Source organism: Mixophyes fleayi, chromosome 1, assembly GCF_038048845.1.
Source record: "Mixophyes fleayi isolate aMixFle1 chromosome 1, aMixFle1.hap1, whole genome shotgun sequence".
In the NCBI taxonomy this organism is placed as follows: Eukaryota; Metazoa; Chordata; class Amphibia; order Anura; family Limnodynastidae; genus Mixophyes; species Mixophyes fleayi.
Window position 1 is genome coordinate 228,898,440 of NC_134402.1, and position 72,089 is coordinate 228,970,528.

Genomic DNA, 72,089 nt, shown 5'->3' on the forward strand with positions numbered 1-72,089 from the left:
GACTTTATCCAATTTGCTGACTTCGACAATGCATAAGGTTGTATCTATGGATTGCCCTATTAAAATGTCCATGCAATCTCAATATTGTTTTGGATGCCTTCTTTTCTTATCCCTTTGCAAACTATTCCCCTTAAATGCCTCAATCTGAAACATTTGTTTTTAGTGGCTTTAAATCTGCTTGCAATTTGGGAGAACTAAATGCCTTGTGATTTAAAGCAGTTTTCTTAAACATCTGTGCAGACAAAGTAGTATTAAGTACTAATCCTGCTTCTTTACCTAAAGTATTGAGATTATATAGATGCTGGACTCGCGCTCATCAAGATGGGGGAAAGGGATTTTGGGGTGCTGCCACAAACCCTTAGGGGTCGTTTTCCTTCCCATTAAAGAATAAATCTAAATATAGGGAAAGGTGCAAAGGGCGGGTATGCAGGTAAGGGTAAGGGATAATAATGCTTATATTTATGTTAAATTTGATTTAGCACACCTAACTTTATTTTTAGAGATTAATAGTAAATTAAATAGGTTCAAATTAATCACGTGTTCACAATTTTGCAATACCACACCTAGCTTCATTTTTAGTAAAATGAATATATTGAAATTAATCAAATAACATTTTTACATTAATGCAATGATATTTAGACATTCATCTACAACAAATGCACAATTGTCCCGATGAATAAAATACCTCCAGAGTTCAAACATGCACTCTCACACAAAAGCTTGCAACTTTAACTCAGTGTCCTTATAATCACATAAAATCAGTCTTTAATGTGATAATCTGTCTCTGTCCAGTGTTAAGCTGGGTACACACTACACTGTTTTCGTCCAATAATCAGCTCAAACAGCCGACATACAATCGCACGTTCAAAAGTCAGGTCAGAGTGTACAGTTACACGATGGTCGAAAGTCTGCCCAAATGGACGATTATCGCCTCATTTGGTTGGTCGTACTATTTAATATTTTCTTTCCAATCTCGTTTCCGCTGTGTAGTGTGTATAAACTTCCGACAGATCCACGACAATCCTCCGATACTTCCTCGACCTGGGGGGCGTGTGTATGTAAATTTTTATGTCAATCACAGTCCCACGTGGTGCGAAATCCACACATCACTGTGTTTTGTATAGATGTGTATTGCACCTGTCTGGCTGTAGACCGTTACACGTGTATAAAGCACATGGGTTATTACCCTTTGGATGTATGTTGGCATTCATTTCTCATTTAACCTCTATAAAGTTTACGAATGGGAATGAATGAAGGGACAGGGTAGCCTTCTGTTTTTAGGCTGTTTTGGGAGTTAACTATAGTGCAAGGTCTGCCCCTTTTTGCTAATGTCTTCGGTATCTCGTACATTTCCCCGCAAATGTCGCTGCAGTGTGTACGGAATTTAAATCATTGTTCACGACAACATGGCTGTAAAAAGTCGCTAACGGGACGTTCACTCTTCCTTTCTCGTCCTAAACAAGGCTAGTGTGTATGCGGTCCATGGACTGAGCGATCGGACCATCGGTCACATGTAAAATTGCTCGGCATAAAAAGTTGGTCGAAATTTCTGTAGTGTGTACCCAGCTTTAGTCATTTCCAGCCTAAATCTGTGGAGCAATCAGTTGCTCCTTATCTCCCCTTATTGTCACTAACTTTAACATAAGAGATAGATAGTGTAGATTTCCCCTCTAAAGCAGGAGTTAAATTGCTCCCTTGGTCCTATCTTCTATTTGATTTACAATCTCCCCCCATTCCTGGTATGAGGACACATTGTGGCAACAACATTTTTTTTTGTGATGGTACAGAAATGGAAAAATCCTGAGTTATATATTTATGTATAACAAATTAGACTAGGAGTGTACATACAAGATTGTCATTTTGTTCTACAACAGGCAGAAGTAGAAATGTTATGGTAATAAGTTAGATGATAAGTTTACCTATGTTGCAATAGTTTAGGCTACAGAAAAATAAAGCAGTATGTTTCCTAAGTAACATTTTGCATGACATATGTTGGCATAGGATGGAGAGACTAATACTGGTGGAACCCCCCCGCCACTAGACAGTCCTAAAATGTTGTTTTGATTATCAGTGTCTGTTAAGGGATCTTGGGATAGTAGGCATATTCTATACTGCGTTGTACTCTGAAAACCTCTCTGGATTACTCTCATAATGAAAATGACCTTCGTTGTCTTCCATTTGGTAATTTTCCTTCTGGAATGCCTGTGCAGTCTACAATATGTGGGCTGCATTACAGAGGTATGAAAGTTAGATTAGGAGAACATTTCAGTAGCATCAGAAAGAGGATGGAGACACACATTCTGTCTGACCACTATGCAAAATGTCATGATTGAGATCAGTTAACCATGATGTTCATAGGAGTCAAGAAAATAGAAACATTGTGGAGAGGGGGCAACTTCCTCCCAAAAATTTCTAGAGAGGAAACAAAATTCCTGGTTCTGCGCATACTCAGAACCAGCAGATACACTGTGAATGCACTCCTGTTCTGTGCGACAGCACACTGAAAGGACACTTCCTATTCAGTACGATTTCGGGGAGTGACCTGTGTGGGGAAGGGGCTCTCTGTGGTAAAAAATAGATTTAAAATAAAAATGTGTGGGGTCCCCCCTTCCTAATGATATTAACCATAGTTCTGCCAGCCTAGTGATGGTTGCTGCAAAATTGGGGTAAAACAAGCGTGAAAACCAGCACTAGGCAAGCCAGCTGGGGCTGGTGGCACTATAGCAGGGGAACCCGCAGCAGGGGGTACCCCTGACATAATGACACTCAGCCCCAGGCTGTTCAGCTGAATTCCCCAGGAAATGGGGTCCCTCTAGGGACACCAAGCCCCAGGCTTTTCCCACACCCCTGGGTGGTGAGTGTGGGGTGATAAAGTGAGTAAAAAGAAAAATGTATAAAACACTATTTTACTTTGTGAAACTACAAGCCAGGGCTGCCATTAACAGTCTGGTAATGATGGTGCTTGCAGAACTACAAGCACCAGGATACCCATTGCAGCTAAGGCATGCTGGCACTTGGATAACCACAAGTGCCAGTATGCCTTGACTCCAAGGGCCTGCTGAGCCATCTAGTCCCACAAAATAAAATTTATATAAAACACACCCCCTCTTTTACACATTATTTTTTAAAAAAATAAAGAAAACCCTAACTAAAATGTAGCTAAATCAGATACCTCTTGTTACCACATCTTTAATTAAAAATAACAAGCCTCCATATACTTGACATCTGATGTCTTCATCTGTAAGAAATCCAGTCTTGTAAGTCTTGTAATCTTTTAATCCACAATGCTTGAAATCATAAAAAAACTTATAATATTCCCAGGTCCAGTAGTTGTCCAAAAAAAATAAAAGAAAATCATCCAAGGTCCTGGAGTTGTTCATAAAAAACCCCAAAATATATTCCAAAGGTAGTTGAAAATAATATTCTTTTCTTCTTTCTTGAAGCCAAAATAATCATTAGGATACTGCTTGGCAAAAAAATGAACCATTAAAAAGCACAACGTTAAATTATGATCTTCCATGGAAGATCATCCTGTTGAACAGCCTGGGACTGAGTGTCATTATGGTAGGGGGACCCCACGCTCTTTCTCCCCCCAATTTTTCCGCAACCAGCACTAGGTTGCCAGCACTAGGGTTAATATCATTAGGAGGGAGGTACCACACGCAATATGATGCCGCCTGATCAACAAGCTACTCTGAGCCTCGCCTTGCTTCTGACCTCCCCTCTGGATCGCCTTCTGTACTGCACCATCGTTTGGCTTTTGACCTGGACCGTACAACCATTTTTGTATCTCCTGCTGCCCTGATTACTAACTGGGAGAACTGCGACCTGTGCACCTCACGCAGCCAAGCCCATACCGCCTTGCGGGTGTCCCTAGTGAAAACCGGGGATGCGTTGGACTCCGCGCCTCCCTGATTAGTTGCGCCAATATCAGGCAGTGGCATCTTCTGAAAAGTTATTATCTTGACAGGTAAAGCTCCAGATGCCACTGGAGTCTTACCAGCAGGGTACTTCGCTGTTATGATGATGCTAAAAAACACAGCAGATTGAAATATGGGTATGAGCTGCTATTGGGGAGACTGGACACAGTTGAAGGAACACTAATAGCAGCTATACTTCCTAGTATAGTCCTGGAGCAGGAGTATCGATGTTGGACTCAATTGATACTCAGGCACTTGAAGAGTGCCTGAGTTCTTATAGTGGTTAGTTCATTGGTGATTACCTGCATGTGTCATAAGTACTGGAGGTTATTGGCAACACCTGAGAGTGGTGTTATGTCATCTCTAACCTGGGAAGGTCAGCAATCAGTGACTTGCAGAGTGCTAGAGGCAGGCCAGTTATGTCCAAGACTGCTGGTACTGACTCAATCCAATCTATTATTAACAGGATCTAGGACACTCATCGCATGGAGTACATGCAGGGCCGGTTTAACCCGAGGTCTAACTGGGCTACACCCAGGGGCCTCGGGCATCCAGGGGGCCCTTGACAGAGCTCAGCAACAGTATTGATTGGAACGGGGGTGTGGCCGGATGGCAGGCGTGTAACAGTGGGTGGTGGGGGGACTCACAGGGGCCCCCTTAGCCCAGGGGCCTCCATTCTCTTAATTCGGCCCTGAGTACATGATATAGGAATCTCCCTAAAGTACAGTAGTTATTGTATATCCTTAATATAACCTTACTGTAAAAACTGTCTGTATGTCTATTTGAAGATGTTTTAATAGTAAAATAATTTCATTTGAATATGTTTGCATGTCATGAGTGTTGGCAGGATTTGGGGGACACCGGGGCATCTGTGGACTACCTTGGGCTGGGTCACTGGACTACCTGCATCTTTTTAACCTTTAAAATGTTCCTAATAGGCTGCTGAGCCGAGTCTCACCCCTCCAGGCTTAAATTTGCCAGTCAGCCCCTGAGTGTTGGTTATCTATAATGGGAATATACTGTGAAATATTGCTGAGATACAGTAACCATTTAATGATGTGATGATACCAAAACTTTAGTGTAGGCACCCAGAAGAAAGTCCTGGTATCTAGGGGTTCAGGATACTGTTGTATAGGAAGGATACAACTATATCTTTATTTCAAAAGATCTAATGCAAACGATAGCCACAAAAAGATTTATACTTTAAATCAACACCCCAAGTACACACCTCCAATCACACCCAAAAACCTCTATACCTCTATTTATAACAACAGTCCTTGGATTCCAGATAGGCCATAAAAAGGTTTGGGGATATTCCGTGGTCCAGCAGCAGGGTAAATATCACTGCGTAAATTTCCTAAATCTTGGACATGCTACCAGGGAAAGATCTCTGCTGTACTTCTCAATCTCTTGACGTTCCCAGTCACTGCTCTTTATCTGCATAATACGGATCTGAATCCCAGTTTCTCTGCTCCAACAGACACACCAGGTGAACAAACCCACAAGCAACTCCAGATGGAGATTTGTGGCAACCAGATATGTAGAGTAGTTGTGGATTTAGATCAAAATCAGACGCATGAATCACGATGGAGTTGGTGACAGACAAAATTGTCCATCTAGCGCAAGAATCCTGGAACACTCTGAAGTCTGCGCTGCAGGTAATCCACAGGTCAGCAAAGCTGGGATTGGCTGGCAGGTGTTAGTGGGATGGAGATGGGCAAGGGGCCAGGATTCTCTCCATGTGCAGTCCACCCTTGCTGAGCAGGTGCTTCACTGTCTGTTAAAGTCCAGGGGAGAACAATGGTGGTCTGAGCTGGTTTATGAGATTCATAATCCCTGTTAATGAAGAGCAACTCCTACTTTTAACCCTTTACAAGCATTTATGATGTTAAGGGAGTTGCTCACTTCCTGTGGATGTGAAGGAGATGGATACTATCTTGTCACGGATTAATAATTCTGTGAAGACTTTGTGTTATTTAACGCGGTGAAAGGATTGCAAGAACACAATGTTATATAAGGAAAAGTGTAAGCAGGTAACGTGATTATCTAGAAAAAGGGTATGAAGATAACATGCACAACCCAGACGCCACCCCCTATCATTAACACAATCATATTGTCCCCTGATCTGACACCTCCCACCTTCCCTAGATAATGATAATTATGATGTTTTGAGACTACATTTTTATATATTCATCATTATGTAACTATTGATTTTTTGCTGTGTTCATCACTGCATTGATATGTGAATTGTATTGTATGTATTTTACTTCAATAAAAAAAGTTTACGAAACAAAACAAAACTCACCTAAACTGCTGACAGTTTAGTCAAAACTGCCACACAAAAAACGCCAGGAAAAAGACAGCTTATTTACATACCTCCTTCTGATTGGTTAGTTAGCTCAAACATGCTGTTAGGGCTATTTTGCCATTCATAGCAAAAGAGAAGGCATCATTGACTTATTTATTATTGTGGCAATCCTTATTAAATGTTTATGGGGAAAAATAAATTTTTTATAATTATCTTATGGGGCAATTTTTATTGTTCTTTATATTAAGAGGGCAATATTATTGTAGCATATTATAAGGGAAATATGAATATCTAATTATATTAATGAGCAATTATATTTGATTGCTAATGAGGGCAGTTGTTAATGGGCACGACACTTATTATAGACAGTCCTGGTGAGCGCTCTCTCAAAGGGTTAATGCAGCTCCTATTACAGACTCAAAAATGATACACACAGGAGGAGCGCAGAGGGTTAAATGGTATTCCGATAGATGCACATATAACAAAGAAATAGTGAAATGTTCGCAGTCAGTATATACTAATGTTTATACTCTTTTGCAATGGTAACAGTCCTTCACATAGCACAAATAAACTCTCCCTTAACCTAAACTCTCTGCGCTTACCCTACTTCCCGATGGAGACGTTGGTCTAAGTTGCGCTCTGTATAGGTCGGGGTCCTCGATCAACAGTCTGCTCGCACACACTTTCCTCCTGTGTGTTTTGCGACTTCCCTCGGCAATAGTTTACTGTGAGTATGGTGTCCTGGTTAGATCAAAAATAACACATGCAGCTTCAACGCGTTTCATCCTCTCTGGGACTTTTTCAAGAATGCTGCAGCAGTGAAGGTGAGACTATTTATTCATGTTTCTTAATTGCTTTATTAAAAAAGGTTATATAGGGTTAAAAATACCAAATGCTAAAAAAGGCACTATATACAAACAGTGCTGTATACATCGCATACAACAACTGAAAACATTTAAAAAAATATATAAAAATATATATGAAGATGTTGCAAGAAGGAAAGATATTACAAGGAATTAGGGAGATATAAATATAGATATAAATAATTAATTTATTGAAATATGGAATATGGAAATGGTAAAAGTAAAAAGAGTGTATATTAACTAAATAAAGATGGCCATTAAATGTACAAATATTTAAATATTTACTGACAATGAGGAATTATGCATGTGTAAATATAACACGTATATAAGAATATTCCTCTTTCTAAATAGAAAAAATAGAAAAAGTAGAAAAAATATATACATAAAATCTTAAAGGAAATGGCTGAGGACAAAATCCAAATTTAATCCGTGAGGAGCACGTGTTTTCATGTTGAATATCCATCTGGATTCAGACCTCGCAATCTTTTGGATATAATCACCACCTCTCCAATCAAAGGAAATATGTTCTACTCCCAAAAGTTTAAGTACTTTTGGGTCTTGATTGTGCACCTTAGAGAAGTGGTCTGACACACTGTGGGTTTTCAGTCCTCTTTTTATGTTATAGATATGCTCCAATATCCTCTGCTTCAATCTCCTTTTCGTCATTCCTACGTATAGAAGGCTGCAAGGGCATTCCAATACGTAGATGACACCCTCAGTATTGCATGATATGTGAGACTTAATCAGGAAAGTATGTGAATTGCTATTAGACTCAATCCCATTGACACATTTAGTTGTTTTCATACTTAAATTCTTACAGGCACTGCAGGTTAAACAATAGAAAAACCCTTTTGTGGGTTGCTTCTCGCTACTGTCTATAGAAGGTGGAATGCAGCTGTCGGTCAAGATGGACTTCAAATTACTCGCTTTTTTGTAAATCATTCGTGGTTTATCTGAAATGATTCTTCCACAGTCCTCGTCCATCTTCAAAATATGCCAATGTTTTTGAATAATTGATTCAAAGTTTTTTGTATTACTGTTGCATTGGGTAATGCTTGTAACCTCTTCATTTCTAAGGGGAATTTTTTCTTTATATTCCAGTAAGGTACTTCTTTCAATTGTTTTCACTTCCTCCAAAGCCCTTGTGACTTTATTTATATCGTAGTTTTGTTTTTGGAATTTTGCTTTAAGTAATTCACTTTGCGTGTTAAAGACCTCATTATCTGAGCAATTATGTTTGATATGTCTAAATTGGCTACCTGGAATATTATAAATCCATCTTCCCAAATGATTACTTGAGGGGGGTACAAATTGGTCACAGTCCACCTCTTTGTGGAAAGTCTTAGTCTTCAACTCATTGTTCTCTACATAGATAGTCAAATCCAAAAAGGATAGTTGGTGTTGACTTCTTTCCACCGTGAATTCCATATTGAGTTGATTGTTATTAATGTACTGGATAAACTTATCCAAGGTGGGTATATCTCCCTCCCAAATAAAGAAAAGATCATCAATATATCTTTTCCAAATTATAAGGTTATTCCTTCCTTTGCGCTCCTCCTTTGTGTATCACGACACTTATTATATTGCACTACAAGTGCCAGCATGCACCGCCTCGAATGATATTAATGGCAAGATAGCTCAAACCGTGTCTCACAACCACCACTTTTGCATTTGCTGTTTTGCAGGCGGTTTTGTGGTGGTTTGTAAAACCGCTACTACATACATTCGGCAGTTTCCTTCTCGTCAAGGTTAAAAATCAGGAAGGTGATGTTGAATGCTTTGCCATATGAAACACCAGTTTTTGGTTAGTTTATCAGCCTTTTTGCCTTTAACACATCAGCGTTTAAAAAATACCTGTAAAATTACCTCAAATCGGTGGTTTAATAATAAATAAATAAATAAATAAAACGCTGTTTGATACGTTTACCCCATAGTCTTTTCTTGGGCTATGAATAAATTGACATGTATTTCTTTTTTTTACATTGAAAGAAGAGAATAGAGTGTATTTTATTTGGGGCACTCTCGGATGTTCAATATTTTAACATTTTCAGTCTTTATTTATTCTAGTTACAATATTCATATATCCTGATTAATGAATGGTAGCAAAATATATAAAAACTAGGGAGCTCATAATATGACAGTGAAATTAAGTGAAATATGGTGAATTATAATTTCAACTGCAATGCTTTGTTATCTCTATTTATATTGAAATAAACATTTGGACTATTGCATGAAAGACGTTTTCTATTTGATTTTTTTTTTAAATGAGAAAACAACAGGTGTTTGTGTTTTATTTAATTTGTATTGGTGCTTTGTATTTGTGCTTGTATTATATTGAAAATCCACCTTTCACATTTAGTAATAACTCAAGATAATATTTTCTACTGTGCTTAAGCTTTTTCTGTTTGCGTAAAATAACCATTTCCGTTCTGCACCTGTGCACAAAAAAAGTATACTTAAAATCCTATGCATTCTCGGATACATCTTATTAAGCGCCGGTTGTAACGAATTGCCAATACTCGGCACTTTGCCATCATTTTTAAAATGCCAATTTTATTAAAGACAAAGTCCATCGGGCTTATGACAAAGCGAAGACAATCGGCTGTTCAACGAAACGGCTGCTTAGTAAATATATCCCTTTGCAGTTTAGAGAGGCAGAACATGGGAGAGAAGAGATGTGCAAGTGTAGGACAAGTACATTAAGGGTTTGTTATCGTAATTGCTGCACATTCAGAGAGAGAAGCAATAATATATACATTTTATTATTTAAACTAAGGGTGTGCACCGGCCACTTTTGGTGTTTTGGGTTTTGGGTTCTGATTTGTTTTGCCAAAACACCTCACGAAAGGTTTTGGTTCTGATTTTGGGTCTTGGGTTCTGATTTTTTTTTTAAAAAAAGCATAAAAAGTGCTAAAATCCATTATTTTATTTTTTTTCACTCCTACACTATTATTAACCTCAATAACATTCATTTCCACTAATTTCCAGTCTATTCTGAACACCTCACACCTCACAATATTGTTTTTAGTCCAAAAGGTTGCACCGAGGCAGCTGGATGACTAAGCTAAGCGACACAAGTTTAATGTAGTGAGCAAGAAAAATCATCCTAAATAACTGGAACCCTTGTTTGCTTTGTGTAGGAGGACAAATATTCATAAACTATGCTCACACCGCACCTTGGATTCACACGATGTCTGCTATTATAAACAATTACTTTTTTTTGGCATTAGCTTTTTTTATATGTATACTATTCATCTTTTTATATATCTTATATGCTGTGAATATCATTTACAGCAAATTTCTGTGAAATGCGATTTGATAAATAATATGGTGCTTAATAAGCAAGAGCTGAAGACATCCAAACTAACACATTAATACAAATGGTTTTGCATAAAAACACACTCTTGAAGTTCTTTAGAGGATATTAAAAATAACAATCTCATTCCTCACTTGTGCAGATGAAAGTTATTTTGTTTTCTAGTGTTCATTTTTCTAGCCTGAGTCATAAAAAGATGATCATAGGCAGATTTATTCACATTAATATCTAAATGTCAAATAAAATTGCTGGAGGGGTTAAAATGGAAATTGGCAGCTAACACTGGGACATGTGATGCTTTTCTATGGCAATCTCTGAAGTGCCTAACAGGAAAGCAAAACATGACACATGCAGCAAGTAATTTATAATGCAGCTGTAGCCGGTGTAATAAATGGCCCTTGTGGAAACATGTCAATTCAAAGAGTGCTTCTTTGTCATTTAGAAAAACGAAAACTTAATATGTATAATACCTTTATGCTTGTGTTAGTATTCTGTGTATTGCACCAGGAGCTGTAAAAAAGGTTATGTCAACCTGGTCTTGGAATTTTATTTCTACATTGTTAAATGTAAAATATTCATAGTTGTTTTCGCTTTTAAATGAAACACTGTACCTAACTACAGTTATTGCATAGCTGCACTCTTTAGTAATGTGTACTAAAGTTTACCTGGGCAGAGGTAAAACTCCATTCTGGTCAGGACTCAGGAGTGGGTGCTGCACGGATCTCAGGAGTGGGTGCCGTCGGATGTCGCGAAATCCGAAGGCGTGATGACGAGGTTTTGCCTCGTTCTGAGGTTCGTGATCGGCGGGAACCCCCGAACAGTGCTCGGATCCGGGCTCGGATCGGCACTGTTCGGGGGGGTTCTGATTTACTAATTCCGGACCCACTCATCTCTAATTGAAACCTAAAACAAATACATAATACCCTTCAAGCGCTTATACCACATAAATCTAGCAGCCTGGTCAAGTGTAAAAATATTTTCTTCATAACAGAAGTTTTTTAAAAGAATTTATGGCGGAGAAATTCCACTTCCCTCCTGCTGTTACACACACTTGACATAAGCAGTTTCAAGACCTGTACAGTCACAAAATTATGACTGCACCTGTTTCCTTGGAGGTAACCATGGTTAACAGAGGAAGAAGAATGGTTTCAAGCACCATCCTCCTTTTAAAGCTTCCAGTCTGTTATTCTAATTCAATCAGCATGACAGAGTGATCTCCAGCCTTGTCCTCGTCAACACTCTCAACTGTGTTAACGAGAGAATCACTGATGTCAGCTGGTCCTTTTGTGGCAAGGCTAATATGCAGTGGAAATGTTGTTTTTGGGATAAAGTTAATTGTTATGGCAAAAAGGAAATTAATTGCAATTCATCTGATCAGTCTTCATGACATTCTGGAGTATATGCAAATTGCCATCATAAAAACTGAGGCAGCAGACTTTGTGAAAAATAATATTTGTGTCATTCTCAAACTTTTGGTCATGACTGTTGTAAGTCCATCAAGATGTCAGGGATCTTTTCCTTAGGAAAGGAAAAATACCAAATGATCTGGCGCATTATCTTTTATTTATCATAGGACACATTTACAATTTCTTTAAAATCACAAAGCAAATCAAAAATATTACAAAAGTTTTTTAAAGAATTTTACAGCTGCGTTTCTACCGTAAAATGCAAACAACTCTGTGTGTATATGACACTTCATCACATTATTATATTATGCACAAATAGGGCAATGCGGCTTTAGCATTTACAATTAATTCTGAGAAGCCACATCTTCTCACTATTGTGGGGATAAATATACGCACTTATATACCTAACGTGTATCTGGCACAAATGCAACTGGTATTGACATGTGTCTGACTGAACATATGCACATAAATACACTTTTCTTTTTTATATGAGGTGTCGTGAACATCGAGAAGTTACAGTTATTTATAAGGGTTAACCCATCACATAATTGTGGAGAATAAGGCCTAAATCATAACTGCTGTGTAAATATGTTATCTCAAATGAATCCATTGATAAATTGAGCTACTAAAGTGTAAAATGTGAAGTCAGAAAGTCTGTTGTATGTGTATTCAGTGACTCTGCACATCCCCATTAGAGGATAGCAGAGTCACCTGGCGCAGCTTCAAAGAGCCCCTGCTGTGAGCTATATCCTGACACAAGTTAGTTTTTGGACACCTGAATAGACTTTGTGGGGCTGGTCACAGCTTGACATCCTTGCAGCCAAAGGCAGCATTTGAAGGCCTACAGGTATACAGAAATATGAGCTTCAAAGGAAAATGTCATCATAATTCATATTTTGGGAAATCTGGGTGCCACTCCATACTGAGGAGCAGAAATCACATCAGGGTTGTGAATGACAGGTGCTGGCAGTATCCGGGAACAGCTATAATCACATGTCTGTAGGAAAGGTATGTCACATTGTCATAATTTCCTCACGTTTGGTATTTAAATGTGCAGGAGATTATGACTCATTTATTGCAGGGGGAGTTATGTCTCTGGGATATATTGGTGAAGAATTACCAAAGGTCAAACTTGTGGAATATTTGTGAGCAAACTACAGTGACACTGAGGGGACATCCCTGCCCACCTATTAGCATTTAACACTGCCCCTGTGAAGACCATCCCATTTCATTTTGCTTAATAAACCAGTGTTGTGGAAGGGGCAAATTGTCAGTCTTTTGGGAAAATCAATCCACATTGATAAGTTTTTGTTTTCTTATATCTGAATGCCCTGTACCTTTGTATATTAAATCCATAAATTTAGTAAGTTGCATCCTTGATACTTTAACCAATCCATTAGCCTGTTAAGAAGAATATAGCTCGACTAAGTTAACCCTTTGAATGCCGGTGTGTGATTTGTTGATACATTTGATTAACAAGCTTAGTGTGTGCTTGCATTTATATTTGTGTAACAGTCCCAGAAGGTGTGAAGAGTTAATCCCTTGTTTGCTGGTGTGGGTCTTGCTAGCCTGTGGGTAGCCAAAAGCCTTGTGTGCCAGTGTGGGACAGTATATTGGGGTCCTATTCCCCATATTCAATAGGTGGTGGCAAAACCTGAAGTGTGTGGGGGTGTGAGAGTGCTGTGTGGGGGGCTATTCAGTAGGTCTTTAACCTGTGTGATAGGTAGAGAGATACTTGAGTGTTGGAATTGTGTGTAACCTCATACAGTGAACATCCCAAGTCACGGCAGCTGGGAGCATGTTCATGACATGACGAAACACAAATTAGGAGTTGGGTAATGGAAGGTTCAGGATAAACAAGCAGCACAGACTGATGCAAGTAGATTATGGTTTCAAACATGCCTCTATGAAACACAACATTTTGAGCACATTCTTCCAAACAAATTTCTGCATCTGCAAGAGAAAGACTTAACATTTTGTATTTTCCACTCCTGGGCTCTGGTTGGAGGAAGCTATATGTGTCCAGGTTGGACAAATAGGCCAAGCAGAGCACATGTTCTTATCACCTTTATTTAGGGGATGTGGTAGGTGTCAGTCAAAGTGCGAGGAAAACATGGGTTTGACCCCTGTCAGACTAGAGCTTGCACATTGGGTTTAAAAGACTGGAGTTGTTGGAGTCCTGTGGACGGGGCGATCAACGCTGATCAAGATAATAGAGAGGTAACGTTAGATTAGTGCTAGTGATCGCCAATGAAAACTTGTTTGTTTTTATGAAAGTTGTCTGCCATACTGCAGAATAATGTAAATGACTGTGGTGTCAGCGTCAGAAGTGGTGTCGTACGATGCTTAGGGAAGGCAAATTCTGCTTCCAACCCAGCCAAATAAACAAAATGGAGGGCATTTAAAAGGGTGTGTTGCACAAGTGTTACAAGTGGCTACTACTCAGGAGGAAGCTACTTGACTGTTGCATGCAGAGCTGATTCATTTATTACAGACACAGCAGAACAAGGTAGTGCAGCTTGTGCTTTTCAGATACTTATGCCAGCAGACAATCTAGTTAGGCCACAGTTATGGGGTTTAACTAACTCCTTAAGAAATGTCTCCAACCTGAACCCTATTCACTGACACGAAGCATCAAGTTTAAAATGACACACTGCTTCATGTGAGGGCTTGGCAGCGTTCTTCAGATTACTGAGAATTCTGCCTCATTGTGGTTTCTTGCCTTATTTTCAGCACAAGGCTTTGCTGGCCTTTGCAATGTTTTATGTAAGCGTTATATATGTTATAAGCAAGGATACAGTAATTCATTCATCCAATGTGCATTATTAAATTGATTCAGTTTCATGGATATGTATAGGAGGCCTCTTCTGTTTTTTTCCACAAAGTGTTGTATGGCTCTAATCCATTCTGAGAATATACTTGAAATGCTTATTTTGTTTTGAAATATAATTATCCAATATATAGAATATTTTATATGTAGTTTTTTAAACTGTAATTATTGTCCGATAAGTGGAATAAAAAATACATGAAAAGATCATGTATGCATTTAACAGATAACTAGACATTTTGTAAAGATGTCATAAAGCAATCACATCTAAAAATAAAAAAAAACATTTCCAGGCCCGCTGTCTTAGCTAGCATTCAGACTATAGTGGACCTTGGGCTACTCAATAAAATACACTGAGTGAGCTGCTCCCCCACATAGTAATCTTTACGTTCAGTATGCACAGTGGCCCGCACCGAGGAAGACTCTGTAACTCCTGCAATCTGACTCTCTGTCTTTTCTTTGTTCAAATATATTGCGAGGTGGTAAATTGAATAAATTTGAAGATATAGCAGGGAACACTGATTGAAAGGGTCTGGGAAAGATAGTAAATTAATACTAACAGCATTGATACGGCCTATTCACAATATCAAATAGTGTCTCCAAGTTTCAAGGCCACACTTAATCTTAGAAATTAATTGATAAAATTTGCCTGGAAAAGTTTATGGTATTATTTTGTGATATACAGTATACCTTAGAGATATTTCATTTTACATTGGTGCCAATTGAAATAAAGATTTGTTCCAGGGAAACTCTTGTCAGTAAAATAGGCTAAAGCCTCAGTTTATTGGGGGTTGATCTTATACCCTGAATAGTCTATATATTGTTTGATTTCTTCAAACTATGTTGGATATGATGAAAGCGGGCACACAACTGTGAAAGGTATGTTGTCCACGCATAGGGCAATTTTGTGTTTGATTTGTCCCACTTTAATACTTTCGAGTTTGCATGGATTTTCATGGCTAGGTGTTCAATGATTAGGGCACAGTTTAACAATGAGAGGGGGAAAACCTGTCATGTACCATTGATGTTTCCAAAGAGAGAAGAGGTGCCCCCATTTTTTTGAAACAGTAGCTGTGTGCGAGAAATATAATGCTGAGAACACGTTTCATGGTAAAACCCATCGACCTGTGCCAGTATATATGATCTTTTTGGCATTGTGTGCTAGTAACAAAGAAGAGAATTTTTGTTTATGTAGAGTGTGGATCAGGTAAATGATGCACCGGGTATTATCTGGAGCCTGCTGGACCGGGATGAAACCAGTGTGGTTCAGGTGGACCAGGTAAGGGTGAAGGGAGTTCAATCTAGTTGCCAACACCTTAGCAAATATGTGGCAACAATATAGGTATATAACTTGCACAAAGTATTGGGTCTCTTCCCGGCTTCGGAATCACTGCAATGTTAGCAAGAGTAGTTGCTGTATAGCAGAAGGCACCCTCTAGGATGTAGTTGAAGAACTTTGTCAAAAGCAGGACAATTTCTGCTGCAAATTTCTTGTATTTTTGAGGTGTTAGTCTGTTGGTGTCTGGTGTCGAGGAAGGCTTAAGGCTTTGGTGGCCTTTTAATAAATACCAATATTTACTAAAGAGCTGTGATTCTCTTTATTTCTTTAATAAGGTATAGGCAAGTTGCATAGATTTTTGTAATAGTCCTTTAAAATTTCTGTGGGTTCAAAAGTTGTGGTGTTTTTCTGGGAGGAAAGAGTATTTAGTTATCTTTTGAGGGACTTGATCTGTCCGAATAGCTCATTTGATGGAGTCTGTTTATGCTGTGTTAGAAGTATAGAAGTTTGTCCCTCCAAGGAGCTATTTGTTGAGCTGCAGTTTTCCTGCTGGTAAATGCCCTACAACGACTGCTGCTAATAGTGACCTTATGGGCTTTCCATATGACTCTTGCTGACACTTCTTCAGATGATTTCAGGTCCAAGTAGTTATCATAATTTTAATCTCCTGAAAAGTGAAGTTATTCTGGAGTAGAGCATCATCGAGAAGCCATTTCCAGAACTGAAGGAGAAGCTTGATTATATATAGTAATATGTAATCTCCTGCATGGTTTATTTATGAAAAAGGCATTCTGCCAGGCTCAGTTACCTTGTACATCAAGGATTGAGCAAAATAATCCAAATCAATATGGGAGTAGATCTAGTGTGGTGCCAAAAAAATATGTGTAATCTTTTCCTGTTGAGTTTTTTTAGGTGCCAGGAGTTCTATCAATTCTGGAATATTTTGAGGAGCGATTTCTATCCTAGAGGAGGCTGGAGATGTTCTATCTAGGGTCAGATTTAGAATAACATTAAAGTCATCTACTATTACAACATGACCTTGCACAACTCGCTCAATGTATATGAAGACCTTTGTTAAGAAGGGGCTTTATCTTTGACTAAGAGCATATATGGAGACTAAAGTGATTATTGCAGAGTATAGCGTGCAAATCAGGTTTAGAAAGCATCCATCTGGGTCAGGGAACAATTTGATAGGTAAAAAGGGGATACTGCTCTGAATCAAAATAGCCACTATTTGATTCCTACAATTGCAAATATTAAAAATGTCTGAGAGTATTGTATACCTTGGGGAATTGAATGAACATGCCTTTTGATTTTCTGGGTGAGTTCAGCTCATTTACGTTGATGTACAATATCCTTAATGCAATTGAGATACTGTCTGGGAGTGAAGGTCCAAGGTCCTAGGACACCTTTCTGGAATCCTCTTGGATCTAGGAGAGAGAGAAGACAGAGAAGATGGCCTTACTGTCTTTGAGAAATATGTGGCATTCTCAGCAAATACCTGAAGCTGAAAAGGGAAATGTCAAAGATATTTGAAATTGTGCTGATGAACAATTTTTTGTGAATGTCTGCAAGTCTCTGTTTCTGTATCATAGAGGTAATAAATCCTGAAATATCTGTACCTGCATATTTTGGAAGTTATGTGCCTGCTGTCTTGGATCATGGCAAGGATTTTCTTCTAGTTTTGAAATAATGTTTCTGTATTGTGTGCGGGGTTACAAATTCATGATTGAAAATTGCCTGACATATCATTTGTTTTGGATTAAAAGGCGTTTAATCTTAAATTATGGAGAATTCTTTCTTCATAGTATGTGATTAAGTACAATTATGAATCAAATTTTCCTTCGTAATCTTGAATATATCTCTGCACAAGATTTTTACTCAATTATATTGGCTACTTTGGATGTTACCATTGTGTGTTTTTTGCACTTTAGCTTTGTGATCTGTAAAGCTTTCCACATGATTAACATTTCATATGGCACAAATCGATGGACCACAAGCATGTCCCGGTAAAAACAAGGATCAAAAGAGTCCACACTAGCTGCTGGCATATGGATCCCAAATGTGCGTATTCCCTCGTGGTTACCTGGGCTTAGGCCTGCCTTCTCCAAGCACATCCCCAAATAAGCATCATCAATTGGGAATAGTGGGATGTATTCAGATTCCCTTAAAATAGAATATGAAGTGAAGCCAGACATAAGAATGCCCCCACCACCACAGTAGGGAGAAAATGAATCACCAGGAAAAAGTTCTTTTGGGACATAGTATTTGCTATTCTTCTCATAAACAGGAGGCATCCCTATATTAAGTGCCCCAACAAACAGATGACTGTTTCTACCATCTTTTTCTAAGCTTTGCAAATATGTAATGACGTTAAAAATGTGGACAAAAACATCATCATCTCCATTGAAAATAAACTGCACTCCTGGACATTTATGATTCCGCCACTGGAGGAACAGGACCTGCTTCAAGGTTAAATTGTAGAAGGTGTCTTGAAAGTTCCACTGCAATATATCTCCATATGTCTGACTCTCCGTAGCCAGCAATTGCATCATGCGTTTTGCCTCTTCTTTTGTCCTTGAGACTCCACTGAGAAAAATTCTTCTTATTTTGACACCTCGATATGTCTTCTCTGCTCCCCATGTTTTCCGGATGACCTCACGACGTTCGTAATTTGCTGGGGATGTTTTGATAGCTAATAACAGGAAAACTCCTTGAGAGGCATTAGGGCCACCACACTTCATGGGAGAGTCGAGTAGCAATTGAAAATGTCTGCAATGACGGTAAGTCAAAAAATCCTTCATGTTCTGTGGCTGCCCATGAAAATCTGTGAAGTTTTGGACGGAACTGTTTTCTGCACATTTGACAGGTGGTTGTTTAGAAATGGTTGGAAGGACATGGCGAATAATCACCTCATCTATTGGACTAGAGTTTATAGAAACTTGTAAATTATTTGATAAAAAAAATGAGCGCAGAGTGATAATAGTCACCACTAATCCAAATATGTACTTGCAGAAATGTTTTTTCATGGTAACTCTTTTGAGAGTTGACACTGGTAAAGATGAAAGAGAAGAAATATGTTAATTACCAGTACTGTTTTTATTAAGCCTGTGGCAATCATTGATAATGTTATAATATATATAATGGAAGAGACATAACATTTTATTTGTTTTACATATACACACTATATACACGGTACAGTAATACGACACCGCCAAAATCCCATACACATTTTCACAATATATAGGTTTATAGTTAAATATAAACATTATTACTACAATAGCACTTCCCATATCAATTATTTTTTTACTGAGCCACTCAATAGAGAGAATTGAAAAATAATTAAAATGTGCAACTTTGTAACCTTCAATGACAGATTGTTATCAATATCAATAGCTTTCAAATTCATTCTGTTCCATCCACTTCCTTGATCGGTGGCATACAACTTTTCTTAATGTAGCTTTTAGTTGCATAAGCACCACATGTGCAAAATACCTATAAGCAAGAAGTTATCAATAGCAACTCTAACATCATTTTACTAATATAGTCAGAAATACTGTTAATATTATATGTGAATCACATATATTATTTACACTTATGTTTGTTCATTCCTACCTATACAGCAAATAACAGGTAACAGTATTGCTTGAATAATGTCTGCATGAGTAAATATGATGCTTTGGTGATTTCAATGATAAGTATTATAATTCTACAGCACATAACAAACACGTGTATATAAAATGATTTGTTCATATTTGCTTTCAATTCATGTAAAAGCAGTTTTCAGTATTTTTGTTTACTTATGGACTGACTATGCACTTTTTCCCCACGCCATACTTGTTGATCAGTAATTAAGCTGATAACTACAGCACACAATTACAACCAAGTGCAAGTGGAGTTCATGGAAGTACTCTCTACTGAAGTCATGCTGGGAAGGGACCTAGGGCATGTAATGGCAAGACAACTTTGTTAACAAGGTTATGCACAGGTAGACCCGGACCATGCTCAATCACCAAGTACATGCTCTGCCTTCAGTACCAAGGGTCCCCGATGAAGCACAACCTCTGAATCATCACCAAGTAACCCACCACCTGATATAACTGTCCATGTTTTGACCTGAGGGAGGTGGATAGAGCCAACATTAGGAGGGCACAATGGACAGACTTATCCCTAGCTAGTCTCCACAAAGTTGCTGACCAACTGGACTTACCCACTAGTGGGGAGATCAAACTGCTCTGAAGGGTTACTGAGATGCATGCTCTACAACTAGTGGTTCCCATGATGTTTCTGAATTTGGCCACTTTGGTATGTGCAAGACCAATACACGTCTGGCTGGGGCTAGGGTCACCCAAGATGTATAAAATTACCAGGCCTCTTAAAGTGTGCTAAAGTGTGCTGGAGGAATCCATGGTCAAACATGCCTTCAGTCCATAAGATTATCGGCAAGCCCTTCAAGCGAGGAGCAATGGATATAATTGGACTCAATTTGACAGGGAAAAAATACACTGGAACCTGACACTGGTTGACTATGCTATCAGATACCTTGAAGATGTAGGCCAGGCATCAATAGAAGATGATCATGTAGCATAGGTGCTGATGGACATATTCAGGTGGGTAGAATTTCCTCAGAAGCTTATTTAGTAACAGAGGAAAAAAATTGGGATCAGGCCCCTGCATACCAAGCCCTACTATCCCAAGGCAAATAGGCTATGTGGGAGTTTTCACGCTACCCTCAAGCAGTTGTTTTGGGCATATACAGACTGGGAGAAGTCCCTAAAGCAGCTGTTTTTTGTCTACAAGGTAAAGTGCAATAGGAGTCTATCAGTTGCTCCTCATTCCAGCTTTTGTATGGACAGACAATACAAGGACTCCTGGACTTGGGATGTGAGAGCATGGAAGGGATTTTCAGGGTGCCGGAGGTACCCATTATTGCGTAAGTTGATAAGTTGCGAATCAACTTGACTGTGTCTGGGACTGCGAACTAGATATAGGGCTAAAGGTGTTTGTTTTAGTTCCAGCTCAGATGGATAAGCTTCAGTCCACTTGGACTTGTCCCTAAACTGTAGTGCAGTGCCACGGCAAAACAGACTATGTAGTCACCTTGGATAGTGCAGGCACACAACTAAGGGTGAATCACATTAAACCGGATATTACATGGACAGAGAGGTTAGGGTACTGCCCATGTTTGACACCAAAACACCCCCTAGAGGCAATGCATTTAGGGATGAGGTGTCACTATGTAAGTGAAATATTAGTTTATGTTGAAAATGTACCTTCATTATTAACAAATTTCACAAGAAGACCTTATCTGGTTAAAAATACACACACCAATGTTTTGTACAATTTTCTTTAATAAAACAAATTACAAAATAACCACAACAATGTAAAAAAAATAACTATAAAATGGCTCTAGAATTACTACATTTTTTAAAATCAATTTTTAATTTTTGTTTAAATATTTTTTAATGTTTTACACAACAGAAGCCATGAATGGCGGATTTTCAACAGGGGTAGTATGTGAATCCAGCTCAGGCTAGATCACAATCTGGCTTTCTTCTTCATCTGTAATAAAAAAAAAAGAACACCTTTTTGCAAACATGTTTTACTTCTCAAGGTGTACTTTCTATACCCATTTGCCGGGATCAAGGTGTGAAGTGTTACATAACTTGCAGCTCTTCTTTTGGGGGGAATCAAATATTTTTATTAAAATGTCTGTAAAATGTCTGCTTGTCATTCATTCATCGTATGCGCGCAATCGGGGGTGGAGCTGGACCTATGATGATTGTACTCCATTTTTCGCAATTCAATGCACCTGGATTTGATATAATTAAAATGCACCTGCGTGGTATATTTAAATACTGCTCCGTCGTTCATTCTGTGCTACTATTTTCCGACTTGGGCAGCATTTGCATTGGAGAATCAGAAAAACAGTTTTGCATTCTGTAATTGGGGTGAGTACAATGTCCTATTTCTCACTTATGTGTTCCAGAGCTAATTGTAAATATGAAAAGCTATTAGTTTAGCAAGCTAGGGCCATTTTGACATCATATATAACTTCTAAGGCTAAAGTTTTCTGCCTCTGCAGAAGTGTGTTGTGTAACAACACTTGCAACTCTATTCCAAGGTACATGTAATGCTAAACACAGTAGTAGCCAGTGGAGTGAATTGTTTGCATTAACAATGCCAATATATATATATTTATGTGGTCAGGGGCAGGCAGAGCAGGGGGGGCATGTGCCCCCCGGGTCGATCCCATAGTTGGCTACTTTGGGCTGGGACACTGTGCCACCTGCATTTTTTTCCTTTAAAATAGGCTGCTGAGTTGAGTTATGCCCCCTGGGCTAAAATTTCCCAGCCCTACCCTTTATGTGGTGGTCTTTGTTGGGGGGGGGGGGGGTGGGGGATTTAAATATTGCTCAAACACTTATTACAGTTTAACTCCTTATGCCTTTTTTTTTTTCACTTTAGAATCATCGAGAGAAGTCCTCTCACCGTTATTAGTTGTTATACTGGCCCAGAAATTTGTTCTATAATTTCGGTGAGTACATTAGCCTTAGATTGTCCTTTAAGGCCATGTAATGCTGATTACTTAGGCCTGTCTTTTTGCATCTCTTTATAATGTTTTGAAAATTTCTGATGAGGAAGCAGGACCCAGTCAGGCCTCTGGCACCTCAAGAAGCAGAAAGAGGCAGACGAACATTACCGAGCAGAAGGTGCAAATTATCGTGGAGCTGGCGGTGGAAAAGCTCCACTCTACAACCGTACAGCTCTCCACCTCATCGAAACTCCGCATATGGGATGAAATAACACTACAGGCCAATGCCGTGGCTCAATGTCATCGTACCCGAGTGAGGTTAAAAAAAACTTTACTATTTATATCTTTGGCACCCTAATTAATATATTTGTGTACTAAAAACATAGTACAGGTTAGGTTACTGTTAACATTACACATTATATGAAATTATAAGCTAACAATGTTTTTTATTATGTTGGAAGTCAAATTGTTTAAAGTGTTATTTTATTTTCCTGTGTGAAAGTCGATTGTTCAAAATGCGCATGTTCGTTTCTTATAATTATCCAACAAGGGCAAGACACACATATTTTGGATTGTGTGTGTGTGTGTGTGTGTGTATATATATATATATACACATTTTTATTACAAATTAATACATTTCAAGATGGTCAAACATTAATATATTTCCTCAATTTGCACAGCTGGTATGACTTTAAGCAAAGGCTTAAAGATAAAGTGAAGAACCAGAGTAACTGGGGTCAACGCATTGGAGGCGGATCCCCACTTAACTCAACCTCACTTCCCTGGAGACCATGGCATTGGCCTGTATTGATGTAGCATGCATCCAAGGGGTGGGTCGTATTGATACAGGCTGCAGCCCACCCCTATTAAAACCTCTAACTCCAATAGGTACATTTTAACTATATATAAATTTGTTTCAGATATTTGTCTGTTTTGGCTTTAAAAAATTAGCCCCTCTAACAGTATGTGGCTTATTGATACATTTCAATTATAGATAGCATATCATTGCAACCTCACCCGCAACATCCTACTGTACATTCAGACCACAGTCTATAGCATTTATGTTTTATTTGAATATAAACATCACTTCAGAATCCAAATGATGCCTATTTGATCATCCACCACTCTTATATGCTGGTGATGTTTACATTTGCCCCCCCAAATAGAATGTAACATTACAAAAGTATTACACAACTACATGTCTGGCAAACTATGTTCATTGGTTCCCACAGGGTACATGTTGCTCAGACTATGAATAACTGTAGATTTGTCTTTTTAAAATTTTTACAGCTCAGGAGTAGGAGGAGAATGATGAGGAGGACAAAGCCAACCAGGGGACACTGGTGGGGGCTGCCCGTGATGTGGAGGAGCCTCAGAGGGAGGAAGCATGAGTCGTTCGGCAGCAGGCACAATCTCACTTATCCGACCAACTGCACAAAACCAATGATGACATTAGAGACAATAGAGATCTACACTACCCTCACCCATTTCGAGCTCAATTTAGACACCAACATTCAAACAATTAGTTCCACCCTCACAGATATGCGCAACCTCTTTTCATGCTTCTTAGACCTGCAGTTCCAGCATCACACTTCACACCTTTCTCCACAAATGTTTACCCATTCACCATTACCTCAAAAGTTCACCCCTATGCGTCAGCCAAATTTAGCCAGCACAGACCCTCAGTCCCATCATGTTCACTTTTCCCCTGCTACTACTCAAACCCAACAAACAAACAATCTGACCCCCATACATTTCTGCCTCCATCCCACCCTTCCACATTTCTACCTCTATCCTACCCTCCTGCCCAACCTTCTGCCCAACCTCCATCCTACCCTCTGGCCTACCCTCCTACCCAACCTCCATCCTACCCTCCGGCCTACCCTCCTGCCCAACCTCCATCCTACCCTCCGGCCCAACCTTCATCCTACCCTCTGGCCCAACCTCCTGCCCAATTCCTGCCTTCCCTCCTGCCCAACCTCATGCCTACCCTCCTGCCCAACCTCCATACTGCCCTACTGCCCAACCTCCATCCTGCCCTTCTGCCAAACCTCCATCCTGCCCAACCCCTGGCCTACTCTCCTGCTCAACATCCATCCTACCCTCCTGCCCAACCGCCATCCTACCCTTCTCCCTAATCTCCATCCTACCCTCCTGCCTAACCTCCGGCTTACCCTCCTGCCCAACCTCCATCCTACCCTCCTGCCCACCCTCCATCCTACCTTCTGGCCTACCCTCTTTCCCAACCTCCTGCCCAACCTCTATCCTACCCTCCTGGCCAACCTTCGGCCTATCCTCTTTCCTTATCTCCTGCTCAACCTCCATCCTAACCTCCGACCCAACCTCTGACCTACCCTCCAGCCCAACCTCCATCTTACCCTCCTGCCCAACCTCCATCCTACCTTCCTGTCCCACCACCTGCCCAACCTCCATCCTACCCTCCTGCCCAACCTCCATCCTACCCTCCTTCCCAACCTCTGACCAAACCTCATGCCTAACCTCATGCCCAACCTCCATCCTACCCTCCTGCCCAACCTCCACCCTTCCCTCCTACCCAACCTCCGGCACACCCTTCGGCACAACCTCCAGACCCTCCTGTCTACCCTCCAGCCCCTTCGGCATGCCGTTGGTCACACCCTGCTGACCCAGTGACCTCTGCTTCTTCTCCTAAGCCTTCCACATTATGGCTAACCCGAAGCCAGGCCAAAAAACCAAAGCAACAACCATCCAAAAAAAACAAAAAATTATTGAACTTATATTGTTTTTTTTGTTTATGTTTTTTTTTGTTTGTTTCCTGATAAATTTGAAATAAAAAAATATTAATCACAAAGCCATGTTTCTGTTTTTTATGTAATAGACTTAAATTAGTGAATTTTTCAACAGATTGATTCACAACATTAACGTCAAAATAGGTACACAGAGCAAACATACCTTGCAAAATAACAAAATACACATAAAAATCTGCCTCCTTGATATAAGTAACATCAATTAGGCAGACATGTTTGAAGGAGGGTGTAATAATGTTTTGTTTTGGGGGGTTTTACAACAGACCTGTCACGGAGGTGACTTTAGTACCTGCAAGTATTGGCTCAGCTATGCCAGGAGGCGCGGAGTCTAACACGCCGCCGGTATTCACCAGGGACCCCCGCAAGGGAGTTTGGGCTTTGCGGCGAACGACGTGCAGGTCGCGGCCCTCCCAGGTAGCTACTTGCGAGGTAAGGGCAAATCCGTGGAGGTACAGTCCGAGTCAGAACCAAGCGGGCAGGTAAGGTACAAAATCAGAAGGCAGAGGATAGTCAGCAGGCCGAGGTCAGAACCGAGGTATAATAGCAGGACACAGGGAGAATCCAAAGGCAAGGTCAGGAAGCCGGGTCAAACACAGGAATCAATGGAGAATACACTAAGGTTGTCAGAAACGCTGGAGGCTAGGAAACTAGTTGCTCTGGCATCCTAGTGATGTCAGAGCAGGATATAAATAGCAGGAGCTAAACCCCCATTGGTGGGCAGTGATTCGGTGGCCAGCTGTCTGGCCGCCGACAGGAAATCCTAACAGCGCGTCCCGTTGTCATGGCGACGGGCGCGCATGCGCACACCGCCGCCGGAAGGTGCGTCTCCGTTGCCTAGCAACGGGACGCTGCAGGAGAGTCAGACGTCCGTCCCTGCTTAGCGTGGAGGCGCGGGGACGGCGTCTGACAGTACCCCCCTCCTCACAATCGGAAGACCTATCGGGTAAGGAGCGTTGTTTAAGAAAGGCGGATAGTAATCCTGGAGCATGCAAATCTTCTTTAAAAACCCAAGACCTCTCCTCTGGACCAAAGCCTTTCCAATGTACCAGGTACTGTAAACGTCCTCGAAATTTACGTTCTTCCAGGATTTGACTAATCTCATATTCGTCCCCCATAGTGGTGGGAATAGCATGAGGAACAGGGGTGACGTGAGAAAACTTGTTGAGTATCAGCGGTTTAAGGAGGGAAATATGGAAGGTGTTATGGATTTTTAGTGCCCGAGGAAGTTGGAGTCTAACCGTAACTGGGTTAATAATTTGAGTAACTGAAAAGGGTCCAATGAAGCGTGGTGCCAGTTTCATGGAGTGAACCCGAAGTCTCAAATTCCTAGTGGACAGCCAGACCTTGTCCCCAACCTGGAGGGCTGGTACGACTCTTCTGTGAATATCAGCGGATGATTTATAATGATGTCCAGACTTGAGAAGATTCTGTTTGGTGGAAACCCATAGTTTAGCCATATCTTGAGTCATGGCATGGGCGGCAGGGACCGTGGGGGGAGGGAAGGAAAATGAGGGAAGCATGGGATGGGTCCCATATACCGTAAAGAATGGGGAATAACCAGAAGAAGAGTGATTGTGGTTGTTGTGGGCGAATTCGGCCCAAGGTAACAGAAGACTCCAATTGGATTGGTTGTGTGAAGAAAAGCAACGAAGAAATAATTCTAAATCTTGATTAACTCGCTCCGTTTGACCGTTGGTTTGTGGGTGGTACCCAGAGGAGAATTTAAGACTAATACCTAAGTCCTTGCAGAAGGCTCTCCAGAAACGAGAAACAAACTGGACGCCACGGTCCGAGATTAGCTCCTGAGGACAACCGTGTAGGCGGAAGATCTCTTTAATAAAGACTTATGCTAGTTTAGTTGCAGTAGGAAGGCCCTTGAGGGGGACGAAGTGGGCCATTTTAGAAAATCTGTCGACAGTGACCCAGATGGTGTTGTAGCCGTTACTGGGTGGTAAGTCGGTGATGAAATCCATTGAGATGCTAGACCAAGGGTGGTCAGGAATTGGAAGAGGTTGTAACAGTCCAGCAGGAGGTTGTCTGGGTACTTTATTTTGAGCACAAGTGGTGCATGAGGCTACAAACTCCCGGACGTCAGTACGGATGGTGGGCCACCAGTATTGCCGCGAGAGTAGTGAAAGAGTCTTCTCTGATCCGGCATGTCCAGCAAACTTGGAAGTATGTGCCCAACGGAGCGCCTTCAGGCGAAGGTGTGGTTCCAGAAAGGAGCAACCGACAGGCGGTGTCCGAGTGACGGCCACAATGCACGAAGGTTCTAAGACCGGTGGAGGTTCTACCGAATGAGGAGTATCAGAGGTGTCGAAGGAACGGGACAGAGCATCAGCCTTGGAGTTTAGTGAACCAGCACGGTAGGTGAGTTTGAGATTGAACCGAGCAAAGAACGAGGACCATCTGGCTTGACGGGGGTTCAAGCACCGAGCCTCCCGAAGGTAGATTAGATTCTTGTGATCGGTAAGTACGGTGACCGGGTGGAGAGCACCTTCCAGGAAGTGGCGCCATTCCTCGAGTGCAGATTTTACAGCTAACAACTCTTTATCCCCGATGCTGTAATTAGATTCAGAAGGGGAAAATCTCCTAGAGAAGAACCCGCAAGGTATTAGTCTCCCAGAAATAGTCTCTTGCGACAAGACTGCCCCGACACCAAGCGAGGAGGCATCAACTTCGACTAGAAATGGTTTGTTTTGATCAGGTTGAGCAATCACTGACGCAGAAGAGAAGGTTTTTTTGAGGAGTTCAAAAGCAGTAATGGCTTCCGGAGACCAAACTTGGGAATTAGCTGTTTTTCTGGTCAGATGGGTAATGGGTGCAATAATGGACGAAAAGTGCGGTATAAACTGCCGATAGTAGTTGGCGAATCCGACAAATCTCTGAATTGCTTTTAGTCCCACTGGTCTGGGCCATTCGAGTATAGCAGATAATTTCACAGGGTCCATCTGCAATCCAACTCCAGATACAATGTACCCCAGGAAGGGGATCCGGGATACCTCAAAGACACACTTCTCGAGTTTGCAGTATAATTTATTCGTTCTTAACCGAGAAAGAACCTCTGCAACATGAGCACGATGGGTGGCCAAATCTGGAGAGAAGATTAAGATATCGTCAAGATAAGCTACAACAGAAACGTAGAGAAGGTCTTGAAAAATCTCGTTAATAAAAGACTGAAACACAGCAGGGGCGTTGCACAATCCAAAGGGCATCACGAGATACTCAAAGTGACCCTCTTTAGTGCAAAAGGCAGTCTTCCACTCGTCACCAGAGCGTATCCGGATGAGGTTGTATGCTCCTCTCAAATCTAATTTAGTAAAGATCTTAGAACCAGAGATCCTATCAAATAGTTCAGAGATGAGAGGCAACGGGTATCTGTTTTTCACAGTGATGGCATTCAATCGCCGGTAATCAATACAAGGTCGCAGCGTCCCGTCTTTCTTTTTGACAAAGAAGAATCCCGCCCCTGCGGGGGAGGTAGATTTCCTGATAAATCCACGCTGGAGATTTTCAGATATATAAGTAGACATGGCAGCATTCTCAGGAAGAGATAATGGGTAAATCCTGCCCTTGGGAAGCGGTTTATCAGGAAGAAGTTCAATGGAGCAATCCCAGGCCCGATGAGGAGGTAAGGACTCGGCTGCAGTTTTGCAGAACACATCTCGGTAGGAGTTATATGCAGAAGGTAATTAAATTTGCGGAGATGTCCGACGACAAGGAAGAGTAGAGTGGCCAGACTTTAGACCAGACAGGCAGGATTTAGAACATTGTGGGCCCCAGGAGGTGACCATAGCACGATTCCAATCAAATTGGGGTGAGTGAAGCTTGAGCCAAGGTAATCCTAAAATGACAGTGTTGACTGAACAAGGAAGAACCAAAAACTCGATAAGTTCAGAATGTAGCACCCCTACCGTCAGCCGAATAGGAGAACAGATGTGGGACACCGACCCGTTGGAGATCCGAGTCCCATCCACTGCGGTGAGAAACAATGGCTGAGGCAATTTTAGAGTATTTAATTGGAGTTGCGATGCCAGAGTGGCAGATATAAAATTCCCGGCAGAGCCGGAATCCACAAAGGCTAGGGTCTCAAAGGGGCCGACAGCTGAGTCCAAGGAGATGGGCATGAGGCAATCTGTGCTAGTAGTAGTGTAGGGAGTGGTAACTCCAACTCCTAAGTCGGCCTCCCTGCCACCGACTAGGAGGGAGCGTTTCCCGGTCTTTTAGTGCAGGAGGATATGGTATGGCCAGGATCCCCGCAGTATAAGCACAGATTCTGTTTAAAGCGTCGCTGACGCTCCTCAGCAGAAAGTCGAGATCGGCCAATCTGCATCGGTTCCTCCTGAAGTATCGGATTTTGGAACATGGGAGCTAGGCGAGTAGGGACCCGTCTGGAGGCGGAACGTTCCTGGGTGCGTTCTCTAAATCGTAAATCAATGCGGTTGCATAGGGTGATTAGTAAATCTAGATCAGTAGGAAGCTCCCGAGACGTTAACTCGTCCTTAACTCGATCCGATAGGCCTTGCCAGAATGCCGCTACTAGGGCTTCGTTGTTCCAGCTGAGTTCAGAGGACAGGGTGCGGAACTGAATGGCGTACTGTCCGACTGTCATGGACCCTTGACGGAGGTTCAGGAGGCTGGCGGCAGCAGAGGATACGCGGCCTGGCTCATCGAAGACCTTGCGGAAGGTCTCAATAAAGGTAGCAGCATTAGCAAGAAGTGCGTCATTTCGCTCCCACAAGGGAGAAGCCCAAGCAAGAGCCTGTCCGGATAATAGAGAGATGATAAAAGCCACTTTGATGCGTTCCGAGGGAAACGAGGCAGGATTACATTCAAAATGAATAAGACATTGGTTTAGGAACCCCCTGCATTTCTTAGGCTCTCCGTCAAACTTCTCCGGCGGGGAAAGTCTCAAAGCCGCAGTGGGTGCCACGGCAGGAGAGGAGGAAGTTGTTGCGGCTGCAGGGGTGGTCACGGGAACATTTTGAGCTGCGGTCATGGAGGTCTGGAGGGCCTCGAGACGTGAGGCGACGCCTTGAACACAGTGAAGCAACTGGGCTTGCTCGGCTTCTTGTTTCTCCACTCTGTGCGCCAAATGGAGTAGTAGATCACGTGCAGAAGGTTCGTTAGACGACTCGGTAGACATGGCCAGAGCAAACTGTCACGGAGGTGACTTTAGTACCTGCAAGTATTGGCTCAGCTATGCCAGGAGGCGCGGAGTCTAACACGCCGCCGGTATTCACCAGGGACCCCCGCAAGGGAGTTTGGGCTTTGCGGCGAACGACGTGCAGGTCGCGGCCCTCCCAGGTAGCTACTTGCGAGGTAAGGGCAAATCCGTGGAGGTACAGTCCGAGTCAGAACCAAGCGGGCAGGTAAGGTACAAAATCAGAAGGCAGAGGATAGTCAGCAGGCCGAGGTCAGAACCGAGGTATAATAGCAGGACACAGGGAGAATCCAAAGGCAAGGTCAGGAAGCCGGGTCAAACACAGGAATCAATGGAGAATACACTAAGGTTGTCAGAAACGCTGGAGGCTAGGAAACTAGTTGCTCTGGCATCCTAGTGATGTCAGAGCAGGATATAAATAGCAGGAGCTAAACCCCCATTGGTGGGCAGTGATTCGGTGGCCAGCTGTCTGGCCGCCGACAGGAAATCCTAACAGCGCGTCCCGTTGTCATGGCGACGGGCGCGCATGCGCACACCGCCGCCGGAAGGTGCGTCTCCGTTGCCTAGCAACGGGACGCTGCAGGAGAGTCAGACGTCCGTCCCTGCTTAGCGTGGAGGCGAGGGGACGGCGTCTGACAAGACGCATATACAAGTATCTGCCCAAATCCCCCCAAAAAACACCTATGAGGTGTATGATAAACTTAAACATTATTTGACTAAAGAGAAGCATTGTTATTGAGGTTAAAAAATAATTCAAAAACATTTTATTTTTATTTTTTTAAAAAAAACAAAAAAACAACAGTGTAACACACTGGTACCGGTCCCTAAGATAAAAGCACACAAAACATTGGTATAGTTATAACTACGGATGCTTGACTTTATTTTTGCTTAAGATTTCTTAGGAGCAGACTGTGCATCTTTTTATCAAAACAACACATAACAGATGACAGTCTCTTCATGAGGGTGCACAATAATGAGTTTGTACTTTAAAAATGATGACGCTCCAATTAGTTTTAGACTTGTGCCTATGTTGTATGTACTTGTTTATTTAGAGCACACACACTGATTAGGGAAGGGCTATAGTGCTTTAATCACAGTGGTGGTTACCCCTATGGAAGGAGGTGTCAGGCGGTCTCCCCGCTGTTCCCCTGCCATACGGGGATGGACGCCTGCTGTCTCTGGCCGGAGCACTCTGTTGCCTAGCAAAAGATGCGCTGCGGCTTCCGCTGGGTCTTCCTGATGGACGCATGCGCCCTGCTCTGTCCCGTTGCCTAGCAACGGGATGCTACCCCTGCGCATAGCGTGCCTCTCTCTGGCTCCTCCAATCTCTTCTCTGCTGCCTCTATTTAAACCTGGCTCTGGCGCCATTAGGGTGCCAGAGTTACAGGCTTCTGTCTCCAGCGTTTCCCTGTGATTGTTTCCTGTTGTGACCCGGCTCTCCTGACCATTCTCCTGTCTTTCGCTCTCCTGTTGTGACCTGGCTTGTCGACCATTCTCCTGTCTGTCTGTCCCATATTGTTCCTGTGACCTTGGCCTGTTTGACTACCCGTTTGGATTCTCCTTTGTACCTTGCATTCCCGATTGGTTTGACCCGGACTGTCTGACTCTTCTATCACTACAGCGGCAACTGGCTAGTAGGACCGCGACCTGCGTGCTCTGTGCAGCGAAGTCGAAACCTCCTTGCGGGGGTCCCTGGCGAACACATGGGGTACGTTAGACTCCGCTAATACCGGTTAGTGGCCATCTTCAACTCCAGTCTTCAGCAACGCCTGACAGGGGGAAGGGGGGTGCCACTTCTCCCTAGGGACTGCAGGCCAGTGCACAAGGGACTCCTCATCATGTGGAAGATGGCTAAAATGCTTGAGCCGCGACAGGAACGCCCGCAGCACGACCTCCAGTACTCGACTGAAGGTAGCTTGGGACATCCATGCACCGACTTCTATTGTGGTCAGGAAAGCCCCAGTGCTGCAAAAATGCAGTACCGCCAACAGTTTTGTCAATGGTGGTACTGCTGTTGGGATGTTGCGCATTGTCTCGAGGTCACTCTGCACAAGGCGCAGGGTGTAGCAAACAGTCTTTTATAATGGTTTGTAATGAGAGAAGTGTATGCAGGTGTATGGTTGGTTGTGACATCAGATGACATGAATAACAGATGTGTCTCTGGAGCACTGCCAATATTATTTCCGTGGACTTAGACAAGACCTGAGCTAATGCAAATATTACGTTGTGGATTACTTAAATTGTTGTGTTCAGCAGAGTATAAATCAGATGTATCCTCAAGGTAAAAGCCTACTTTGAGTAAGTACCAGAGATGTCCGCCCATTGCACGACCCTTTTAACTATGTAGCATGTCGTAAGTGGTCCTTGCGCTCATGTTCACTCGTACCTTGCTTGCTTGTGCATGCATATCTCACGGTTTTCAGTATGTAGCTCCCTTTTCTGGGCATTCACAGTATGGTTTTGTGCACTGTCAAAGTTGTATAATTGGATGAAAGAAAGTATATTGATTAATTGATTAATATTGTTTTACCGTGCGATTGCGATCAGTGCGCCACGTGTCATGGCACAATTGCACGATAAGTCACGCACACATACACTCGCACTTACATATTCACTTATGTATATAGTTCATTTTTATAATGGTTCCACTCCACAGTCGTTTATGAGCAGATGTTATTTGGTTTATAGTTATATATTATAAGGTTATATGTACACTTTAGTTATATTTTAAGTTCAGGTCACGGAAAGCAAGTCATGTTTGGTATCATTCTAATCCCCTATTTATTCGCAGTCGTCCGGTTCATTCGCCGAAAGGATCCCACATTGCGTGCACTAGTTATCGATGATAGGGAATAAATGACTACAATAATATTGTCTGTGTAATGCTAATAGACCAGTTTGAACCAGTTCTTGACGGGAAAACTAAGTATGCATCTTCTGAAGAAGCCAAGCCCAACGCTAGATTGCATCGTTTGAACTGGCCAATGACCTGAATTACACTGGACCTTCCTGAAACCTGAACCTATGGAAGCAAGCCACATCTGTATTGTTTTCACTGTATCACTGAGTGTATATAAGCAGAAGCTCTGGGACCAGCATGCAGTCACACTGACCACAGTCTTCAGGACTGAAGGACTGTAGCTGGATCCAGCAGAGCTCAGCTGAGCGCAGCGGGCGCAGTATATGTATTATGTATCGGCTGTACTGTACTTATTTATTGAAATGTTAAACTTTTGCTTTTGCTAAATAAATTGCTTGTGCTTTGGAACCACACAAATCGCATAGACAATGTTTATTGGAAAACGATGAAATTACTTTAATAGCACGATACGCACAAAATTTGTAGATACCTCTGCTAATGAATCAGGGCTTTTTTCCATGTCTTCCATAAGTTCTTGAGGTGTACCTAATAAAGGATAATTGGGATGTCCCTGTGTTCTTTCCTAGTTTCCTCTGTACCTGAAGATTCTAAATATGAAGAGCTATTGTTTATTGAGTAACCTGTAGATTAGTGGACATATCTTGTTGTTCTCTTTTTCCATTTGAACTTTATTGTGATTTATCATTTAACCTCAGACAAGCAGGAGGTTCTCCACGCATGAATACAATCCTAGATTCAACAAATTCACTAGAAAACTGACTTTTAAAAGTCATTTTTCATGGAAAGAAGTTATCATTACAAACTGTGAAAATTCATCCAAATCAGGACTCTAACCAGTCTCCAAATTTGACCCACTTAAATCCAGAGGCATATATATACATAGACATATTTCAAGAATTGGTTGTTAAAGATCCGTGTAAATACAAACCCCAGCTATAACAATCTTTCCAAACAGAAATCCATGACCATTAAAGATTTACAAAATGATAAGGAACTGGTCAGTAAGCAGGCTGATAAAGAGGAGGGGCATGGTATTATTAAATGGGGATGACTACATTAAGGAACCACATAGGCTTTTGGAAGACCAATCCTCATACACTATATGGATAAAAGTATTCGGACTCTTGACCAACAGGGTCTGTAATGACATTGTATTTAAATACATATACTTTAAAAGCTAATAAAAATATCCATAATGAGTTATAATAAATAATAAGCATAAAAATTAATAATTATAAACACAAATAATCCGGGAATTGAACCCCCGACTATTGCATTGAGAAAGCTGTGTCTAATCTTATTAAGCCACAGCTTCTTCTTATAATTATACAATAGAAGAAAAGAATATAAGAGGAAGAGAAGAGAGGCCCTGTAGGTACTTAATAGGAGTAAGGGAATTGTACACACGTAAATGCGAAGATGTATAGAATGTAGATATAACATCTGAAAGACAAAGTATGATCAGAAAACAAATAAAAAAAAATGAAGTAACACATAACAGTAATATATATGGAAAACATTAGATAGACAATATAAAAGATAGAATTATCAATACTAGCGTTATAGAAGTGGTCCAGGGGAAAGAAAGGATTACAACTAATGGATAAGAAAAAAGAAACTAATACCTGACGTACAAAAAACTATTTTTGTACGTCAGGTATTTTTGTGGGAATTTGTGCCAATTCATTCTGTAGAGCATTTATGAGGTCAGGCACTGATGTTGGGTGAGAAGGCCTGGCTCTATTTCAGTTCATCCCAAAAGTGTTCAATGGGGTTGAGGTCAGGTCTCTGTGCGGGCCAGTCAAGTTCTTCCACACCGAACTCATCAAACCATGTCTATGTAATCATTGCTTTGTGCACTGTGGCACAGTCATGTTGGAATAGAAAAGGGCCTTCCCCATTTGTTGCCACAAATTTGGAAGCATAGCATTGTCCAAAATGACTTGGTATGCTGAAGCACTAAGATTGCCCTTCACTGGAGATAAGGGGCCTAGCCCAAACACTGAAAAACAACCCCATACCATTATCCCTCCTCCACCAAACTTCACAGTTGGCATTATGCAATCAGGCAGGTAACGTTCTACCGGCATACGCCAAACCCAGACTCGCCCATCTGACTGCCAAACAGAGAAGTGCTATTCGTCACTCGAACACGTTTGCACAGCTCCACAGTCCAGTGACGGTGTGCTTTACGCCACTCCATCTGATGGTTTATATTGGTCTATGTGGTGTGAGGATTGAATGCAGCTGCTCGGCCATGGAAACCTATTTCATTAAGCTCCAGCTGCACAGTTTTTGTGCTTACATTAATGCCAGTGGAAGTTCGGAACTCTTAAGCTATGGAATCAGCAGAGCATTGGCTACTTTTACGCACCATGTGTCTTAACAGTCATTGACCCCGCTCTGTGATTTTACGTGGTCTCCCACTTTGTGGCTGTGTTGCTGGTGTTCCTAAACGCTTCCCCTTTCTAATAATATCACTTACAGTTGACTGTGGAATATCCAGCAGGGATGAAATTTCTCGCACTGTCTTATTGCAAAGATGGCATCCTATCATAGTATCACGCTTGCAGTCACTGAGCTCTTCAAAACAGCCCATTTTGTATCACAAATGTTTGCAAATGGAGACTGCATGGCTAGGTGTTTGATTTTATTTACCTCTGGCAACGGGTCTGATTAAAACAGCTCAATTCAATAATTAAGAGATGTGGCCAAATACTTTTGTCTATATAGTGTATCTTCAACTACGACAGTTTCTGGAAACTCAATTTGCAAGTGGAAAGTGCAGGCTTTAGATTTTATTTTTTCTCGGTGCAAAGGAAAGAATTTGTAAAAACTTTCTTTTAACTTGAGTTTGTCATTACATTCACATTCTAAAAATATTTTCTTCATCTCATTAAACTCTTAACAACTGAGAGAATTGAAGCCTAGAGTTTACTGCATATATCGTGAGATATAAAAGTTGATATATTGAAAAGTGGAAGGAACCTTAGGAAGATTACAAAATATGACAGATGGGGTACTCCGGTCTAAAATATTTTGTAGTAGATTCAACAATGCAATAATTGAAAATTATGTGGTCACTAGTCTGATAAAGTTTTTGAACATGGTGGTAGGATCTATTTTATTTTCGTGTCAGTATTATGATCTTTAAGTTGCACCTCCTTTGTCTGCAGGCCTGATACATACAGAGTGGTCCTGAGATAAATTAATAATTGTTAGGTAAATCATAGGGGTAACAAGGTATGTTGCAGATACAAACAACATGGAGTTTAGTCAAGAGTTCACAAGCAGACAAGAAATAAACACAATCTATGAAGTTTTGCTGGTATGATGAATGTGCACAAAGTAACATAGGCATACAGGAATATGACAGTCTGAATCAATGAAAAACATGAACTAGAACACTGAAGATATTTCCGTTGCAAGTTAACACAGTCTTAGGCAATGCAAGGTATGAACTGATTGTAGCAACTAGGCCTCAGGTGTCCAGAATGAGCAGAATCAGTACCAACAAAACTGTATGGTGCAGTCCAGAATTCAGGATACAATTTAAAGGGCTCACCGTGTATGTTTCGTAAACCTTACATCAACCTTATAATTCTAAAACCCCTTTGCATGCAAATAAAGACACGGAGACTTGAATAAGTTATAAAAAATTGCCAGAATTTTTATTATAATTTTAATTTAAACTAGACCTATGGTGGCGGAGAAAGGGCACTGCGAAACAACTCTCAAGCTGACAAACACTATCACTAGTGGACTGGCGCAAACCGCCGTACGTCCACCACCACAGGGAACAAATCCCAACATCACTTTTGCGCTGAGTTGGCGTCAGAGTGACTGCCCCTTTGAAAACTCACTCTGCCCTCCCTCACCGAGTCGAACAGGGACCCTCCTCACCGAAGGGCCAAAAAGGGAGTTACTGGTGCCTCAACGGGGGGCAGTGACCTACGACAACTACCAATGCGCCCACAAATCAGCCGCTGAACGCAGTGCCTTCCTACCGCAACATCACCGTACATACCCTACCAAAGGAGTGGGTGGGTGGGATCTCGTGCTGTGGAATGAACCAGACAGGAAGTGCAGCCTCCTATAACAATCAAGGTCCCTCCCACTGGATTACACATTGGTCGGGCCAACCCATTTTAACACCTTCAGGTCAGTGTTCAGCTTACTACAAACCCTGTCGCCCTTTAAGTGCATTCGTCCTATTCAGCCTCATTTGTCATAAAGGGCTCACCGTGTATGTTTCGTAAACCTTACATCAACCTTATAATTCTAAAACCCCTTTGCATGCAAATAAAGACACGGAGACTTGAATAAGTTATAAAAAATTGCCAGAATTTTTATTATAATTTTAATTTAAACTAGACCTATGGTGGCGGAGAAAGGGCACTGCGAAACAACTCTCAAGCTGACAAACACTATCACTAGTGGACTGGCGCAAACCGCCGTACGTCCACCACCACAGGGAACAAATCCCAACATCACTTTTGCGCTGAGTTGGCGTCAGAGTGACTGCCCCTTTGAAAACTCACTCTGCCCTCCCTCACCGAGTCGAACAGGGACCCTCCTCACCGAAGGGCCAAAAAGGGAGTTACTGGTGCCTCAACGGGGGGCAGTGACCTACGACAACTACCAATGCGCCCACAAATCAGCCGCTGAACGCAGTGCCTTCCTACCCCGCTGCGCCCCACAGACGCCGCAGCCCGCCACCACTAATCTAAACACGCCGAAACTCCACCGCAAATGCTATCTATAAAGAACCCCATACCCTCCTCCGTTAGATGTACGCCATCACTTCTAAACAATTGAGGTGACTCTACCCCTAATCCCGGGTGATTGATAACTAAACCCCCCATGGACCGCACTATTTTCCTAATGGTGCTATTCAGCTTCCTGACCATAACTGTCATCTTTTTTAAGGGGATAGTTGTTCTCCAAGCCAGCCGGGGGATTAATGCCGACCAACCAATAATGATATGTGGCCATGCCTCGTGAATTCGCCTAAGGTCTTCCCGAATCACAATAATGAGCTCCAGAGACTTGCCTTTCCCCAGGTCATTGCCTCCTGAGTGCACTACAAGTATATTCGGCGGGCCATGCTGTCTTATTAGCCTCCCCAACCATGGAACCAAATCAGGCCAATTTAATCCCCTTCTACCCAACCATCTTATTACGGTGCCTTCGTGATTCGGTATAACATTAGATCTGGGGTGGCCGGCGGCCCAGAAAACAAAGGAATGACCAATGATCCACACCATCTTAGTTGGGACACCATCACCTGGAAGCAGAAAAACATTGTTAAAACCATGCCACCGTAAATTGGAAGACAGGCCAGGCATAGCATAAAAGCATGAGAAGGATAGTATAGCGGAAAACCAGACAACATGTAGGGGGGGGGGGGGGAGGAAACAAATAGGGAGCAGGCCACCCAGGCGAAGGTAAACAACACCCGGAAAAACCCCGGCAGCACACCGCTAATCAGGACTTACGCCCAGGGAAACCCGGGTGAAAATCCCTTCGCGCCCCCGCTTCAAAGCGACGAGCGGAAAAGCCCAGGGTAGCCCACCGAATGGAGGGAGAAGTTGGGGTAGGGGAGGGCAGAGGGGGTGGGTAGGGTAACAATCAGAGAGTGAATTTGGAGAAAAAGAAAAACTGCAAGGCAACCTTTGATTAGTGGAACAAAAACATTCAAACAGCAACATTGTCAATCCTGACATAAGACTTATAAGCCGTGGATTTCCAGCGGCCCAGAGCTTTTATCGTCTCAGTGGAGGATCCCGCCAAAGCAGCAGATGTGGCCGCCCCGATCCTGAACGAATGCGTTCCGTACATAGAACTGTCTAGATCTAATGACCGTAGGGACTTCTTCATAATGGCCGAAAATTGATATTTCGTCATGGGCATGCCGTTATGGTGACATAGAAACAAACGAGCCTGAGGTCTCACATTCATAAATCGGGACACTAAATTAACTGGACAGATGTTACTATTATGCTGCCTATTCAACTGCACCCAAGCTCCCCTCCCACTCTGATCAGTTTTAGATCTAATTATTTTACAGGACACAATACCTCCTACCAAGCTGACATGCTCCGCTTGCAAACCTGACTCTTGATTCCCCCTGGATTTTGCCACTAATTCAGAAACCCGAAAAGCACCGAAAAAGGCCATAGAGAAAGCAGCGCTAAACAAAGTCTTCTCATATTCATCCACCGCTATCCCACCCAAGGTCCCTATCAACTGGTCCAGAATAATGTCGGTGATAGGCAAGCGCGCATCTGCCTGCGAGGGTCTCGCCCTAGCCCACCCCTTCAGAGCCTTACTGATGATGAACCCCTTTGTGACATCCGTGTAACCCTGAAGCCTGGCCATGAAAGATATCCCCGCCAAAGTAGCCGCCATAGAGGCCCTGGATTCCCCCTTTGAATAGCTCTCCCACATAAATGCTAACATAGCATCCCGCTGACCTGCCTCAGATTGATCTTTTTGCCCGCTGAATAGTGACCACCGTCTCCATGATGCCTGATACGTCCTCAGGGTGGAAGGGGCTACTGCCTGTTCTACGAGCCCCCTTATGCCGGCTTGATGATCTGCCAAACACAAGAGGGACACGGAATACCAACATTGTCCGCCTGGGGAGCCATGCTCCGAAACTTGCTCCACTGACCGCGGGATAAAGCATCGGCCAAACTATTTTGCACCCCTGGCACATGTCTAGCCCTGAAAGAAATATCGTACTGCAGGCAGCGCAACACTAGGTGGCGCAGCAGAGATATTGCATGATGGGAGGACGCGCTTTGTTTATTGATCGACTGGACCACTCCCAAATTGTCGCACCAGAAAACTATGTGCTTTCCACGCAATGTGGACGCCCACAATTCGATTGCCACGACAATAGGAAATAGTTCCAGGACCAGCAAGTTTTTGGTAATCCCTAACCTATGCCATTCCTCCGGCCAGCTTTCCGCGCACCAATGCCCGTGCAGATAAGCACCAAAGCCGCATGCTCCGGAAGCGTCCGTGAACAGGTCGATATTAACGTTTGTTACGGGTGGTGAAGGCCATATTCGTGTCCCGTTAAAATCACTGAGGAAGGTGAGCCAAATCTGCAAATCCTCCTTGATAACCCTGGATAGACGCACCGCCGCGTGTGGCCTACTCCTCCCCGCAGTGGCTCTCTGTAGCTTTCTACAAAAAACTCTACCCATGGGAATCACACGGCATGCAAAGTTGAACCTCCCTAACAGGGACTGAACCTGCCTGAGCGGGCTGGAGCTGGCCTCCAACGCTTCTGCGATAGCCTCGCACATCTTGGACACTTTATCAGTTGGGAGCCTGCAAATCCCGGCCGCCGTGTCGATCTCAATTCCAAGGAACGAGAGACACGTGGCTGGACCCTCCGTCTTGTCCGCGGCAATGGGGACGCCTAGCACCCTAAAAAGGGCTTCAGTGGAAAACAGAGTATCCCGACAACAAGTGGAATCAGGAGGCCCGATAACCAAGAAGTCATCTAGATAGTGTGCGATCCACCGACACCCCGTTCCCGCCTGAATGCACCAATGCAAGAAGCCACTGAACTTCTCAAATAGCGCACAGGATATCGAACACCCCATAGGCAGACAGCGATCGATGTAAAATCCACCACGATGCCGAAAACCCATGAACTGATACGATTCCGGGTGAAGGGGCAGTAACCGAAAAGCCGACTCAATGTCGATCTTAGCCAACAGGGCACCCCTCCCGCATTCCTGCACCAGTGCCAGTGCGGATTCAAACGATTGGTAATTTACGGAACTAAGGGTGGTGTCTATGGCGTCGTTCACGGACAGACCAGCCGGGTACGACAAATGTTGTATCAACCTGAATTTACCCGCTGCCTTTTTGGGTACTACCCCTACCGGGGACACAATGAGATTTGGAATAGGAGGAAGCGAGAAAGGGCCAACCATGCGACCCAGGCCCACCTCCTTCGCGATTTTAGCGTCTAATACTTCCGGGAGAGCGAGCGCCGATTTCAAATTGATCGGCGTCGCCGTAGAAACGTTGCCCTGCACTGGTAACTTAAACCCCATATGAAATCCGTCACGTAGGAAAGTCGCGGTGTCTCTATCTGGGAACCAAGCGAGCCATTTGTCCAGTTCAGCCAAATTAATTGGCGATGGACCCTTGACTTGGCACAGCTGGAGTTGCACCTCGTCCGCTACCCCCACTCCGTCGGGCCCTTGCACATTCAGTGGCTGGATGCTGACCTCCGCATGCCGTGCAATTGTGTTTGAAGCGGCAGGATGTGCCTCGCTGGCAAGAGCCTGCGTTGAAATCGAAACATCGACCTTTCGTGGGGAGGGTTGCTTGTACCCTCCCCGGCCCTTGAAACCTCCTGCCCGTGTAACCCTCGGCCCCTTGACTGCTTGGTCTCATGAGTTCCAGCCAGGTGTCGATGTCCTTCGACCCCAGCGGGAGCTTCTCGCGACCACTCATCCGCTTGCGGAAAAGCTCGTCATACGCTCTCCATATTGAGGGGCCATCCTTTAGAGCCATCCCACTGATAAGGTGCATATATCTCCACACCTCATCCTGTTCCCCGGGCCTAGTTTCCAGATAAATAGTGGCAAAAATAGCGAAGGAATTAGACCATCTATTAAACGATCTGAACTTGTCCTCCCCCATGCCGGACCTCTCACAAGCCGCGGCAAGTGCCTTCTTTCCCTCACCTGTCAGGGCGAACATGTCCACGTACTTTCCGCGTCTAATCCTATCCCGTACGCTCGGCCTAATGCCGTGTGTGATTTCCAAGGTTTCAACCTGCCCTAAGTCACTCCTAGCCACCGTCCGTTCATCGCCCCCCAACTGCGGAGCCTGCTTGCTACGTTTACCTAGCAATTTCGTTTCCAATAGCTTGATTAGTTTCCTGGGCCTATCGCCCGAATCCGAAGAACCACTGCTCGTGGAGAGAACCGGTGACCCTAACAACTGTACATCGTGTGTAGTAACAGAAACGGACTCACCATGAGGAGCAGGATTCCCGGCCGCGACTGATGCCTCCGCGACACTGGCAGCCCCCGGCTGGGCATCTGTTGATCCCGGAATTGGTCCCACACGACTCCCCGCCGACCTCTGGTCTCGAGACTCGGACCCGGAACGACCTTCCCCGACAGCCCTCATCTCCTGGTTCGCGACCGCAGGTTCTGAAACACAAAGTGGAGCAGTAAGCTGAGATCTAGGAACGTAATCCAGTCGTCGCCGCACCGATCCCAAGGCTGGGCCGCAAGGATCTGATCTATAAGGTAAAAGGGGTGACGGGTTATAGGAACCTCTCGATATGACCCGACGCTGAGGGGGGGCATCGTCATAATGGGCCCGGTCGTATTCGTCGTAAAAGCCGCTTGGCCTGTACTGTGTGTGCCGTGGGGGAGACCATTGGGACGTATTACCGCCGCTGGAATGATGGTAATCATATACCAGATTATCCCGTGTGGGCTCCGGCCTAAAGTGACTGGGGCCGCCATACCCTCCAGACGGCGATGGGGCACGCCGGGACCTGTACGTCCACTCGTCTGTAGCTGGCCGAACGTGTCGAGAAAGGGAGGGCCTCACAGGCTCCCGGGGACTGTCACCAAAAACTTCCATGTGCCCCCTACTGGTCCTATCTGTCCCCACGTGTCTCTGCCCCTGCCTAAGACTCTGAACCCTGTCCGCCTCGGGGGTATAAGGTATAAATGGGCCTCTATCAGACAAAGGGGCTCCCCTATAGTGTGCACCCCAAGAAGAACCTCTGCCGCTTTGGGGCAAAAATGGGCTGGGCGGGAAATGTAACTGGTGAGGGGCAGGGGGGTTATCAGTCTGTCTGTCCCCTCTGCGAGACAAGATGGGCGGGGTGACGGGGTACAGTATAAAAACTTCGGAGCTGGTCCCCCTATCCCCCCCTTGAGGGTCGCTGCTCATGACCCCTCTCTCCCCTGTGGGATTAACCCCAGAGGTAGACACCATAGTGGTTTGTGGAATGGAGGGCATGACCGCAGCTGGAGGAAGCACAGGAGTGCTGGCTGGAACCACCCCCCCCTCCCCCTCCCCGCTGCTGCCCACAATGGGGGAAATGATAGTGCGAGATGGCGGCCTGGGTCTGCGCATGCGCGACCCAGACGATACCGCCGGCTGTACAGAGCGGCTCCGCCGCCCGCTGACTTGGCTAGGGGTAACAGGGGAGCCACCATGGGAAGCGTGAGCCCGGCCCACGGGCTCACGCTGGAGCAAGGAAGGTAGGCTGCAGATATCCGTTGGGCGGGAAGGGGTCTGAGCGGAGGCTGCAATATGGCGCCTGGATGCGGGGGGGGATGGTGACCTGTAGCGTGCCGGGCGGGCGGAGGAGCGCCTAGGACGGGGCATGGCAGCGGTGGCTGAAGGTGTGGAGCTGGGGAGGCACGGGGGAAGCTAAAGGAAAAGGGGAACAATCAAGGAAAAAACGGAAATAAAGAGGAAAAACAAAAAGGAGAGTAAGCGGCTGAAAAGAAAATAATAAAGGTAGAGACAGGACACAGGGGAAAAAACCAGAGAAGGAAAACAAGAGATATGAAGGAAACAAGGACAGGCCAAAGAAAAAAGAATAACAGGGTACTTATCCGATTCCTGGCTCAGGTCCTGCTGCTGCAATCTCGTGCTGTGGAATGAACCAGACAGGAAGTGCAGCCTCCTATAACAATCAAGGTCCCTCCCACTGGATTACACATTGGTCGGGCCAACCCATTTTAACACCTTCAGGTCAGTGTTCAGCTTACTACAAACCCTGTCGCCCTTTAAGTGCATTCGTCCTATTCAGCCTCATTTGTCAAAATGTTGAAACAGGAGCCAATACAGGGACAGAGCAAACAGGTGAGGATACTAAAACAGATGCAGGGACTTGACCAAACAGGTCAGGATACAGGAGTCAAGGACAGGAATAAACAGGTCAGAATACATAAACCAAGAGCATGGTTGTCAAGAGCTATCAAACGCTATTACTGGCCATAATTGCATGGCCCGTGAGGGTTTATATAGTGAGTTGTTCCAATAAGCTGCAGGGGAAAGCACACCGGACTGCAGCACAGAACTGATTGAAAGCAGAAAGGCATGGAATAGTTTACAGAGGAAGGTGCACCTATGTAGCTAAGAGCATAACAGAACTGAGTACTTAGCAGAATGCAAGGCAGATTTAAATCCTAACAGTAATAGCCATTTTTCTAGAGTTGTCACATTAGATTAGGGGTGACCATCCAGTAAGACAAGAGGAGACAAAATATCTCTATATATACAGTAAAGAGCCATGTCCCTAAGACTTCTTCACAAGAATATCAATATCATATCCCAATAAGTCCCTTACATGCCCATCAAATCTCCGCACATGCCCCTATGATGCCCAACAGACCTTACCTCATGCCCCTTACATGCCCATTGAACCTCCCAAGAGCTGCCGCTTACATGTCCATCATAACTCACAACATGCCAGCAGACATCCCCAAAAGCCCCTTACATGCTCATCAGAACTCTCCAAATGCCCCACAGACATCCACACATGCCCCTAACATGCAGAGTGCCTCACATGCCCATCGGATCTCCCCACATGCCCATTACATGCCCATAAGGCTTTACCACATGACCCTTACATGCCCATCAGACATCCCCATGTGCCATCAGACCTTGCTACATGCCACTTACATGCCAGTAAGACATATTTTCATGCCCATTGAACCTGCCCAGAGCTGCCCCTTACATGCCCTCAGACCTCTCCAATGCCATCAGACATTCCCACATACCATTCACATACCCATCAGACCTACTACATGCCATCACACTTCCCAACATGACCCCAGACCTTTTCACATGTCCCTACATGCCCATCCAACCTCTTAACATGTTATCAAACCTTCCCACGTTGCCCCAGATCACATGTTCTTCAGACCTCTACAAAAGCCCCTTACTTTTGCATCAGATCTCCACAAGTGCCAACAAACCTCCTAGTATGACTCTTACATGCCCAACAGACCTCCCTTATGCTATCCGACCTCCCCACATGCCCCACAGACATCCACACATGCCTCTTAACATTTCATCAGACCTTCCCACGTTGCCCAAGATCACATGTTCTTCAGACCTCCCCAAAAGCCCCTTACCTGTCCAAAAGATCTCCCCAAGTGCCCCACAGACATCCACACATGCCCCTAATACGCCCATCCAACATCCCTACATGCCCCACAGACCTCCTCACATGCTTCTTATATTCCCTTCAGACCACCTCACATTCTATCAGACCTCTCCACATCCCCTTACATATCCATCAGACATAGCCATATGATATAATATCTCATAAAATTCCCTTTACATGCCCATCAGACCTCCCATCATTCCTCCAATATGCCCCTTACATGTATTTCAGCACAATGCACTCCTTCCTTCTCTTGTGGTATTCTGCTTGACATCCCTGCATTATGCATAGTTCACGTACACAAAAATTGGCGGCTCTGGGTTAGTCTTATACTGTGCTTTATAACAAAGTAGAGAATAATGCAAAAGGAGAAGATCAACCGCACCAGGCTTAACTTATCAGATACTCTCTAAATTAGTCTGCATAAATATAGACTTCCATTAATTATTAATTCATATAGTCTTGGAGGGTGCACCAAAACACTAATGGACATACATACAAAAAAGGAGACAAAAAAGAAGTGTATATTGGGGCACATCAGGATACTCTATGCATAAACAGTAAAAGCTTAAACCTTTATTGGGTATACATTAAAACCAAAGGATATATCTTTTTATAAGAAAGCAGTAAAAAATTTAAAAACCAATATGTGATGAAGTGAAAAAATGTGCTAATGGTGAATATAAAAGTTGCAGGATAATCTGCAATTGCTTTACTACCTCTAAGTTGTGATTACATTCACCTTTATTGATGTGTTACATATTGTCCGCTGTCTGAATAAATTAATTCTATAGCAATAATGAAGCAAAAATGAAAGTTTAACAAGAAGTTTCCACTGGCTGTCAGTCACCCAATATTACAAGCAGGGCCGGATTAACCATAGGGCTAACTGGGCTACAGCCCAGGGGCCTCGGACATCCAGGGGGCCCTTGAAAGTGCTCAACAGCATTATTGATCGGTCGGGGGCGGGGGCGCCCGCGGCCCGATCAATGCTGCTGAGCACTTTCACTGCAGTCCTTCCCCAGCGTGCTGTAGTCTCCTTACTGAGGAGATCTTGTGAGTCTCACTCTCGCGAGATCTCCTCAGTAAAGAGCGTACAGCGCGCCGTGGAAGGACTGCAATGCCAGGAGAATGAGGTAAGTGTCTTGGGGGCGGCTCGGATCACGGGGGGAGGGGGGCGTACAGCGGGCCGGAGAAGGAGGCAAGTGCCGGGGGGGAGGCGCTGGCAGCTCGGATCACGGGGGAGGGGGGCACGGGCAGCTCGGATCATTGGGGGGGCCCTCACTGGGGAATGGAGGCCCCCTTACCCCAGGGGCCTCCATTCCCTTAATCCGGCCCTGATTACAAGAATATTTCAACCTAAGTTCTTCTAGGTAGGCTAATGTTATGAGTCTAGGTAAATGTCTTCAAAAATGAATGAGCAGATAAAGGAGCTGTTTGCTTAAAGATTAAGTCAGGCCCTGCATTCTAGTGATACATGCAGAGTAGCTTAATTAGTCATCCTGAGAAACCTTGTATTTGGGTATATACAATGCCTACTAAATAAATGGCAACGGCTGTATCCCTATGATCGTGGGTATATGTGAAAGCTCCCTGCCTATGATAATTCTGGGAGCGATCAGGGGAAAAGCCTGTTCAACGGATACAGCGTGAGTAGTAAAGTGAAAACGCTGACCCACATTTCGCTCTGGCAGCTTTCTCAAGGCAAGCTGAAATGACAAACTGACAGGTCTTGTATAGTGTGAAAGTCAGACCCCCTCAGTGACGTTTCATTTAGCATCCAATGAAGTATTGCTATTGTAGTTTGGATTGAAATGATTGCCTACCAATCAAAATGGTTTTCTAGTTTTAAGTCCCATCCCAATTGGCTTCTGAGTGGTCAGTTAATCTTAGATACTTTATGAAAGAGGTAAGTGAGTGAATGAAAAGTGAGTGAGTGTTGAAAAACACAAAAACAGTAAGTGAAGTGCAAAAAACTAATAATACAAAATCGTGATGTATATTCAACAGTAATAGCTTTAATAGAATGACATTTTATATTCTGATTGCATTCCAACCATTTCCATAATGAAGGAATACAAAGATGACCGCACCCTATTGTGGATCTGTGTAATAAGGGATATGAATATAAAATTGCCCTAATGTGTTTAATTATAGTCTAGAAAACTAGTTACATCTATATAACCCTTGTGAAGTGTAAAATATTAACAGAAGTGTGAAGTGAAAGTTGAAAGGTAAAGTGAGAGATGATAAAAGGGATGAAACATGATAAAAAATTAGAGCTATAATAATGTAGGAATTCTATGATAGTCTTTAAATTTAAAATAGATGAAGTTGATTAATTTAAGAATTAAAGTGAATAGTAATATTGGTGATGATACTTAATAATAAGTGAAGGACAAGGTATTTGTACTAATTATTATTGCATAATTATCCAGTACCGATGGGATTTGATATTAATGGGATTTAATGGACTGTATATTGTACAGTATTGTAATTTCCTAAGTCCTGAATATTAATGAATTGTTCATCTAAATATTTGTGTTTTGATTATAAAAATACAGAATAGCTGTTATAATTGTTTAGGCTCTATAGGAACCTGTTTCTCATGAAAAATACTATTTTTACAATTTAATTTTTCAATTGCTTTTTGTAGACCTCCTCTGATCCTCATATGTATTAGTTATTGTTGGGTTGTTATTTAATATCAATTAAAATTGATTCATTTATGAAGACATTTACATAGACTGATAACATTAGCTTACCTAGAAGAATTTAGGTTGGAATATTCTTGTAATACTAGGTAACTGTTACCCAGTGGAAACTTCTTGTCAAGCCTTCATTTATACCCTGTTCACACTGCCTCAAAAACCTGGGTTATAGCCGGGGCAACCTGGGTCGAGGCTCAGTGTGAACCCGGGTCTTTTGCAGGGTTAGTCCCGGGTTCAACCCGGGTAGGTGCTAGTCTGAATGTTGAGACCTGGGTTTCTCCATCCTGGTCTCACCTACAAGTGTAAAAAAGTAAAACAAAAATGAATGAAAAAAAAATTAATTGAAAAAAAATTAATAAAAAAATGTCCACTTACTAGTACTTCCTATCTATTAAAGCGGCAATATTTATTAAAGTTGCAATAGGCGGACCCTACGCCTGGATTATATTATACAGGCGGCAAGTCCGCCTATTGCCGCTTTAAAAGCATAATTTTCACCCTGACCAATAGAAGTGACGTAATTTGTTCCTGTAGCTGCTGGAAATGCGTGAGGAAATACTACTTATCTATTAAATGGTAAGTGGACATTTTTTGTTATTAATTTTTTTTGCAGACCCGGGCAGACGAGGTTCAATGTGAACCCGGTCGACCCGGGAATTTGCCGGGGTAGTTTGCTCTGTCACCCAGCAATATCCCAGGTTCATATACCCGGGATATTGCCGGGTCGGCAATGTGAAAAGTCTATTTGTGGCTTGATTATTGCTATATAATAACTTTATTCAGACAGCGGACAATATATAACACATCAATAAAGATATATATAACCACAATTTAGAGGTAGTAAAGCAATTGCAGATTATCCTGCAACTTTTATATTCACCATTAGCACATTTTTTCACTTCATCACATTTTTGTTTTTAAAGATTTCGCTGCTTTCTTATAAACAGACCTACCCTTTGGTTTTAATGGATATCCAATAAAGTTTTATGTTTTCATTGATTATCCATAGATTATCCCAAGGTGCTCCAATATAAAATTATTTTTTGTCTACTTTTTTGTACTAAAGTAGAGAATAAGTCAAATTGGGAGAAAAACCCACCACCCACAGCCCTACATTCACCATACGTCATACGTACCCAGAACAGCTGCAGCTGGGAGCAACATTTAAAAGTTTAAAGAGCTGTAGGTTAGCCAGCACTGCATTAGACCATATTTTCTTAACAGACTCAAAGCTAGAAGAGTAGGATTGAATATGGGTGATAGAATTAAGGATCAAATGTCTTCATTTTTTATTCAAAAATATTCCAAAATAGAGTTTGTGTTTAGTGTCTTTAGAGAATTATTTTAACCTTAATTGTCTACAAATTTTAAATAAATTAAATTTTCAATTCAAATAATGATGTGATGTCGTCTGGACAAAACTTCAATATATGCTCAATACCTATTTTTCTAATGTAGTAAGGGAATGGGTTGATAAATTAATAATTGGGCTGTCCTGTCTCGTGGTAATTTTCTTGAGCTGACTTCCTTGTTTCCCTGTCTTCAGGTTTGGTAGATGGTGTATAAAGTATAAACCAATCTTGCCAGTGTGGGTAGTTACCTGAAAAAACTGAGTATATGTGTTTTGTTTTTGTGTCTTCTGTGTAGTCATGTCCAAATCTGAACACACACCTGGATTGAAACCTACTGTTTGTAAATGTGAATAAAGCTTTGGTCTATAGAATCTCTTATAATTCTCCTGTGATGGCTGGGATTCTCCTATCAACCTCTTATAAATTCTTCTGCCTTTAGTCTTAGGCTATCTTTAGTACTTTATATATTTTGAAATTAGGCAAATCTTTTTTTAATAAATAATTAATTGTACATTGCGTTTAGACACCCAATTCTGGCTATTGTCAGTAAATAAGGTCCTAATACATTTAGCTTCATATGCTTTAGGTCTGACAGTATCTCTCTCACTTTAGACAATTCAACTTCCACGTCCTCAATAACAATAATAAGTGAAATCTACACTTATTTAATATTCCACACCACCCTGTACAAAATACAGAGATGGATCTACCAATGGCTCACACATTTATTTGTATAATATTATGATAAATATTGTCCATGGAGGTAACAAGTCTTATCACTCTTTTTATGTTTAGGCAATTCATTGAATAAATCTACAGCAGTGGGCTTAGAAGTACAATAAAAACCATCAATGAAATGCAGAATCCAGCCAGCATTATGTGCATCAAAGGTGAAAAGACTAGCAAAGTCTTTTAAAAAGATAGCCAACCATAAGTCAAATCGGTTCTATAATACAGTTCAATTCAAACGGTTAAAAAGAGAAAACTGTAGAAAAAATTGTCGCACAAAAAATAACCAGGGGCCTGATTCATTAAGGATCTTAAATGAAGAGGTATCTTATTTCAGTCTCCTGGACAAAACCATGTTACAATGCAAAGGGGGGCAAACTAGTTTTCTGTTTTGCACATAAGTTAAATACTGACTGTTTTTTCATGTAGCACACAAATATCAACTTTAAATTTCAGTGTACAAATAAGCTATCAAGGATTTGTGTGCTACATGAAAAAACAGTCAGTATTTAACTTATGTGCAAAACAGAAAACTAGTTTGAACCCCTTGCATTGTAACATGGTTTTGTCCAGGAAACTGAAATAAGATACCTCTTCATTTAAGATCCTTATTGAATCAGGCCCCAGACCACTATATATTATAGTAAATAGGGTGGGCAACCTGAGTGACACACAGATTTAAATGCCATACAAGAAAAGCAAAAGCAAGGAACTCTCAAGACTTTTTGCATTAAAAATATCAAAAATGTTTATTATCAAGATAACAGATATGTAAAACATACCTGTATTTATAATTTATACAACTTCTTAATGCAGAGACAAGTCAGACGGTGTGTTCACAAGACACACTGAAAACTTCAACAAAACAGTGGAAATTCTAGACATGTAATCTACCTATACATTTCTTCACAATTTATGTGACTGTTAGTGCTTTGCTAGTACTTTATGGTGAACCTGCCCATGTAAAGTAAACTGTATTTCATTTTAAAAGCTCTTGGAAATATGGTGTAGCGCAAGTCTGGATATACAAACAAAAGTCCATCTGTTGGCTCTAAACTATGAAATAATCTATATAAACTTTTTATTTGTCTTTCACCATCTGAGAAGCTGGAAAACACACGTACACTCAAACATTAAAATGTACCTGTCATAAACACATAATTATATATTTTATTCTTATTACTATTATTATTAGTATTACTACTACTACCACCACCACTATTATTATTATTATTATTATTATTATTATTATTATTATTATTATTAACATTTATCTATAAATCACTCATGTGATGAAATGCATTTCATCCCACCTAATTGCTCTGATGCTGCAACTCTGCTGAATCTTGTCAGGTCTCCATTGAAATCACAGGTGATCAGCTGTGCTACTCTGAGATGCTTAATATTTATCTACATTTGTGAGTAGTAGAGCCAGATTAGGAACTCATTGGGCTTAAGCAAGATGCTCGTTTCGGACCCACCTCCTCTGATCCATCCATACCACTCTTTCTCTTTACCCTATAAACACACTATTCCCTATATACATGTCACACTAATATCACACACCTGATACACACTGATCATTATACACAGATTACACTGACATCAGATACTTGATGAACACTAATCACTATACACAGTTCACACTGATAGCAAACATTTTTCCTAGCCTGACATTGAAAGGAGTTGTGGGAATAGGAGTCTTCTGTAGGAGAACTCTGAGGAGACTATGTGAATATTCTAGCTTATTCATCAAAATGAGGATGCTATCAGACTACTAGGAAGTGACTAGTGCACTGGTGTATACAATACTTGCCAACTTTGACAAGTTGGCCTCCGGGAGATCTGAGGGAGAGATGGACATGTGGTGGCGGGGCATGGCGAACTGGGGGCATCACAGCTTCTAGCCTATTACAGTAGAGGGCAGGTGAACAATAACATGTGAATCGTGTCCTAAGCCCCGCCACTGGAGATGTACTAATTGTGAAATTAACATAGAACAAAATAATGGCTAAGTGCATTTTTTTCTTTCGTTACCCCTAAACAGATATTTATTACAATTTGCTAAGAAAAGAAAGACCTCATTGTACTGAAAAAAAAGCAACAAAATACTCTAGGCTATTTTATTCTCAATATTTAAAAAGATAATCTTTGCCCTAATTTCAGTGCATTCCTTAGCCACATCCATTTACACACAACAACTATTTTAGCCAACATTCTTACTGCATGTTATAGCAAATAAAGAGGAAAAGAACGTCGACTTACGGTTTCAATATTCTTTATTATAACTCTTAATGTATGACTATTACAAACCCAATAAAAGCCACGTTTTACCTCTCTTCTAGCCTACACTCCAACTCAATTTAGCATGATTACCGGTATATGCCCTATACCTTTCTGCTGGGTCAATTATCACACTACTCCATGGCCATTCATTATCTCATTTTGTGAAATGCATAATTCTGGAAATGAAAACAGGCCATAGCATTTTCAGTGCACAGCACAATCCCACACTCACCCACATTAACTTTGTTACCTGCTGTACTTTTTTTTGCTTTGTTCATAGGTTGTTTGGGTTTATTTGTTTACAGGTATTTTCGCTGTTAAACCTTGATTTTTCTTAATTCTTATAGTAAGTCTAAGTAATTGTATCAAATTAAGGTTTATTTAACAAACAGTTCAAATTATTTCACCATGTTACAGTCTTAGTTTATACCTCCATGCCCTGCAGACAAAACTACAACAAACATTGTAGCAAACAATAGTAACAGGACCATAACTAGGGCTGTGCGAGAGGGGTAACCGCCCAGGGCGCAATGCTGAATCGGGTGCAGTTTATGAATATATTAGGTTAATTTGAAGGCTAGGGGGCGGCAGTTTTCCTTCTTACCCCGGCAGCTAAAATTTTAAGCTACGACTCTGACAATTGAGCATACCTGTCAGCAAGCTCATGTGCAATTGAGGATACGTTTGAGCAACCTTCTGAACTCTAGATATGGATGAAGTACATATCCAATGTCTATGTGCAATTTGATTATTATAAAGTGTCAAGTCCAATCAAAAATAAAGCTTAAGAAATAAACAAAGCTGATCAGAAGATGGCCCCATGCCTGGCCCGATTCCCTTAGCACTCACTCAAGTGCAAGCATGATAGAATGAGCACCAGGGGTCAGAGGAGCATGTGCAAAGCTCCTCCAATCAGGGCTCAGCACACTTTCCTCTGACCCCATGGTGCTCAGGGTTAAGTGAGTGGGGCTGAGGGAATATAGGTTGGACCACCCCTGCTACATTGTTAGTGTAGCCAATGGGCCTGCCGCAGTCAAACTGATGTTGACCCCATAGGTGGCACAATTGGAATTCAGAAATATAAAGTTCATCAAAAACGTCCCTTGACAAACGATCACATTCACATTTTAGTTAAGAAATCAAACAGAAATACTGGATTTTTATATTACTGCAAATACATATGTTACAAAATTAGAGCTTACTCCTCCGTGACAGACTTATTAACTAAAATATGCAAAGTAGTAATTCAAAGAAAATAAACTCTCAGCCATTATAAGAACAAATAGCGCAATTCATGTTTAATAAAGTACAATTATTGTAGGTTTGGTTTACTATTAAAACTTTAGATTCATTGTAACTTTATGAAAGTAAATTGTGCATTTACTTTATGAAAAACACTCATTCCGAAATGCAAAAGCAACAGCTTATATTTATACTGATCAGGTATACTATAAAGTCTCCAGAATTAGTGCCATGGATATTATTTGCTTCTTATAATTGTTTGTATGTTTGTAAATTGTTGTCACTGATATCATTAAAATCTAAAAAATAAAGGAAATAAATAGGGAAGTATTAGCAACCCTAAAAACTACCACAGTCACTTGTAATTAAAATCTTTATATCACCATTAGTACTTCCAGACTTTAGAAAAATATGACAATTAAACTACAAATAATTCAGACAATACTGCCTAGCCTGAAAATTGAACACAAATAAACACAACAAATAATATAAAAAAGAAAGTGATGGCTCCGACGTTCTTCCACAAAAACAAATAAACAACAGTCCAAGCCAAAAAACAATCTTAGTCTAAGGGCTAGATTTACTAAGCTGCGGGTTTGAAAAAGTGGGGATGTTGCCTATAGCAACCAATCAGATTCTAGCTTTCATTTATTTAGTACTTATTACAGAATGACAGCTAGAATCTGATTGGTTGCTATAGGCAACATCCCCACTTTTTCAAACCCGCAGCTTAGTAAATCTAGCCCTAAGTGTATTTGAATAGCTTGTTGTAGATGGTAAAAACTTCTTTCAGATTTTTCAATTGTTGAAAAATATATCTCAAATCAGTAAGAAACAATATGATAATAAAAACAGAAAATTGTTTTTAAATTCTACCAACATTTAAAATCCAAAATGTAACACAACTAGTATATTATGTGACAAATCAATAATCATACCAGAAAATTATGCACTTAGTAAGCATGCCAAACAGGTTGTTACTTACACTGTATAATGTTCTCTTAAATACATTATCAACAATGTGACTTTGCTTAGTTCTTTTAAGTAGATCTCTACCAGGATTCTCAAAAAAACAGTGAAAATGAGCAATAGTATAATGAGGCTTGATTTGATGGCATTTTGCCCTCGCAAGTGAGTAAAGGTAAAGCTGGTTATCAAACACTCAACCCTTTTTGACCAGGTTTCTGATCTTCAGCAGCATATACCCGCACAAAAGATTTGTTTAAACCATAAAGAATTTTATAACATCAAAGCACTTAAAAAGTATAACATGTAAAAAAACAGACTCTTTCAAACAAATAATGTATGGACTCCTACCAGAAAGATGATAAAACACAGCATATACATATAACCTTCTGCGGCTGCAAAGTTGGAATACACCCGGGTTGGAAGATCAACACAGAGGAAATTCCAAAGAAAGGAGGAAGTTCAGCTTCAGGGAGACTGTCAGTAATCAAACCAACGCGTTTCAATACCAAGGGTATTTTTTTCAAGGTCTGAGGGAGTGACACTCCCCATTGGTTTATTAAAGATTTCATTGACCAATCAAAATCAATCAAAAAAATAACCTATTAAATAATTATTACAAAAGTTGCATACATAAAAAATGTCAGTATTTAAGAACACACAATACAATACAATTTAAACATTGTGTTGTCATTTTGAGCTTAGATGGTAAGTATCTAACAATCTCGTGTTAGTATTAAATATACATTAACATACCAAGCGTTATTCACTATATAACAACAAATACTCCATTTTAATGATAGGATAATTATTATAAAATTAATTTAATCTAAATAATAAGGATGTAAGAAAGCAGCAATAGAAACTTTCAGTTTACGTCAGTCACACTGAAATTCCTATCCTACGTAATTGATGAAATGTCTCTTTCATTAATTACCAGATGATCTTTCAAATAAAAATTCCAAGAAAAGCCAACTTCTAATTTTGATGTATTTGTTTGCAAACGCCGCCACAACAATATCAGTGTAGGCTTACAATGTCTACACAATAATCAATTTTTTTTTTTTCGGGAACATTACATACATATTGGAAACATAAGTGAAACTGCTGATTGTCATTTTACACTTAAGATGGTGCATGTATAGCGATCTCATTTTTACAGATCAAACTTATGTTAACATCTTACACAAGATTCACTTTATAATAAACAGATTTCCTATTTTCATGACAGTGCAATTTGTTTGAATATATTAATCAAGTTAGTAAGAATGTAAGAAATGATGACGATAATAAAAACTTCAATCTAAATGTAAGCCGACAGTTAAGCTAGGAACACACTACAGAAATTTCCACCAACTTTTTATGCCGAGCGATTTTACATCCGATCGATGGTCCGATCGCTCGGTCCATGGACTGCATACACACTAGCCTTGTTTTGGACGATAAAGGGAAGAGCGGATGTCCCTTTAGCGACTTTTTACAGCCAAGTTGTCGTGAGCAATGATTGCAATTTCGTACACACTGAAGCAACATTTGCGGGGAATGTAAAGAGATACCAAATACATTAGCATAAAGGGGCAGAACTTTCGCTATAGTTAACTCCCAAAACAGCATAAAGAAGGCTACACTGTCTCTTCATTCATTCCTATTTGTAAACCTACAATGGCTACAGTAGTACAAGAACAAGCAACTGCACTTTTCCTGCTTGCTGTGGCAAGAAGATTGCAAGTACGGAACCAAAGAGAAAGATGGAGAAAGAGTAGATCTTGTTGGAGCAAAGATTGGTTCAAGAGGAGAGACACGTTCTCTCATATGCCCCTGCTACAGGAGATACGGGACAACAACCCAGGTGACTTTGAGAATTTTCTTCGTATGAATGATTCCACTTTTCAGGAACTGCTTCAACTAGTAACCCCTCTCATCCAGAGGGAGAACACCCAAATAAGGAGACCCTTACCGCCAGAGCAAAGACTGGTGGCAACACTAAGATTTTTGGCAACGGGGAGAACACTTGCAGATCTTAAATACAGAACGGCTATTTCACCTCAAGCTCTTGCCATGATAATACCTGACAGCTGTGATGCTATCATTGAAGTTCTCAGTGAGCAGTATATGAAGGTTGGTGAAAAGCAATAGTATTTATTGTAAAAATAGCGGTTTATTAACATACATATTACCATATATAAAATTGTAAAAATACATTTAACTTGTAACGTGCAATGCATTAATTATTTGGACCAGAGCAACAGTTTATAATTGTTGGTAGTGCAAAATTTCACTTGTGTCCATTCCAGATGTGTCCCCAGCGTAATGTGGCATCCTTCCTGATGCTATTGGTGTGGATGTCATACACGGTTGAGTTACGCTTTGTCCGTCTATGGTAGCATGCTGCAACTGTGCTGTGTGAAATGTGTATGATTGTTTGTGTCTGTAGTTAGATGGGGAAATAACTGTGTCCGGCCACAAATCTCCAGCGGTTGCCCTACACATGAGGTCGCACAGCAGCCACTCCATTTCATCTTGTATGCGCTTGCTACTACTTCTCATTTTGCTAGCTATTGTTGCTCCCAGGAAATCAAATGTGTCCTGTTCCTTTGTTTTTGTTATCAAAGTGTTAGCGCAATCAAGCATCTTTTCTGTTAGTGCATCAGTTTCTTGTATTTCCTTTATTCTGCGTCTCTTTCGCTTCTGATTGTTTTTTTGCTAGTGTACCAGCTTGGGTCACGTCCTGGCTGTCAGCAGTTACCTGGCTTTCAGGTGCAGTGCTAATAATTGTTGTAGCTTCCTGGCCTTCAACATCCAGCAAGAGCCCATCAGACAGTGCAGGCTGAAAAAGAGCAAACGAATGAGGGAATGCAATTGCATGCATGTTCAGATGTAAACTATTTACACATCTTTATGTTTCAGTTTCCATCGACAGAGAAAGACTGGAAAGTGATAGCGGAAGACTTTGAGAGACTATGAAATTTTCCAAATTGCGGTGGTGCTATTGATGGCAAACATGTCCGAATTATGCCACCATCAAACAGTGGATCTTTCTACTATAATTACAAAGAATTTTTTAGCATTATTTTAATGGCCATAGTGGATGCGAACTATGAATTCCTATTTGTGGACATTGGAAAAAATGGAAGAGTCTCAGATGGAGGTGCATTGGAGCATACTACCTTCCATAACAAACTACAAAACAATGCCCTAAACCTACCATCGCGGAGTAGCACAAAATATGGACTAAACTTTGTGTTTGTGGCAGTTGACGCCTTTGCATTGCACAACAATGTTTTAAAACAATACCCACAAAGAAATATGAGCATTGAAAGGCGTATATATAATTACAGACTGTCACATGCTAAGGCGTGTAGTTGAAAATGCCTTTGGGATTCTAAGTAACAGGTTATGAGTTTTTCATTCTGCAATAAACCTGCGTTTGGACAAAGTCGACAAAGTAGTGATGACCTGCTGTGTTCTGCATAACTTTCTATGGCGTAAAAGCAACAGTGGACGTACCACTCAGGCCAATGTGGAAAGTAATGCCGTGGACATGGAGGTAGTGGACTTGACACCATTAGAGTGTGGAAATAGTAGTACTTTGGAAAAATTAAATCGGGAAGCGTACCTTATGTATTTCAACAGTGATGGTGTCGTACCATGGCAGAATGATTGCTTATGACAACTGTTTTTATACATGTTATGTATTGTTATTGTGTTGATTCTTTGAACATGAATAAATCTGTTACATGGCAACATCATAATGTACTGTACTTACTGTGCCGCTTGCAGGTATATCATATGCTTGCTCTACCTCTGTGGATGAACTGCTGTCTGTGGGAATGCTGCTAGTGGACGTACGTGGTGTTTCTTGGTCCCTCACAAAGTGTAACAGATCAAAGTACCATAGCTTTGGCACATACACGTCTTCAGCTGCAGCTCCTGATTTTTTGGCTGCTTTAACTTTATTTAATTCTTTTTTATACACATTCCTAAGGTTCTGAATCTTGCTTTTTGCCCATTCAACAGTTGCTCCAGGATGATATGGCAGACATGCTTTTACAAGCTCTTGCATCACCATGTTTCGCATCATTCTGTTAGAATACTCTTTGGATTTGGCTTTCCACAAACATGGGTGAGGCCTGTAGGTCTCAATAAACTCCTTCATTAGGTCAGCATTTCTTTCGTAAGCCATTGTGTTCTGTTTGGGTAAAATAAAAATAAACATGTCCCATCTGTGCTGTACAATAAACCAATGCAAGTACACATCTATGCACCAATCAGAAAGAACTTACCGTATATGTGAACGAATGTACAGCTCAGAAGATTCACTTCGTATGTAATGGTCATGAACAGGTTAAAGTTATAGAAAAAAAAATCCATACATGAGGTTATTATACACGGATAGGCATCACCCACAATGCTCCATTCTCTGTGGGCATCATCACTGATTGGTACACAGCATAAACGAACGCCCATGTCTGAGTGTATAAAATTACAGAGCAGCCTGTCTGGCACCGAGGAATGTGAGAAGATGGCGAGTGAAGAGAAGGTGTTAGTGGGGGTTGAGGCAATGGAGACGGAGACGCAGTCACAAATGGTGGTGGAAGGGCCAACAAATGTTGGAAAAGTTAAGGTGGGGGATGGAGATGTTCAAGAAGAATGTGCTGCAGTTAAAAGAGCAAAGTCAATGAGCCCAAGAGAGATGGAGATGATGGTAAAAGTACTGGACCAGTACGACTACGACTGTCAAAAGCGAAAGTACAGAAAAGTTAATAATAGAAAGGAATTGATAATGCAAAAATTACTGCGATTACTGAAGAAAAAACTTGGAAAGAAAATAAATAAATTCCAAGTCCAGAAGAGGTGGTCGGACCTTAAAAATAAAGAGGCAAGGAGACTGGAGCGAATCTGTAGAAACATTAAAAAAAGTGAGTAGCACGTGTAGTCGTGTAGTGTACCTGTTTGAAGGACTTTATGTATTTCATTCTACTGTCACATGAACCAACGGATTGTTTTAAATGCATGATTATTGTTTTGTCAGAAGGAAGAATTAACGGTGAGAAGGCCAGTGTAGACACCACTGATGTAATAACACCTGTTATCAAACAAGAAAAAATAAATGTGCCAGAGGGACCACAACACAAACTGATCTCAAGTAGTGTGCAAGGTGAGCACATTTCAAGTGTTGGATTAAAACTTTTATTAACTTTATTACAGATATAGAAGTGTAATAGTAAAAATTTTTTATTTTCTTGCTTCATAGATACCATCGTCATATCCGATGAAAGTTTGGAAGAAGAAAAAAATGTTGCCAAGCTCAATGAATATTTTAAACAAATGAAAGGAAATATTGCCAACATCAAGAAAAAAATTAAAAACCTTGATAATACTTTTGATGACATGTATATGCTGTTTGCAACTGTTGTGCCACAAACCAGTAGCACCCTTTCTGTGTAATACTATTTTTTTTTCACGTATCATATTGTACTATACAAATTTTATATTTTATTTTTTTTACCTGCAATAAAACAATAAAACCACTGTGTGGTTTATTCAGAGTATTTTAAAAATATTAGTTAATAAAGGTTAATATGACTTTATAACTTTAATAGTTTATAAAGTTTATAAAGGTTAAATGTGAATTGATTGGGAACATAGATGCAAAGGGTAATAACACACGTGCTTTATACACGTGTAATGGTCTGCAGCCAGACAGGTGCAATACACATCGATACAAAACACAAGCCTGTGATACCGCACCACGTGGGACTGGGACAGACATCAAAAATTTACATACACAAACCCCCCAGGCCGAGAAAATATCGAAGTATTGTCGTGGATCGGTCGGAAGTTTATACACACTACACAACAGAAACGAGATTGGAATGAAAATATTAAACGGTATGACCAACCAAATGAGGCGACAATCGTCCATTTGGGCAGACTTTCGACCATCGTGTCACTACACACACTGACCCGACTTTTGAACGAGCGGTCGTATGTCGGCTGATTGAGCTGATTATTGGACGAAAACCCTGTAGTGTGTACCTAGCTTTACAGCATGCTATATTTCGTATCCTGCATAATTAGCTGGCAACATCAATTCTTTCATAGATTAACTGCAATTAGGGACAAAGCCCAAAGAGGAGATAAAGAAAAATGCACATGTATTTTATACCCTGCATCTCTTTCATTGATTAACAGATAGGAGAGAAGAGGTATTTTAGATGCCTACAAACAATCATAGCTACACATACAAATGATTAAATCACAATGTGTAAACTACATTAAAAGAAAGCTGAACTAAAATTAATTTGCGGCCAAAAGCATCTCTTTTATTAATTAACAGATAATCTCTTTACAACAGATCCCAGAAGGGATAAAAAAGGGTTTATAATTTAGATGTTATTATAATGATTTATATACAAGCTTTCTATACCTGTGAACATCGCAGCTACACAAATAGTTGAAAAACAATATGTGAACTGCTTTATAAAAATGCCTAATCTGAGATTAATAGCGACAACTGTTTAACACACTGTGAAACAACAGGTGCATTTTCAAAGACTAGACCAGTGTATAAATCTATCAGGGGAAAAAAGGGTGTCATAAGTAGTAAGTACCATAACTTCATTAATTGTGCTATCTATAAAAGATACATCATAAGATGTGAAAAAAAACTTAACTTACTACACAGTCTTTCTATTCAGAACCAAAAAGAAAGAGTAGAACTAAGATGTTCCTATCTCAGATATATACTTGCCTGTACCGTGTAGGACAGAACTTTGCTCTTGTTAATTTACTTTGGCTTACAGTGAAGTTAGTTCAGTAAATGAGTTCTTTGTTTGCTCATCATGACATTACAATCATAATGAAGTTAGGTGTTTCCTACTATATTTATGAATAACATTATTTTTATCTGTCAACTTGTGTTTTTCTTCCCTCATTTACTTTTGCCTTTCCACTTTCCTTTATGATGTTTTATACTAATCTATGCATGCGTTATGGTGTTAATTTTATAGTTTGCCACCATATGCTTACTCAAGCGCCAGTAGAAGTTGTTACCAGAATTAATTCGAATAATAAATATTACAATGACCTAAACTCTGTGGAACCAAAATATCTTAGTATACAAAATAAACCCACTAAATTACAGTTTCAATATATCATAATAGATATAAAATTATTGTCACGGATCAGTGTAGAAATACAGTAGAGGAGCCATGGATAAGTGAAAAAACAAACAATGTTTATTGCTGGATAGTATGAACAGTTGATGACATAATATCTTGTAGAATTTACCAGATATACAGCAGATGCAGGTAAATGGGAGGTGAGGAAATATTCCAGGCACCATGCACACGGAAATGCACAGATAAGTCCCAGGTTCACATAAGGAACAGGTCAGCAGATTGTATGTAGAGATAGATCCCAATGCAGCATAATCACAGGAGCAAGGCAGGAGAAAGATTCCACTGGGTGCAACAACAGGATATCATCATCATCATCATTTATTTATATAGAGCCACTAATTCCGCAGCGCTGTACAGAGAACTCATTCACATCAGTCCCTGCCCCATTGGAGCTTACAGTCTAAATTCCCTAATATAGACACACACTCACACACATAGACATTTACAGACAGACAGACAGGTAGAGACTAGGGTCAATTTTTTTTTTTTGATAGCAGCCAATTAACCTACCAGTATGTTTTTGGAGTGTGGGAGGAAACCAGAGCACCCGGAGGAAACCCACGCAAACACAGGGAGAACATACAAACTCCACACAGATAAGGCCATGGTTGGGAATTGAACTCATGACCCCCAGTGCTGCGAAGCACAAGTGCTAACCACTAGGCCACTGTGCTGCCATCAATGACATCAATAACCAGCAATGTGTGCTGGGAGTGACAGGTATATAAAGGGAAATGAGAACACACCTAGGTGCATGGAATAATTAGTGAAGCAGAGTTAACTTCTAAGTAACTAGGAGCACAACAGGCACAATAGCAGCACCTCTGGTAATCAGAGGTACTGCTGCAAACACATGAAATGAACACCAATGATAAAGTCTGATAGTCCAGGAGGCAGGAGCTGCCAGGCAAAGCAGTATGCTGCAGGCAGATCGTGACAGTACCCCCTCCCTTAAGGGCGGATTCCAGACGCCCAATTACCAAAAATGTATGAGTTCATGGGAATCATAGTCCACAATAGGGGGCCCAGCAGAAAAGTCCTCGTCCAAGGGCGGAAAGGTAAAAGAGACTATGCCAGCTGCCAGTTCAGGCACTGCAGAACCACCTCTCTTCTTACGTCCTCCTCTCTTTCGGGACTTCTTCAGAATTGGGGCCAACTGGGTGGAGCACAAAGGTAGTTCTCGGACTGTAGTGCTGGGTAGTGTTGCCGAAAGCACAGGTGACCCACAAGATGGCACTTTAGGGGTTGAAGAAAACTTTTTGATTACTGCCTCAACAAACAGTTGTAAGTCCGATAGGATGGAATGATCAGCTTCAATAAATGGATTTGCCCATTCCAAAGCTTCTCCTCTAAAATACGAAATAAGGAACAGTACCTGTCTCTTAGGGTTGTTAACAAGCTCTGGTATAAAGGAAACATAAGAAGCAGCAAATCTCAGAAGAGCACTAAGTTGGGAAATGTGCCCCTCAAATAAAGGCAACGGGTCAGACTTGGTACCCTCAGCACAGGATGACTCGGACTTGGCAGCAGACCCGAACTGGGCGGCAGGCTTGGCAGCAGGCCCAGACTGGGTGACAGGCTTGGCAGCAGGCCCGGACTGGGCGGCAGGCTTGGCAGCAGGTCCTAACTGGGCGGCAGGCTTGGCAGCAGGCCCGGACAGGGCAGAAGGCTTGGCAGCAGGCCCGGACTGGGCAGAAGGCTTGGCAACAGGCCCGGACTGGGCAGAAGGGTTGGCAGGGACAGCACTGTGAGAAGCTTCGGGGCAGACATCACTGTGAGAAGCCTCGGGGCAGAACGCGCTGTGAGAAGCCTCGGGGCAGACAGCGCTGTGAGAAGCCTCGGGGCAGACAGCGCTGTGAGAAGCCTCGGGGCAGACAGCGCTGTGAGAAGCCTCGGGGCAGACAGCGCTGTGAGACGCCTCCGGGCAGACAGCGCTGTGAGGACCCTCGGGGCAGACAGCGCTGTGAGAAGCCTCGGGGCAGACAGCGCTGTGAGAAGCCTCAGAGCAGACATCGCTGTGAGAAGCCTCAGAGCAGACATCGCTGTGAGAAGCCTCAGAGCAGACAGCACCAAGTGGTAACTCGGGCTGAACCGCATAGAGTGGCAACTCGGGCTGAACCGCATAGAGTGGCAACTCGGGCTGAACCGCATGGACAGGCAACTCGGGCTGAACCGCATGGACAGGCAACTCTTCTGGAGCAGACTGGAGGGACAGGATCCCCTCTGGAGCAGACTGGAAGGGCAGCGCCCCCTCTGGAGAAGACTGTAAGGGCAGCGCCCTCTCTGGAGAAGACTGTAAGGGCAGCGCCCCCTCTGGAGAAGACTGTAAGGGCAGCGCCCCCTCTGGAGAAGACTGTAAGGGCAGCGCCCCCTCTGGAGCAGACTTTAAGGGCAGCGCCCCCTCTGGAGAAGACTGTAAGGGCAGCGCCCCCTCTTGAGAACACTGTAGGGCAGCGCCCCCTCTGGAGAAGACTTTAAGGGCAGCGCCCTCTCTGGAGAAGACTGTAAGGGCAGCGCCCCCTCTGGAGAAGACTGAAAGGGCAGCGTCCCCTCTGGAGAAGACTATAAGGGCAGCGCCCCCTCTGGAGCAGACTTTAAGGGCAGCGCCCCCTCTAGAGAAGGCTTTAAGGGCAGCGCCCCCTCTGGAGTAGGCTGTAGCTCAGGAACAGAGACAGCGGCTGGAGACTCGGGACCGGACACAGCGGCAGGAGACTCGGAGCAAGAGGCAAATGATGGCACCTCGGCACAGAAGACAGAGGCTAGCACCTCGCAACAGGAGACAGAGGCTGGCACCTCGCAACAGGAGACAGAGGCTGGGACCTCGCAACAGGAGACAGAGGCTGGGACCTCACAACAGGAGACAGAGGGAGTTGGCGCCTCAGGACAGGCGGCTGGAGCTGGCGCCTCAGGACAGGCGGCTGGAGCTGGGGCCTCAGCACAGGCGGCTGGAGCTGGGGCCTCAGCACAGGCGGCTGGAGCTGGGGCCTCAGGACAGGCGGCTGGAGCTGGGGCCTCAGGACAGGCGGCTGGAGCTGGGGCCTCAGGACAGGCGGCTGTAAAAGTACATAGTCTTTTTAAATCAGGGAAAAAACACACACCAAAAAAAAAATTACCGTGTTGAAGCGAAAAAGAAGTGTAACTGAGGAAAAGTTAACTGCCGATAAAAAAAATTTGCCAACATGCCATATCAACTTTAAATTCCAGTGTAAAAATAAAGCTATCAAGTATTTGTGTGCTACATGGAAAAACAGTCAGTATTTAACTTATGTGCAAAACAGAATACTAATTTGCACCCCTTGCATTGTAACATGGTTTTGTCCAGGAGACAGAAATAAGAAGTTTCTTAAGTTAAGATCCTTAATGAATCAGGCCCCAGAAGACTAGATTAAACCAGATGCGCATTGGGCCCCTGCAAGGTCAAACTCTGTATAGGGGAAATGTTAAAACGCACCCTGTGTTACTCAAAATCTGCCCATCAAAAGCAAAGGTATATAAGTTTGTTCAAATGCATTGTTTAAGGTTCACACTCTTGTTACAGTGCTGCACCCATACTGGCATGAAATAAAGAAAAGAACATTTGGATCTTTTGGCTTATGTCTCTGACTTCATAATGAATGGTAAAAATTAAACTATAACAAGGTAATGCACACAATAACACCGTCTTGATTTTACTCTGCTTTTTATTGTCAGGATGGCAAAGTAATTCATACCATAAAGTTTGCACACATTTTCCTTGTGACCCTAACACTAAAATAAAGAGACTATCTTCTTAGACACTGGCCACCTAATCAGGACCGGATTAACCATAGGGCTAACTGGGCTACAGCCCAGGGGCCTATGGCATCCAGGGAGCCCTTGAAAGTGCTCAGCAGCAGTATTGATCGGTCCCCCGGCGCGATCAGTGCTGCTGAGCACTTTCACTGCGGTCCTTCTCCGGCGCGCTGTAGTCTCCTTACTGAGGAGATCTCATGAGACTCACTCTCACGAGATCTCCTCAGTAAAGAGCGTGGCAGCTCGGATCACAGGGGGGGGGGGGGGGGCGCAGGCAGCGCGGATCACGGGGGGGGGCCCTCACGGGGGAATGGAGGCCCCCTTAGCCCAGGGGGCCTCCATTCCCTTAATCCGGCCCTGCACCTAATGAATGTCGTCAGTCACACACGTAAAAGAAAAAGACTGGTTTAAATACTTTACACCCCTCCCACATCCATAGCTTGATGGACAGTCGATTAGTATCAGTGCAGACCCACCCTGTCATCCTGCTGTTAACTGTGGAAAGAGATACTTTTAAACCACTTCAACATACACTATATGGATAAAAGTATTTGACCACATCTGTTAATTATTAAATTGAGGTGTTTCAATCAGATCCGTTGCCAGAGGTGTATAAAATCATTTACTGGTGAATCGCGGCGTTTGGCCCCGCCCCCCGTTAAGCCCACCTCCTCCGCAGGCTCCCGGATTTGATGAACAGAAAGTTGGTAAGTATGATATATGTATATGTGTATATATATATATATATATATATATATATGTGTGTATATATATATATATGTATATGTATATATATATATATATATATATAAATATACTTGTGGCCATGCACCCTCCTCTTGCGTTCGGAACTACAGTGGATCTGCAGGCTTAATACATTTGCTCCATCTATTTTTATTGAGGATTTCAAAATTAATTGTTTTCTTGAATTGACTTTTAATCATTTACTGTATATATTGTTGTTTACTTCATTGTTCTATTACTGTATTGCTTTGTTTTTGCTTGTTATTATATATTTTAGTTTAGTATATTCCTTTGCATTTTGGACACATGGTTTTCACTGTTTTCGTGTTTCTACTCTCTGATTTACTGTGTGCAGATACTAGTTGCTGTGATACTATTGACCTTAGATTGGTCTCAGTAGGCTTTTTTCTTTCTGTGTATAGTTTTTTTTTATATTTCTTTTTCACTTTTGACATTTACCCAGGTTCCTTTTTGTGCCCTTTTTTATGTGCTTCTTCTATGTCTATTTCACTATGTACCTTCCTTGCATGGGCTTCAGCTTTTGTTTATGCAGTTGCTTAGCAACCTGCTAGTATTAATCAGGCAACAGTCTACAGCAAGCATGTCTTCATATTCATTGATTAGGCTTTGTTATGTTTACTGATACCTGCTGTAATTTACTGTTGCTTAAATTAGAGATTTGACTAGCTGTCTGGAAGTGTGCGGCTTCCATGGTTGCCGAGTGATGCTATGCACAGGCACCACAGTTACATTTCTAGCATTGTGATATGTACTGCAGCCACGGCGCTGCTAGAATGTACAGTATAAGGATGGCAGAAATGACTGCCTAATAGGCTGCATGGGGGTTTTCCGGGGAACTGGAAACCCCCCTAAGTGCACGCCTGTGGGTCCCTCCTGGTCGCCTGCAGCATTCCTGTCCATCACATCTCTGTTTGTAAACAAACAGATACTGTTTGTTCTGCTGCATGGGTGTGGCCATCCTGGATGCAGTCAGGTGATCATTCCAGACCAACCAGATATTTGTATTTGTACTATTTGTTATTGAATAATTATCCAGTTCCAATCTGTCTTGATATTAATGGGATTTGATGGACTGTATATTGTACAGTTTTGTAATTATCTAAGTCCTGAATATTAATGAATTGTTCATCTAAATATTTGTGTTTTGATTATAAAAATACAAAACAGCTGTTATAATTATTTAAGACCCTGTTTCTCATGAGAAACTATTTTTAGAATTTTATTTTTTCAATTGCTCTTTTTGTAGGTCACCTCCTCTGGTCCTCATATGTATTGGTTATTCTTGGGTTGTTATTTAATATCAATTAAAATTGATTTATTTTTTTAAGACATTTACATAGACTGATAACATTATAGTACCTAGAAGAACTTAGGTTGGAATAGTCTTATAATACTTGGTAACTGTTACCCAGTGGAAACTTCTTGTTAAGATTTCATTTAGCTTGATTATTGCTATGTAATTAATTTATTCAGACAGCGGAGAATATGTAACACATCAATAAAGGTCAATATAATCACAGCTTAGAGGTAGTAAAGCAATTGCAGATTCTCCTGCAACTTTTATATTTACCATTAGCACATTTTTTCACTTCATCACTTTTTGATTTTTAAAAGTCCCGCGTCCGACCTGGGTAGATTCTAGTTTGAAGGGTGAGACCTGAGTTTTTCCCCCCTGTTCTCACCGACAAGTGTCAAAAAGTAAAACAAAAAACAAAAATTAATTTAAAAAAATGTATTTAAAAAAATGTCCACTTACCATTTAATAGATTGGTAGTATTTCCTATCTATTAAAGTGGTAATATCTATAATAATAGCTATTGCTGTTTAAAAAGCATAATTTTCACTTCTATTGGCCATTCACCATGGCGAATAGAAGTGATGTAATTTGTTCCTGTAGTTGCTGGACATGCGTGAGGAAATACTACTTATCTATTAAATGGTAAGTGGACATTTTTTTAAATAAATTTTTTTTTTGCAGACCCGGGGGTAAATGTATCAAGCTAAGAGTTTTCTGGCGGGTTTGCAAAGTGGAGATGTTGCCTATAGCAACCAATCAGATTCTAGCTGTCATTTTGTAGAATGTTCTAATTAAATGATAGCTAGAATCTCATTGTTTTTTCAAACCCACCAGAAAACTCTCAGCTTGATACATTTACTCCCCGGTGTCAGGATTCACTAGAATGAGTGGGATCCTTCTGTTCTGCCTGGGATTGGTGGGAATTCACCCAGAGGCGCGGAATCTAACAAAATGGAAGGTTTTCACCAGTGGTTCCCACAAGGGATTTTGGGCTTGGCAGCTTCCACCCTGCAGGTCGCGGCCCTCTTTAGGAGTTCCCAGTGAGCAGTGATAGAGAACCGAGTACAGAGAAGAATGTAGGCACTAGATAGCCACAAAAGAGTAGGAGTACTGAGTGATGCTCAGTGATAGTCCACAGAGAGATAATAGGTGATTTGCAGCAGCACACTTGGAGAGATGATAGCGATGATCTGCAGTAGTGACCACTAACGAGTGGAGCAGGTAATAGGTGATTTGCAGCAGCACACTTGCATAGATGGTAGCGATGATCTGCAGTAGTTATCACTAACGAGTGGAGCAGCGAATAGGTGATTTGCAGCAGCACACTTGGAGAGATGATAGTGATGAACTGCAGTAGTTACCACTAATGAGTGGAGCAGGTAATAGGTGATTGCAGCAGCACGCTTGGAGAGATGACAGCGATAATCTGCAGGAGTTACCACTAATGAGTGGAGCAGGAAATAGATGAATGCAGCAGAGTGCATGAGCTGCTTCCAGACCAGGAGTCTGATGAGAAGAACCAGCACTAAGAGGAGCTGGGAAGAGCCTTATAAATGAGAGGTAACCAATGGATAAGTGGGACAGGTGAACACAGGTGAGATGATCACCTGCGCATGTGCAGAGCCGATTGCCGGCCTGACAGCCGGGGAAGAAACAGGGAATGAGGAATGAATGATACTTAGGTTACCGGGTGGCAGCCGTGGGTGAGCGGCGTGTGACATTACCTCCCCCTTTAAAGGTGTTCACCGAACACCTAGGACCAGGTTTCTTGGAAAATTTAGAATGATATTTCTTCAATAATAAGGGTGCTTTGACGTCAGAGGAACGCACCCAAGAATGCTCCTCAGGACCGAAGCCCTTTCAGTCCAAAAGGTATTTAATCCCGCCCTTACACTTCTTGGAGTACAGAATCTGTTTGATCTCGAATTCATCAGTTTGCTGAAGCTCGGGAGGGCAAGACGGAGTCACATGAGATGAGAAGCGGTTGATGGTGAGAGGTCATAATAGAGAAATGTGGAAAGCATTAGAAATGCGAAGAGCAGACGGTAGCTGAAGCTTGAAACAAACAGGGGTGATTACCCGAGAAATCTTGTACAGACCAATGTACCGGGGTGCAAATTTCATACATGGTACTTTCATCTGGATGTTCTTGGTAGAAAGCCTTACTCGGTCTCCAACTTTCAGGGGGAGGAACAGCCCTGCGCTTCTTGTCAGCAAAAAGCTTATAGCGAGTAGAGGATTTATTTAACGCCCTTCGCAACCGAGACTATGTAGAATGAAAGACTTTACGTAGATAGTTAACTGCAGGGACTTGGGTGGGTGGTAGGGCTGAGAATTCTGGAATGAGAGGGTGTCCTCCATATACAATAAAGAACGGAGTGTCAGTGGTGGATTCATGAAAGGCGTTATTGTGAACAAATTCGGCCCATGGCAATATATCAACCCAATTGTCCAGAATAGCAGAGGAGAAGACCCTGAGAAATGTTTCCAGATCTTGATTAACCCTCTCGGCGGATTCTAGGCAGATGCCAAGGAGATGACAGAATTTTGATACGAATTGGACTCCGCGGTCAGAGACGATCTCCACGGGGCAGCCATGTAAGCGAAAAATTTCTTTAACAAAGTGTTGTGCCAACCAAGGGGACGAAATGTGCCATCTTAGAAAATTGGTCCACAATCACCCAGATGGTGTTACATTTTTTGCTAGTGTGTACGTTCGTGATGAAATCCATGGATATATGAGTCCATGGTTTAGTGGGCAATGGAAGAGGATGGAGAAGACCCAGTGGAGGCTGACGAGGAGATTTGTGTTGGGCACACACAGCGCAAGCGGCTACAAACTCTTTAACTTTGGACTGGTATTTAGGCCACCAGTACTGGCGAGAAATCAATTCACAGGTCTTACAAGTTCCTAGATGTTCAGAAAAATGTGAAGCATGGAACCATGTGAGAATAGGGAGGGACAAATAGGGAGGGACAAAGGTTTTCCCTGGAGGAGGAGTAGACAGCGTAGTCGCTTGGAGGCATTTAGGGTCCAAGATGGGATGTTCGAGGAAATCCTCAGATTCAGCATTCTCAAAGGCTCGAGAGAAGGCATCAGCTTTTTTATTTTTAAGCCCCAGTTTGTGGGTCAAATGAAGATCGAAACGTGAAAAGAACAATGACCATCGTGCTTGACGGTAATTTAGGCACTGAGCAGACTGGAGGTAGAGGAGGTTTTTATGATCTGTAAAAACTTTGACAGGGTAATGAGCCCCCTCCAGAAAATAGCTTTATGTGAATGGCGCTAATTTAATAGCTAGCAGCTCCTTGTCACCTATGGTGTAGTTTCTCTCAGCAGGTAAAAATGTCTGAGAATAGAAAGCACAAGGATGACATTTGTCTTGACTGGACTCCTGAGACAGGACTGCTCCAACTCCAATGCTAGAAGCATCAACCTCAAGAAGAAAAGGGAGGGACAGATCAGGCTGTTTTAGGATAGGAGCAGAGGAAAAGGCTTCCTTGAGGAAGGAGAAGGCCTCGACAGCCTCTGGTGACCAATCATGAATTTTGGCTCCTTTCCTAGTGAGAGCAATTAAAGGGGTCATGATGGTAGAATACCCCGAGATAAAGCACCTGTAGTAGTTGGCAAATCCAAGAAATCCTTAAATGGTCTTGAGAGTGTTAGGGCAAGGCCATTCTAGGATAGCCCGAACCTTCTCAGGATCCATTTGAAGTTCTGATCCAGACACAATGTTCCCAAGAAAGGGTAGCCTGGGAGATTCGAAAGAACATTTCTCCAGTTTGCAATACAACTGGTTCTTACGAAGCTGAGAGAGGACTTCGGCAACATGCAGGCAATGAGACTGGAGAACCCTTGAGAAGATTAAGATGTTGTTAAGGTACACCACCACGAAGGAATACAATAGATCACGAAAGATCTCATTGACATAGCTCTGAAACACTGCTGGGGCATTACAGAGTCCGAAAGGCATTCCTAGGTATTCGTAGTGGCCATCCCGCGTGTTGAACGCTGTCTTCCACTCATCCCCGGCTCGTATCCTGATGAGGTTATAGGTCCCACGAAGGTCCAATTTGGTGAAAATTTGGGCACCTGATATGATCAAGTAACTTGGTTATTAGTGGAATGGGATATCGGTTTTTGATGGTAATAGAATTTAGGCCTCTGTAGTCAATGCAAGGGCGCAGCGTACCATCTTTTTTCTTCACAAAGAAGAAACCGGCTCCAGCTGGAGAAGTAGAGGGCCTAATAAAAGCCCGGTGTAAATTCTCCTCGATGTATAAGGCGGCGGCCTCGGTTTCAGGCAAGGAAAGAGG

General features: G+C 42.1%; 2 protein-coding genes across 2 annotated transcripts; both read right to left on the reverse strand.

Annotated features, from left to right (window-relative positions):
- Window positions 1-11,951: 11,951 nt before the first annotated feature.
- LOC142151253 (N-acetyllactosaminide beta-1,3-N-acetylglucosaminyltransferase 3-like) lies at window positions 11,952-55,174 on the reverse strand. The gene is made up of 2 exons (XM_075206689.1): window positions 55,107-55,174; window positions 11,952-18,971 (listed from the first exon to the last, which is right to left on the reverse strand). Exon 2 carries the CDS (start codon window positions 18,946-18,948, stop codon window positions 17,797-17,799), a length of 1,152 nt encoding a protein of 383 aa, XP_075062790.1. The 5' UTR covers window positions 18,949-18,971; window positions 55,107-55,174; the 3' UTR covers window positions 11,952-17,796.
- Window positions 38,983-44,121, reverse strand: LOC142145013 (uncharacterized). Its single transcript, XM_075204490.1, has 2 exons — window positions 42,300-44,121; window positions 38,983-39,884 (listed from the first exon to the last, which is right to left on the reverse strand). The coding sequence occupies exons 1-2, from the start codon at window positions 43,675-43,677 to the stop codon at window positions 38,983-38,985; spliced, it is 2,280 nt and encodes a 759-aa protein (XP_075060591.1). The 5' UTR covers window positions 43,678-44,121.
- Window positions 55,175-72,089: the final 16,915 nt, after the last annotated feature.

Coding starts and splice junctions, on each gene's coding strand:
- LOC142151253 (XM_075206689.1), bottom strand. CDS start 18,948: ATGAAAAAACATTTCTGCAAGTACATATTTGGATTAGTGGTGACTATT.
- LOC142145013 (XM_075204490.1), bottom strand. CDS start 43,677: ATGCCCCGTCCTAGGCGCTCCTCCGCCCGCCCGGCACGCTACAGGTCA. Junction 39,885..42,299: donor CGGGAATCCTGCTCCTCATG/GTGAGTCCGTTT, acceptor TGTGTTTGGCAG/ATCATCAAGCCGGCATAAGG.